At 37.8% G+C, this 72089-nt stretch overlaps 1 protein-coding gene across 3 annotated transcripts; it reads left to right on the top strand.

Annotated features, from left to right (window-relative positions):
• The first annotated feature begins 34531 nt into the window (after positions 1-34531).
• On the top strand, positions 34532-50798 carry LOC110795323 (zinc finger protein BALDIBIS). Of its 3 annotated transcripts, none has more exons than XM_022000326.2 (4): positions 34532-35308; positions 35892-36291; positions 40945-42245; positions 50415-50798. In XM_022000326.2, exons 1-3 carry the CDS (start codon positions 35008-35010, stop codon positions 42185-42187), a joined length of 1944 nt encoding a protein of 647 aa, XP_021856018.2. In that variant the 5' UTR covers positions 34532-35007; the 3' UTR covers positions 42188-42245; positions 50415-50798. The 3 variants fall into 3 exon arrangements, with proteins under 3 accessions (XP_021856018.2, XP_056696425.1, XP_021856017.2); XM_056840447.1 differs by lacking the exon at positions 50415-50798 and adding an exon at positions 42579-42857 and having other exon boundaries at positions 34535-35314; XM_022000325.2 differs by having other exon boundaries at positions 34539-35314.
• The last annotated feature ends 21291 nt before the right edge of the window (positions 50799-72089 follow it).

Here is a 72089-nt window from a genome sequence, read left to right as displayed (position 1 = left end):
GCTAAAATCAACTCAGATTAGTTTAATAGTTAACGCATGTCCCTTCAATTATTTATGCTGAGCTAGTAAGGATATCCTGCCTCTGGAGTTATCGACGAGCGAGTACTCCTCTCGGTAGTTACAGTCCCCCGAACCCTCAATCTCTACCTTGCGGGTGTATGTTGAGAGATCCCCACACCAGGGATCACAAGGGAACCTACGGTCGTCGTGGTCAAACATAATTGCACTCCCTTTATGTCACGATAACCGGGTTTTGTCAGTTTTTCTCATTGTCGTTAAAAACTGAATGGCGACTCCTATATTACTAGTCAATTGGGTGTAAACTCACAGGAAATCCAATTACACTTGATTGAATAAAAAGAATCGTCACACCCACGAGGGATGAGGTCACGCATTAGCCTCGTGCTTTTTCGACCCCCTCACACTAGCACCCTTTCTTATATCCCGAAAAGATTTAACTATTTGCTTGATCTTCTTACTTTGTTATATATACTTACAAAGTTCATTTCTTTTTATTCAATTTTAATGACCACATCCAATGAGTCAAGTTCATTATTGAATCAAAAGGAAATTGGTTGTTAACCATTTTTAATACATGAGCCTTTAACTCAATACTTCATCATTCCAAAACTACCCAGTATTTTGAATGTATGAGGTCCAATTGGTATATCATTCAAGTTTTATTTGAAAACAACCATGAAGATCGCAATAAGAAAAAGTAGCATCCAAGATACGCTCGTAGTCTCCTTTCCTTTGAGAATTGCTCTCAAAATGAGTTACCAATCGATCGAAGAAATATCGCAGTTCTATTATCCGAACGCAATAAAGTTGAAGATTAATAATTATATGCACTATAATTCATATTCTACAAAATGAAATAGCAAAGAATAAACATTTATCATACTAAAATAACTTGAAATAAAAGCATCCATGCAATCATTAAAGCTATTAAACATTTCATTCATGCAATAAATACATAGTCCAAAATGAACGAAATGAATCCAAGACCCTAAAATTCTCTAAATCTTAAGCATGCTTTGGCTTGTCTTAATCCTTTGAATATTTTAGGTAAGCAAAAACCAATTGCTAGTAAATCCAAACTAATCTTGGTTAAAAAGTCAATGCCATAACTTATTTCATTGCCACAACATGTACCAATATTGCTTGACTTACAACCACAATCAACATGCTCCTTCGGGATGCCATACTATCTAGAAATACTAAAATAACACCTCGTTTTGGCGGAAACCTACTATCTTAGTGTAGACACCTAAATCGTGTTTCCCCTAATGGGATGATGACGATACTATTATCCTTGCTAGGTGGTTGGTGCAACTCCGTGCGGAAGTCTCAATTGCTAAAATGTATTCCAAAATCCAAAGTCCAATCCCCGAGCCCGTTTCCATTACGGAACTCGGTACAAAATTGAATTTCCGAAAATCATTTTCAAAATCCAAACACAATCTCACCCAATGGACCTCTCCATTGGCTTTACAAGGACTTTTCCATTCAAAATGACACTAAGAAATCCAAATTCGGGCGCCGACCCACAAAATCGAGCATACCGGGCCCGGTCCCGTAAAACCGATTCCAAACACAATTCCGAAATTCAAAACGGCTTATTTTTAGTCGCAATTGTTGGAAATCCTAGTGAGAAAACAAAAGAAAATGAGTGGGAAAATGTGGGAATATGAAAAGTCCCACATGGGAAAAACACAAACCATATTCAATGTTTATATTTGGGGGTTTGAGGGAAACATTTGTTTAAGAAAGCATGTGAGTGGCATGGGTGGTCACAACACACACGCGCGCGCGCGCCGGGCCGGGCTCGGGCGAGGGCCGTGGGCCGTGGGCCTTGGGCCTTGGGCCTTGGGCCTTGGTACTTGGTACTTGGTACTTGGCGAATGCGGTTCGCGGGCGTGGGGTGGGTTTTGTGGGCCGGGTTATTCTTTTTGGTCAAGGGCGGTTTGATTAAGTCAGAAGACTTAATCAACCCACTAACTTTGGAAACTGCTCCATTAATCACGTCATTACTCCCCACTAGCCGTTTTATGACTGTTGCAGTTCCCCATTACTCCCGTAACTTCTCCACTAGCCGTTTTTTGCTGTTACAGCTTCCCAAAAGCCTCACTATAAATTCATCGTTCATTTCCACAAAAATATACAAAACTTACAATCACATCTCTCTCTCAAATTCCTCTCTTTCTGGGCAAATATTCTGGTCTCCAATCGGGGATTGTGAGTGCACATAATTCTCGGTGTCGTGTAAACCCTGGAGGGCAACCGCAAGCGTTCTACTGCATCGGAGGTAGCGCGGAATTGTCTTTTAGAGCAGTGGTCCGGCCACGGCACGACAATTGTTTCAGTTCGTATTACGCAATATCCAGTTAAGTCGTTCCAATTACTTATTTAGCTAACAATCTAAAAGACAATTATTCTGTTATGGCTATGAATATGTCGAAATTTCTTATTCCTGATATGTCGAAATTGGAACCTCTTGATGGGAAAAACTATAAACGTTGGGCTGTTAGGATGAGATTTTATTTGGAGCAAATTGATGTTGCGTATGTTATTTCTGATGTTGTGAAACCTGTTAATGATGATGAATTGCATGATTTTGAGGTTAAGTTTGCTAAGGATGATAGAACCTGTAAGGGAATGCTATTGCATCATATGTCGAATGTTTTGCTTGACATTTACATGGGCTATAATCATGCTAGGGATATTTGGGATGGTTTAGAGAAAAAGTATGGAACTGATGATGCCGGTACGAAACGTTATTGTGTTAGTAAATGGTTAGGTTTTCAAGTTGAAGATGATAAACCTATTATTGATCAGATTCATGCATATGAGAATATCTGTATTGCTATGGCTGCCGAGGGTTTGAGTATATGTGATATAACTCTTGCTATTGTTTTAATTGAGAAACTGCCACCCTCATGGAAAGACTTTAGAAACCAGTTAATGCATAAGAAGAAAGACCTTACCCTAGAGGAACTCGTAGGTCACCTAAAAATTGAGGAGGAGAACCGTATTAAGGATAAGGGTCAATTTGTATTTTCTGGGTCTGCTAAAGCTAATCTGGTTGAACCTAGGGGCAATTTCTATTCTGATAAGTTTAAGGGGAAGGGCAGTCAGTTCAAGCCTCAAGGGAAAATTCAGAAGTATAAGTTTAAGGGTAACTGTTTTGAATGTGGGAAGGCTGGTCACAAGTCCAGGGATTGCAGGGTCAAGAAGAAGCCAGATCAGAATCAAGCTCACCTTGTTGAAGCAGTTGCTGATCCTAACAATTTCATTGCTGTTGTTTCAGAAGCTAATCTGGCAGGTGATGTTGCTGAGTGGATAGTTGATACAGGAGCAACCAGGCACATTTGCACCAACAAAGAAATGTTCACTTCCTACGAGAAGACTGATGGTGAAAATGTATTCATGGGTAACTCTGCTTCTGCAACTGTTCAAGGCAAAGGGAAGATCGTTCTCACTCTCACTTCTGGAAAAACACTCACTTTAACTAATGTTTTGCATGTCCCAGAAATGCGTAGGAATTTAATTTCCGGTAGTTTACTTATGAAAGCTGGTTTGAAGTTGTCCTTTGATTCTGATAGGCTAGTTATTACTCACAATGGGGAATTTGTGGGAAAGGGTTTTTGTAATGGGGGGTTGTTTACTCTTGATGTTTCCATTGAAATTATGAATAAGAAAGCTAGTACTCCTTCTGCTTATATTGCTGAGTCTATTGATTTATGGCATGCTAGATTGGGTCATGTTAATATTGCTTCAATTAAAAGACTCAAACAAATGAACATGATTCCAAGCTTTTCTAAAACTGATTTTGCAAAATGTGAAGTTTGTGTTGAAGCAAAATTTGCAAAGAAACCCTTTAAATCAATAGATAGACAGACAGAAGTACTAGAACTTGTTCATAGTGACTTGGGGGATTTTAAAAACTATGAAAGCAGGGGCGGTAAAAGATACTACATTACTTTTGTTGATGACTGCTCTAGATTCACCATGGTTTATCTTCTCAGGTCTAAGGATGAGGCTGAGGAGATGTTCCTCAAGTACAAGGCTGAAGTTGAAAACCAGCTAGACAGGAAAATCAAGAGACTTAGGAGTGATAGGGGGGGTGAGTATGACCCTAACACTCTTAAGGCGTTTTGTGAACAGAATGGTATAGTTCACGAAACAACAGCTCCTTACACACCCGAACAAAACGGGATTGCTGAAAGGAAAAATAGAACTTTAAAAAATATGATGAATTCAATGCTTATTAGTTCTGGGCTTCCTGATAATATGTGGGGGGAAGCTATTCTTTCTGCTTGTCATGTTTTGAACAGGGTGCCTCACAAGAAGCTGGACAAGACCCCATATGAGCTATGGAAGGGTCGAGCACCAAGCCTGAAATACTTGAAAGTGTGGGGGTGCTTAGCAAAGGTTGCCTTACCTAGTTTCAAAAGAGACAAGATTGGTCCCAAAACGGTTGATTCTATCTTTATTGGTTATGCTTATCAAAGTTCTGCTTATCGTTTTTTAGTTAAAGGTGCTAACAACTCTTATGCAAGTGGTAACATTATTGAAGCAAGAGATGCTGAGTTTTTTGAAAACACTTTTCCTTTAAAGATCTCTTGCATTAGTAATGATGTACCATCCTCTAGCACCTCTAATGCTTTACCCATTGCTCCTTGTTCCACTACTAATAATGAGTCTGATTTAGAACCAAGGAGAAGCAAAAGGGCAAGAAAGGAAACAAGTTATGGTGATGATTTTGTTACTGCTTTCCTAACTGAACCTTTCTTGATTACTGATGATTTTGTGTATGTATTTATCCTAGAAGACGACCCTAGAACCTATGAAGAGGCAATGAGGTCGGTTGATGCAGTTTTCTGGAAAGAGGCCATTGATAGCGAACTTCAGTCAATCCTAAGTAATAATACTTGGGAATTGGTTGATCTGCCTAGAGGTTGTAAACCCATCACCTGTAAGTGGATTTTTAGAAAAAAGTTGAAATCATGTGGGTCCATTGATAAATATAAGGCCAGGATTGTGGTAAGGGGTTTTACTCAAAAACATGGCATTGATTATTTTGATACATACTCTCCTGTAACTAAGATTGCAACCATTAGAACCTTAATTGCTCTTGCATGCATTCATGATCTTGTTGTGCATCAAATGGATGTGAAAACTGCATTTTTAAATGGTGATTTAGATGAAGAGATTTATATGGTTCAACCTGAAGGTTTTGTTGTTCCAGGTCAAGAAAACAAAGTTTGTAAACTGGTCAAGTCATTGTATGGGCTTAAGCAAGCGCCTAAGCAATGGCATGACAAGTTTGACAAGACGATGACTAGTAATGGCTATCATGTAAATGAAGGTGATTCTTGCGTTTATTATAAACACGATTCTTCTGGTTGTGTGATTATTTGTCTTTATGTGGATGACATGCTAATTTTTGGTACTGATTTGGATCGAGTGAATGAAACAAAAGAATTCTTGAGTTCAAAATTTGAAATGAAAGATATGGGTGAGGCAGATGTGATTTTGGGAGTGAAAATTATTAGAACTCCAAATGGCATTTGTCTCAGCCAAGCTCACTATGTTGAAAAGCTTCTTAAAAAGTTTGATTCATTTTATGTCGATCCAATCAAGACCCCTTATGATATAAGCATTCATTTAAAGAAAAACAAAGGTGATCCTGTTTGTCAATCTGAGTATGCTAAAATTATTGGTAGTGTTATGTTTCTCATGAACTATACTAGACCTGACATTGCCTATTCTGTAAGTAGATTGAGCAGGTACACCCATAACCCAAGCAATGAGCATTGGGGTGCGTTAAGGCGATTGCTTAGGTACCTAAGGGGTACCATGGATTGGGGATTGCACTACTCCAAATTTCCAGGAGCATTGGAGGGTTATTGTGATGCCAACTGGGTATCTGGAAATGATGAAGTCAACTCCACTAGTGGTTATGTCTTCACCCTAGGGGGTGGAGCTGTCTCTTGGAAATCCTGTAAGCAATCTTGTACTGCTATGACTACTATGGAATCTGAGTTTATTGCTCTTGAATTGGCAGGTCACGAGGCAGAATGGTTGAGGAACGTGCTTGCAGATATTCCACTGTGGGGGAAGCCAGCTCCTTCAGTTGCACTTCATTGTGATTCGCAATCTGCTATTGCCGTGGCAAACAACCAAGCCTACAATGGAAAGAAAAGACACATTCGTTTGAGGCACAAGGCTGTCAAAGAATTGCTGTCAAGTGGAGTGATATCACTGGACTATGTCAAGTCCGAAAAGAACATCGCGGATCCGTTAACGAAAGGCCTATGTAAGAAACTAGTTTTGGAAACGTCGGAGGGGATGGGCTTGAGGCCCATTGGATGAATTGTAAGGTAATGAACTCCTACTCACCATGAGTTCAAAGGGGAACATTATGTAATAATTCAGAAGCACAAATTTTATTTTCTGTCCATCCCTTAGATGTTTATGATGTGCTTGCTATTATTGAACGAGGTTGAGCATACGGCTCTTAATGAACCCATATCCATATTTTTGGTGGTGTGATGTAGCTCACACTTGATGGGATTCACCTACTTAGGTGTGGAAGTGAGGCCGCTTCCTATGAGAATTGCATGGGCTATTCTCTAGAGCACCTATGAGCATCCAGGTTATGGACGTATGGCCAGTATAATGCGTCACTTTTATTGGCGGAGATTCAGAATATCATACATGTTCAATTGTGTGCTTTGAGTAATGAGTTTCTAACCCCCTATTAAGTTCAATACGAAAGTCACTTGGTAGGAAAGAGATTCTAGCTTGAATGTCACTAAGTGTCAATTCAAGTCGCAAGACATTGACACCTATTCAATTGTTTGTTTTGCCCAGAAATTCAATTCTTTTACTTCTTTCTTTTTCTTCTCATCTTCGGACCTGTGGGGGATTGTTGGAAATCCTAGTGAGAAAACAAAAGAAAATGAGTGGGAAAATGTGGGAATATGAAAAGTCCCACATGGGAAAAACACAAACCATATTCAATGTTTATATTTGGGGGTTTGAGGGAAACATTTGTTTAAGAAAGCATGTGAGTGGCATGGGTGGTCACAACACACACGCGCGCGCGCCGGGCCGGGCCGGGCTCGGGCGAGGGCCGTGGGCCGTGGGCCTTGGGCCTTGGGCCTTGGGCCTTGGGCCTTGGGCCTTGGTACTTGGTACTTGGTACTTGGCGAATGCGGTTCGCGGGCGTGGGGTGGGTTTTGTGGGCCGGGTTATTCTTTTTGGTCAAGGGCGGTTTGATTAAGTCAGAAGACTTAATCAACCCACTAACTTTGGAAACTGCTCCATTAATCACGTCATTACTCCCCACTAGCCGTTTTATGACTGTTGCAGTTCCCCATTACTCCCGTAACTTCTCCACTAGCCGTTTTTTGCTGTTACAGCTTCCCAAAAGCCTCACTATAAATTCATCGTTCATTTCCACAAAAATATACAAAACTTACAATCACATCTCTCTCTCAAATTCCTCTCTTTCTGGGCAAATATTCTGGTCTCCAATCGGGGATTGTGAGTGCACATAATTCTCGGTGTCGTGTAAACCCTGGAGGGCAACCGCAAGCGTTCTACTGCATCGGAGGTAGCGCGGAATTGTCTTTTAGAGCAGTGGTCCGGCCACGGCACGACAATTGTTTCAGTTCGTATTACGCAATATCCAGTTAAGTCGTTCCAATTACTTATTTAGCTAACAGCAATATCAAAGCCTTAATCATTAAGCATTCACTACGTGCCAACTTAGTACGATTCGTACAAAGGTACACCCATAAGAGACAAATGCAAGGACGGTGTCATCGTTCTTGCTTTGGCATTTCCTGAGCCACGTCACCTGTGCCAGGCGCAGGGCCCTGCGCAGGGCACAGGTGGCTTTTGGATTTTAGCCGGCTAACTCTCTATTTAAGCCCTTATTTCCAAGCATTTTAGGGCAGCAATCGAAAACAGAACGTCGTAATTTCGAAATCAGTCCTCAAAATAAAAATACAAAAATCAAACTCTAAACTACAAATTCCTATACAATTTCCAATGTTTAAGCAATTGGGAGCACTAATCGGAAATCCAACTTAACCCTAAATAGGTAATTCCGAATCCCTACTCAAATCTACAATTTTTTCTACTCTTCTACCTTTCTAAATTCAAAATCCCATGATGTTATCATTAGGGTTCATACCCTTGATTAACTAGGAGAAACAATGCCAAAGGTGTCATCTTTGGGAGGTTTCACTCTTGAAACCCTCTCTAAATGATTGTCCAAAACACCACTTACATTATGCCATACAAGATTCAATCTTTATTTCAAAAATGACTAGTAAAGTTGACACTTTTACTCTTAAAAGTGTTACTTACAACAATCACACATTTTTAAAAAATCAAAACCCTTTTATGATTCAAATACAAGATGTGTATTCTATGATGTTTAAGGTTGTTTGTAATCACTTCCTTAAACTAGAATCAATGTCAAAGTTATGGAGCATATTAAAGTTGAGATCTTTTTCACATTAAAAGATTTGGACTTTAAACATTTAGCCTCCCAAGTTCAAGATTCAATATTCAAGATTCAAGATTCAATATTCAAAATTCAATATTCAAAGTTCAATTTCAATAGTCAAAATCTAAGACACTTTGGGATGAGCAACTTATCCTAAAGTTGAGATTTTTAGAATTGAATTCGTGTCGGACGCACTTATTATTAAGTAGTCGTTTGGCGTTCGGATCTCAAATATAATAGTACAATTTCAATATCGTCTTTTCAATACCGCATTTCAATATCGCACCTTTCAATAACGCATTTCAATATCGCACCTTTCAATATCGCATTTCAATATTGCACATTTATTCTTGCTATTTCAATTCTGCACTCTTTACTCACCTTATTTTAAAGTGATGTGGTTTTGTACGCACTTTCAATAATTCCTTTACTTATTGTGATGATGCTTTACTTGTTTATTGCTTTCGTCACCTCACACGCTAAATTCAACAAATATACAAAAGGTCACATCACGTTTAACAAAGATAATTCTTGATCAAACCGCCCTTAGGTTCCTTTAATTAACTTTAAAGCAAGTGATCACAATACAAGTAGCAATATTCGTGTTCTAAATGCATGTTCAAACCAACATAGTGTCATGACTAGGATTATCCGAAAATGCTTCTTGTCATGTACTCAAATACAATTTTTAAAGCTTGCAAATTAAGCATCTCGTTTCCTTGCCCGGATCTTACCCATCCGTTTCTAAGATTCAATGCCTTATCCACAAAGAGTCAAGCTTGGTCTTTCCAAACCGGACCCTTAAATATTGTTTGGTGGCGACTCCTTCGAAATCCAAAAGCTTACAAAACCCCGTAGGGGAACAACATGCGAAAAATAAAAATAAAACCCCTACACTTAGGTTCGAAGATTTTTGTAAGTGCTTGATTTGGAAGGCAATTTTAAACTCAATATTCTTTGGACCTAGTTGTTTCTATGTTGGTTTGATTATTCAGTGAACAAAATCATTGATCAAAACATAAAACAACATGCACATGCATAATATACATACACCAATATATAAAAAGCATATGTAAATTTGGTGAACTAGTATGACCCCAATTACTTGGTCTTGAAGCATCCAATCTTCTATTCACCATTTATCTTGGCACCGTCTTGAAAACCATTCAAAATGCTAACTTATAATTTTTAAATAGACTACCTAGAAGTACCTGAACTAATAATCTAATTATTACATTAAAACTTCATGGTACACAGACCATATTTCAAAAACATTACATTCAAGATAAAACGGTACGCATATCGTATTTATCTATCCAGTTGGGCCATACTAGTCACCTGCAATACATAATAATATAATACTCATTCATCCATTCGTATCCTGAAACGAATGGCCCAAGTAAGCTTACACATAATTACATGATTAATTAAAATCACGTTCATGTAAACGTGCTGTAAAAGATTAATCAATTCCAAATTATTAATCCTTAATTATATTCTAATCAAATATATATTTGAATAAAACAAATGTCCTACGAAAAAGTAATTTAAATAATTAATTAAATAATTTCATTTAAACGACTCCCACTTAAACCAATACTGTTTGGACTTATAATTTTAAATAATAAAACTCATGGCACAGCCGAAGTCAAATAAATAAAAATATTAAACAGGTCCAATTTTAGCACCCACGTGCAAAAATAATCCCAAAATCCCAAAAATTGGGCATTTAATTAAATCGAAGCAAAAATTACACAAAATATTGCAACTTGGGCTTGGCTTGCGCCCAGCCCATCGCTGTCAAGTGCAATGGATCCGTCACGCAATATGCATGCCGCAAGGCCCACGCCCCGCGCAACACAACAGCAGCGCACAGGCATTGGCGCACCTATGGACGAGCAAGCGCTTGTCGCTGCCCTTCGCTTCGCCCAGTAGCTCGCAGGCTTGCATCACTTGGCTTGTCGCGTTGCTGCTTAGCACGTGTTGCCAATCGCTCGCCCGAAGGCTTCACCCAGCGCCAGGCCTTTGTGCCCCTGCAGTGTACGATGCACAGCCTCTGCCCTTCGTCTCGTCGAGCGCGCATGCACGTTGCAAGGCACGGAGGCCTTCCGCGCACACACACCCCTACGGACAGCAGCCACCCCTTGCCCAAGTGCGAAGGCTTGCTCTTCCAACGAATATTAAAATTTCAATTTTAGTATACGAAACGAAAATTTTCACAATTTACTTTCCATAATTTCAACAATTCCAATCGTTTTTAATTACAAAAATAATTAAAGTGGAGGATTTATTAAAATTTCAAACAACCCAATTTATGAAATTTATAAATCTAGGCTAACGATTATTCAAATTTAAAGAACGATTATTATCAAAAAAAATTGATCATTCTAGATAAACCAATCCAATCATTCTAGATAAACCAATCCAAACATTTAAATCGTTATACACATTTAAATTTCAGATTTTTATCAATTTTGGTTTAGGCGAACGATTAAAATTAATGAATCTAATCAAAATTTTAATCCTTGAATTTTTAAATGAGTCGTTTAAACATAAAATCATATTCCCCTACTTTTCTTAAAAAAAATTAGATCTAACCAATGAATAAAATTAATTTTCGATCATAAAAATCATTAATTTAGGATTTTCGGAATTAGGGTTTATAATTAAAAATTATGAATTAATTAAATCCTAAAATCCTCATAATAATCATAAACAACTAGTAGGACAAAATTAAATTAATTATAAGTCTATTAGATATTATAATTAATTTTTAAAGTCGGTAAATTTCAAGTTTTAATTCAATTAACACGAAAAACGCCTAAAATATCATACATTGTGGCTGAATTTCACAGATCCGATCTCATGATTTCAACTTAGAACTTCGATTCCAATCGATTTAGGCTCAGAAAAATCGAAATCCGATACGTTTCGAAAATAGCAGTATTTTCACGATTCATCCAATAATCCGAAAATAAATGTTCGTAAAGGAAAAAAATACAGAAAATTCAAACCAGACTTTAAAACAAGGAAAATTTCTAAAAAAATACTTTAAATACATGAAACTCATGAAACCACTGATGGGATTTACTGTTAATCTAATTAACATATTAGCGGAATAATCCTGAATACGGGATCCATGTAAAAATTATAGTTTAAGCAATACAAAAATTTGTAGTGTGTAATCCCACTTGCCTCACGAACACGAACAAGAACTCCATGTGTAGTTCCTCTACAATAGTCCACTGACATGTTTAGATCTGCCTTGATTCCGCTAGCTTAGAACTTCCACAAGGTACTTTGGCTTTTGGGAAAAACTCACTTTGGAGGCACAGAGAGAATTAGGGTTCTCTAGGTGTCTAGGGTTTGAGTGATATATTCAGTATGGAAAAAAATTTAGGTTTAATGAATAAACCTAGGGAATATGTAGCAAGTAACCGACCAAAGGATATAAGCCTTGACCGGCCACTTAGGCCCATGCGCACACGATTATGCACGAACATTCGTTGGGCCATGGGCCGGGCCTAGGCAAGCACGTTGATGCCTTTCTTGCTGCACTTCTCATGCACGCACACACGGCCACAAGACCATGGGCTTGTGCGTTGTCGTTGTTGCTGCGCCCATGGGCTTGGCTCTTGCGCGCTTGGGCTCGTGCGCCAGCAACTTGCTCGTTCCCTTTTCCTCTTGCATTTAATGCCTTACGGCTATTATTTATTGTATAGTACTTGACGATCCAATGTCGTATAATACGATTATTCCTCTCCCCCAGCTTACGAATATACGCAATCGATTTACGATTCCGATCCAACGTATTATCGCATATTGACCTTTTTCGAACTAAATTCTCGAATAGCCATTAAATGAACTTACAATTCATTTAATTCGGCGATCTTTTTTAGGTCATTGGTTTGACCTTGTAGGTTCAGTCAGAGTAAGTTGTGAGCCTAATAAGGATTAGAACTCACTGATCGAAAGCAATGCTCTAGCTAGCTATTCCAATCACTTGATCTCACTGAATTAATTATTCCGTAATTAATCTGCACCTTATTATTGGACCAATGCACCTTGGGTGAAGGAAATATTTTCTTCAGATAGTAGGATCTTTACACTATTTCCCATGAAAATGAACCTTTAAATTCATGGAGTATAGCAATTATTTCTTACTTATCCTTCTCTGAAAGTAACTTACTTATGTAAGTAAGCCTTGGGTGTTCATGAATCCCTAGCTTCCTCTAGTGGGTGATGGACCTCTTGTCTGAAGTCCTCACTTTGGTCCCATAATTTAATGTCTTCTTCCTTTATTGGGGAAATAGAAGTTTCAAAGTGTGATATGTTTGTACTTTGTACGTTTGGATCGGATTAAGATTGTGTTGATATCTCATGGCTAATAATTCTCGTATAACTAAACCTACAGTATGAGACATATTTTCCATAATTTTGTGATTCATTATAAAAACTTGATTTATACAAAAAGGGTAGCTAGAAATCCTTATGATTTTATATTTCATTCCCAAAAACAGACAACTGTTTATCTATAGAACTAGACGTCGGGTTGTAGCTTCTGAAATATCTACGTCTTCAATCCTGATTGAGCTTAGAGTTGGAGACGTTATCTGTTGAGCATCTTCCTTCTCGGGATGTACGAAAATATCCATGTTGATGGATGGAATGTTCTTCAAAGGACTCTTGATAAAAAAAAAATGGTAGTGTCACTTTCGTCACCCTGTACTGTCTCATATTGGCTACCATTCCATGGAATAACAATTTGATGGATGGAAGAGGAAACAACGTAGTCGTAATGTAACCAAAATCTATTTAAAATTGCATTATAATTGGGTTCGCCTTATACTACAAAAACAATATGATGAGTGGATCTGGACCCTACTTTCACTTTCAGAATGGCCAATCCCTTGACTTGCGTAGAATCACCTTTAAAACAACTGATGGTCAACATTTCTTCTCTTAATTTCTTTCTAGTTTTACCAATTCCTAAAAAGATAGCTAGAAGCATTATGTTAATTGTTGCTCCAATATCTATTAGGACTCTATTCAATTTTACTCCATCAAATTCAGCATTTACAAACAATGCTCTAGTGTGTAAGTTACTGACTTTGGTATTTCTGGAGATTTTATTCATGATAAGTGCCTCCTGAGATGGGGCTAAAGAGCCAGCAGCGAGTTTGCTAGTGTTAGTTTTATTAAGCACATTATAAAACCATAAAAGGGAGAAATTCTGACTTTACCATTCTGATCATCTTTCTCAACTTCATCAGCCCAACTTTTAGTGTTTGCCTCCAAAGGTTGATCTCTGAATTATGGCGGCATCATCATCACCATGTTGCATGCCTCAATCTCCATCTGCTCCGTAACACAATGCAGTAAATATGAGTCATCTACCAGCAAATCAAGATCCTCGTCGGAGTCATAATTTAGGTCTCCTTCTGCCTGGTTGGCCTTGTTTGCAACATGACCTGCTTTTGGAACCCTCATGTAAGCAATATCTTGTTCAACATGCTTTCTTCTCTGTCGACACAATCTGAGCCCTTACCTGATTCTTCTTTTGGAGACAAAATATGGCCTTCTTCCAATACTGACTTTCAAACTCCTGCTTCCAAAGTTTTTTCATCTACCGTAGTTTGGAATACGTGTATTTATGAAATGGGAGTGGCTACCAGTTGTGCTCTTTCTTCTACTTCTCTTTATCTAAACAAGGCTTTCCTGCCTGATCTTAGCTTGCAAAGTTTCCTCTGCCTCTAGAATACCAGGCAAGGTTACTTGCTTGCCAGAACTAAGGATGAGGCGATGAGAAGGTGGTGGATTCCTGCTTATGCTTTGGCCTCTGCCTCCTCTTCTTCGGGTTTTGGATGAGTTCCATTGGACTGGATACCTGCTCCTTTTTAGATATGAAGTTGTGTGGTAGGATTGTACCCACTTTGGGTCGTTAGGAATGATATGTATTCTTACCATCTCACAGTGTAACATGTCAGCACATTGAGGACATAATCTGTTGTTTAGCCTCTTTAATTCTACAATTGAAGTCGCTTGCAAAGGCAAAGTTTCTAGCGCATCTTTGTAGGTCTCAGTTCTCTCCTTTAGTTCGAACTCCTTACCCTTATGTATCACTTTTTGGTGTTCGACCAAGAATTCATCAATCTCCAAAGACTGACTCTCTTCAGGAGAGAATTTGATCTTGTTCCTCTCCAACTGCTTGGCCACGAACCCCCTAAATGCATGGCATTGGTGAGTAGTGTGAGCCAGAGTCACGTTCCATATACACATCTCCTCAAATCCTTCATCATCCACAAGTTTAGCCATGATAAGGATTATGTCACCCACCAACCTATCAAACATTTCATTAGCCACTGCAACATCATTGATTTCATGTGTACACATGTGGAACTTAAGGCCAGCTATAGCACACACAATATCAACAGAATCAGGTACAAAAGCATAATGTTCTTGGTCGAGTTCGGCTAAGTTAGCTTGGTTTCCTTCACGGTCAGGAAACATAATTTCATCTTGCACGTGATTTCTGAGATGAAGACATTAAGACATGTAGTGAGTGAAAGCATTTTTCCATTTACAGAAAACTTTCATTTTGGTTTCCTCGTGGGTTTTAGTGATTTGTTTATTGTTGACTTTTATCTTTTTGTTCATGATTACCCAATTTACTATTTCATCCGCTTTCTTAAGGTTGAAAGTATAAGTTCACTTTTGGCTGGATCTTAGATCCCTACTGGCCACGAACTCTTTCCTTTCTAGCTAGCGGGGCACATTTAAATGGTGGGCCTGCAATTAATTGGGCTAAATTAACCTCGAATTTTATGTTGAAATCATAATCCTCAGCGCCATTATAATAGGCTTTAATTATAAGGTTAGATTCTTCTTACAGGGTTGATTCGAAGCGGGTGGCTTCTTGAGCCAAGCCTGAGAAATCTCCAAAGAGAGAACCATCCAGCTTTATGTAGAACTGAATGGATAATACATTCTTCCTATTGCACAAATTCTGTCTCTAGGATGCTAACATGAAATATAATTTTTGCGTTTTTGAACCTAATGAGATAATCTCGTATTGACTCTCCAGTTTCTTGTTGAATTTTAGCCAAGTCAATTATGGTGACTCTGGTTACTGTTCTACCGAAGGGGATTTTAAATTTACTAACCATGACTTCCCAACTATGTATTGTATCATTATGTAGATGAGAGTACCAATGAAAAGCAGTCTATGTTAAAGCATAGATAAACTTTTTTTACTTTTAATAGTCATTGTCGAAATCCTTGCATTGACACTCATAATTGATAACGTGTTCATCAGCGGAAACATCATTATCTCTAGAAAAGAAAATGAAGTCATACATTCTAATGTTTTTAGGAAAAGGGTAGGCATCGATTATCCATCTAGGGATTGGTTTTCTCATGGCTGCTTCTGCCCTAGTACCCAGACGATCACCCACTAGTCTCTGCACTAGACTCTCCAAATGCCTCATTAACGGATCTTGTTAACCTTAGGGGATATTAACTTGGGGACTTCCTCGTCTGTCATTGTTAGGTATAGGAGGAAAGGTCTGTCCTCGTGTTGGTTTCCTGCTGTGGGATAGTTGCCAAAGTTCATGCCTTTATTGTGGGGTGGTCTTACAGAAAACCCTGGTGGGGGACCTGCTAAAGGCGGTTGGCTCTAATTAGGCACATTAGTGTGAGGTGCCTGGTATTACCCTCTAACATTAGGATTTGGGTAATCATTGAGAGGAAAATTCTGCTGACCAGTCCTTGGTGAAGTAGGCTGGTGGAATCCCTAGTAGTGAGCAGGAATTTCGTAAGGAGTTGCTGGAAATTGATTCTGCATCATAGAGGGATTGGAGGACACGTCAGGTTTCCTTTTCGAACCCAACACGTTTCATAACCCTTCATTCCATCTAAAATTTCGCAAACCGTCATCGGTATCAGAAATGTTTATGGCTCTGTAACGATTTGGGGGAAGATTAATATTTCTATCAACTTCTCTTGAACTAGATGGCCCATCGGTGTGGTTATCCTAGAGGTTATTTATTCCTTTGATTATGATATCGCGTTACACATCTGGGTTGATTATTAGTATTCAGTATTCTTTCATTTAATTGACTATGCCTTTCAATTAGTGGTCCAGCCGCGACCTTAGTTGCTACGCTTCTTGTTAAGGAATAATTAGTTGCGTTCAGGGTATTATTGATGTCAATTATAACTCTGTCCACATGTCTTGAGACTGACTCCCTAGAAGATTCAGGTACATCATTCAGTATAACAGTGAATACTCTAGCAGACTCTTCTACAAGCATTCAGTAGTTCGAATCAAATTGGACCCTTTGGCTCTCCCTGGTTTTAGCCAACAAACCCTTCACTATCTCTAAATACCTAGTGCACAAAGTATTTATCAGATTTCTTGTATGGGCAGAGGCCTAACTACCTCTCATAGGAGAGATCCGTATGACTCTTGCCTTGGGTTAAACGCTCTAGTGTCATCATGTGGCCTATCAACATCTGTAGGATTTAGGAGAGGAAGTGCATTGTCCAAGTGGACATGAGTTATTGGTCTGGGAGGATTCTCCAAGGGGATGTTATTGTTCTGATCATCGTCCACTTGTGGATTGCCTCTTCTTTTTCTCATAGTTTTTGGTGGAAAAACTTTAGGTGAGAAATTATGCAACTAGAATTGCAAGATATTTATCAAATTGTTGACTATCTCTCCCATTATGGTCGCCAAAAACTTTTAGACGCTACACGCGAACAACAAACAACACCTTATCTTATAGGGTGATAAAGGTGCCTAGGGGTATTTCCCTTAGGGACGGCTAACCTTTTTATGTAGAGGCCTCGCTCGTGAATGAGAAATTTCATAAGAAATCTCCAAATTACAACCCGATTTGAACAGAGTTAATGCGAAATGAAATTTTTAAGACAAAAACATATAAGGAAAATAAATATCATTGATTGATATGTAATAAAAACTGGACAACTGTTAAATCAGGAAGAAATGTACCTCCATGGTTGAATGCTTGGAAATTACAAAGACGCTAATTAAGCACTTGAAGTTCATCAATACATGGGGAAAACTACGAACTACTGCTACGCTACTAAGACTCTGGCTAAACTAAGTGCTAGGGTTAAATCTAAGGAAAGCTACGAAAATATGAAATGCTCCTCAATGAAAGGAATTTATGGAACGGTTGTGGGAAGGTGGGGGTTACTTCCCATAACTGTTCAAACGGGAGAGGAAGATTGGCTGCTCGTAGCCACGTCATCTTTTGACATGTTCTGCGCTTCTAACCTCCTTGCAACTGGCGCTGAGTTCTGGTCTCCCTGAGCTCGCGCTCTTGCTGTGATTTACTTCTAAGTGGGGCAACTTTGTTCATTCTCCCTGGGCTTGTAACTTTGTTGTTGGGCTCCTCTTGATTTAAGGCATCTAACCTAGCGTATACCCTTAGGCCCCTTTTAGTTCACCTTATATCTCCTGATCTGATCTGATGATCTGAACTGATCTGGTCTGATCTGAACTTACTTTTTCTTATCTGATCTAAATTTTCATAATTAGGGATGTCAATGGGGTGGGGCGGATGCGGATGTTGGTACCTCCATCCCCATCCCCACCAACAAATTTCATCCCCTTCCCCGCCCCATCACCCATGGCGGGTACAAAATCAATCCCCATCCCCGCCCCACCGGGTACAAACTAAAATCAATCCCCGCCCCACCTCCCGCCTGGGTATCCATCCCCATCTCATCCCCGCCCCATACCCGCCTATTTTTCCTTAATTATTTACCAAACACCTAACACATATAATGAAAAATAACTTTAAAAAAATACCAGAAAACCTTCCATGAAAAATTCCAAACATAAAAGTCTCACTTACCATCATATTATCACATAAACAATTCTTATAATACATCGTAATTGTCTTTAGTTAAGCTTGAATTAAATAATTAATCGATCTCAATCCATGTAAGTCACTTCAATTAGTTCACTTTCACATTCATCTTCTAGTTCCTCCACCAATTTAGAGTACTCTATCTGTTTCAACTCACCTGCATATATATTCATACATGTTTTCAGCAAGTCACTAACCCTTTTTTCATGTATACATATATTATATATATTAAATACATAAATTACATAAATACCTCTAATATTTTCCACAAAATTAATCGATTAATCATATATTCTCAACAATTTACTAGAATTTAGTGTTTATAGTAGTATTTCATACGAAATATAATAAACACACAGTAGTATTTCACACACAATAAATAGCAAATTATTCATGAAATTAGATAAACAATCACAACAAGTTTCCAAATTCATCAAATAATTTCCTATTCAAGAAATTCAACAAACAAATTATAATTTCCTATTAAGGAATTTTGGACAGACGGTGTTTAAAACTCAAACATATCTACAGAACCTCAATCACAAAGTAGTATTTGTATTTGAATTAAAATGAGATCCATAGAGGTAATTAATAAAAAAAACCAAAATGGAAGGAACAAAATAACTAACCTCGTGTACTGGAGGGAAGGACGAAGAGATTAGATGACCGAAAACTTCCAATTCCAAGCTGATGAGACCGAGATACCAGAGAGTCGCAACAGAAAGGTAGAGAGGAGGAGACTGGGAAGAGATAGAATGAGATTTTGAGAGTGAGTGACGGCTACTGAAGCTTGAATAATTAGGGTTGTTCAACTTAGTTACTTTACCATTTAGTCTTTTGGTCTTCTTGAAATTGTGTATTTCACGCAGGAAAGGCTGAAAAGGGTAGTATACAGGTTGTTAGGTTATGATACATATAAACGAATATAAATCATGCGGAAAAACCATAAATGCCAGGATTCCAAATTAATTGCCACATAACAATTAGCATAATTAGGATGCATACTCTTTGTAGCGTGCCTTCCCTTGCTGCGCCTAAATCGAACAAGAACAAGTCTTTAGGACTACAAGTGTCGTCCCTCCGTAGAAAGTCCACAGCACGTCCAGATCCGCCTTAAGATTGACCAACTAGAATCGCCCTTAAGGTACTAAAATATTCGGCTATATGGGCAAGGTGTTTGACTGAATTTTTGGCTCAAATTCTTACCTTTGAATACTTCAAACTCGTTGTAAATTATGAGCCTTGAACTCATATTTATAGGCCATGGAATAAGCAATCGAATCCTACTAGGATACGAATTAATTAAATTAGAATCCTAGCAGAACTCTAAATTAATTAATTTATCTTTTTAGGATTAGGAAATTTAATCATCAAACGAATTCTATACGCTTTAGGTTTCGTAAGTGAACACAACCACACACGCACGCACAGCAACCCACGAGGGGCGCCATGCGCGCGCGCGCACAGCCCGAGCAATCGCAGCCTACTCGCCACGAAGCCCACAAGCTGCCGCAGCCTTGGGCGCGCGCTGGGCCTGCCTTGCGATGGGCCTGGCGCAGCCTTGGGCTGGCGTGTTGTGGTGCGCGTTTCCCTTGCTGGACGTGGGCCTGGCTTCGTGCTGGGCCTTCGTCTAGCAAGCTCGTCCGATGCTAATTCGTACGACGCGCTTCCGATTAATTTCCCGATTCCGGAATTCATTTCCGATACGAACAATATTTAACATTTCCGATTCCGGAATTAATTTCCATCTCGAGCAAATATTTAATATTTCCGTTTCCGAAATTATTTTCCGATTCCGATAATATTTCCGATTCTGACAATATTTCCTTTTACGGCAATATTTCCGATTCCGGCAATATTTCCATTTCCGATAATATTTTCCGATACGTACCATGTTTCCGTTTCCGGCAAGATGTACGACTTGGATAATATTTATTTTTCCGATACGATCCATATTTCCGTTTCCGGCAATATCATCGTTTCCGGAGTATTCATTTATTTGCCTTTGACGATCTCAGCTCCCACTGAAACCAAGATCCGTCGATTCCGAATATTGATTAGATAGAGTATTTAATGCCATTAAATACTTGATCCGTTTACGTACTATTTGTGTGACCCTACGGGTTCAGTCAAGAGTAAGCTGTGGATTAATATCATTAATCCACTTGAACTGAAGCAGCCTCTAGCTAGGCATTCAGTTCACTTGATCTCACTAAATTATTAACTTGTATAATTAATACTGAACCGCATTTATTAGACTTATCATCAAATGCATACTTGGACCAAGGGCATTATTTCCTTCAGTCTCCCACTTGTCCTTAGGGACAAGTGTGCATTTCCTAATTCCTTTGTCACTCGATGCTTGCTCTTGAACATAAGGTAAGAGTTGTCATCCTTATTATGTCCAGAAGTGTTTATCGGTTTCAGAGTTCAACTAATCAAATAAACAGATAATCATAGCCTGTGATTCATCTGAGCACGGCCATGCATTTTACAGTTTCTAGCTCTCCGAGTGGCCTTGTACAAGTTTCAGCATCTCATCCTGATTTATGGGAGGACAATCCCAATCTTGCGATCTTGAGATTAGACTTCGTTTGATTGGTGATTACCTGAGCGTTGCCTTTATAACCTCCTTTTACGGTGCGACGGTTGACAACGTCAAAGTAAGCAGTTCTCAAACAAGTAATCTCAAATCACTCAGGTATTGAGGATTAGTGTCTAATAATTTTAATGAAATTTACTTATGACAGATCTTCATCTCTTACAGTAAAGTTTCATAGGTCTGTCCGATACTAGTCTTCCCAAAGTAAGTATCTATGCAAATGATTACGACATTGCCATGTCCACATAGTTCAAGAAACAGAACTACTAGTCATCTTGCATTCTAATCGTCTAACGTTTTCTATGCGTCTATCTTTATAGAAAACTCCGACCAGGGACCATTTTTAACTTTTGACATTCAAGTTCACTTGATAGACATTTCTTAGTCACAGGACTGGTCCTGACAGTCTATCTTGAATATATCGTCAAATTGAAGGGACTCATCATTTAATAAACCACAAATTAAATGGAAAAATGAATTCTATTCATTAATGTGAATGATTAACCAATAATGTTTTACAAAGTATTAAACTCTAAAACTGTAAAACATTAAATTAGGACATCAAAGCCATTCTCCAACATGCTTGATTCCCATAGCTGCAGTGTGCAAGTTGTGATTCGCCTGCGGCAGAGGTTTAGTCAATGGATCTGAGATGTTGTCATCACTTCCAATCTTGCTTATCTCGACTTATTTTCTTTCAACGAACTCTCGTAGAAGGTGAAATCTACGAAGTACATGCTTGACTCTCTGGTGGTGTCTAAGCTCCTTTGCCTGTGCAATAGCTCCATTATTATCACAATACAGAGCTATTGGTCCTTTAATGGAGGGGACTACACCAAGTTCACCTATGAACTTCCTTAGCCATATAGCTTCCTTTGCTGCTTCATGTGCAGCAATGTACTCCGCTTCAGTTGTAGAATCCACAATGGTGCTTTGCTTAGCACTTTTCCACCTTACTGCACCTCCGTTGAGGCAGAAGACAAACCCAGACTGTGATCTGAAATCATCTTTGTCGGTTTGGAAACTTGCATCCGTATAGCCTTTAACAATTAATTCATCATCTCCACCATAGACCAGGAAATCATCTTTGTGCCTTTTCAGGTACTTCAGAATGTTCTTGGCAGCAGTCCAATGTCCCTCTCCTGGGTCTGACTGGTATCTGCTCGTAGCACTGAGTGCATACGCAACATCCGGGTGTGTATATATCATAGCATACATTATTGAACCAATCAATGATGCATATGGAATCTCATTCATTCGTCTACGCTCATCTAGTGTTTTTGGGCACTGAGTCTTGCTTAGAGTCATTCCATGAGACATGGGTAGGTAGCCTCGCTTGGAGTCTGCCATTTTGAACCTTTCAAGCACCTTATTGATATAAGTGCTTTGACTAAGTCCAATCATCTTCTTAGATCTGTCTCTGTAAATCTTGATGCCCAGTATGTACAGTGCTTCTCCTAGATCCTTCATCGAAAAACATTTCCCAAGCCAAATCTTGACAGAGTTCAACATAGGAATGTCATTTCCGATAAGTAATATGTCGTCGACACATAATACTAGAAAAGCAATTTTGCTCCCACTGACCTTCTTGTATACACAAGATTCGTCTGCGTTCTTGATGAAACCAAAGTCACTGACTGCTTCATCAAAACGTATATTCCAGCTCCTTGATGCTTGCTTCAATCCGTAGATTGATTTCTTAAGCTTGCATACCTTTTTAGCATTCTTTGGATCCTCAAACCCCTCAGGCTGTGTCATAAACACGGTTTCTGTTAAAACGTCGTTTAAGAAAGCGGTTTTGACATCCATCTGCCATATTTCGTAATCGTAATATGCAGCGATTGCTAACATTATCCGAATAGACTTTAGCATTGCAACTGGTGAAAAGTTTTCATCGTAATCCACACCGTGGACTTGCCTGTAACCCTTTGCAACCAATCTAGATTTGAAAACTTCAAGTTACCCATCCTTGTCCTTTTTCAGTTTGAAACCCCATTTGCTTCCTATGGCATGGTAGCCATCTGGCAAATCCACCAAATCCCAAACTTGGTTTTCAGACATGGAGTCTAATTCAGATTGCATGGCTTCTTGCCATTGCTTGGAGCTAGGGCTCGTCATAGCTTGTTTTTAAGTCGCAGGTTCATCACTTTCAAGTAATAGAACGTCATAGCTCTCGTTCGTCAAAATACCTAAGTACCTTTCCAGTTGAGATCTATATCTCTGCGATCTACGCGGGGTTACATTTCTAGATGGTCCTTGATTCTAAATAGTTACTTCTAAAGATCTCTGAGTTTCATCCTGAATGTCATCTTGAGCATTCTCTAGAGTTTGTTGTTCGACTCGAATTTCTTCGAGGTCTACTTTTCTCCTACTTGTCATTTTGGAAATGTGATCTCTTTCCAAAAATATACCATCTTGAGCAACAAACACCTTGTTCTCAGATCTATTGTAGAAGTCATACTCCCTTGTTTCCTTTGGATAGCCCACAAGGATACATTTGTCAGATTTTGGATGATTTTTGTCTGAAATTAATCGTTTGACGTATACTTCACATCCCCAAATCTTAAGAAAAGACACTTTTGGAGGCTTTCCAAACCATAACTCATATGGAGTCTTTTCAACAGCTTTAGACGGAGCTCTATTTATAGTGAGTGCGGCTGTATTTAGTGCATGTCCCCAAAATTCTATTGGAAGTTCGGCCTGACCCATCATTGATCTAACCATGTCTAGCAAGGTTCTGTTCCTCCGTTCCGACACAGCGTTCCATTGTGGTGTACCAGGAGGAGTCAATTCTAATATAATTCCACATTCTTTCAGATGGTCATCAAATTCATAGCTCAGATATTCACCGCCTCTATCAGACCGCAGTGCCTTAATCTTCTTGCCTAATTGATTCTCTACTTCACTCTGAAATTCCTTGAATTTGTCAAAGGATTCAGAATTATGCTTCACTAGGTAGACATAACCATATCTACTGAAGTCATTAGTGAAAGTGATAAAGTAGCTGAAACCACCTCTAGCATTTGTACTAATTGGTCCACATACATCTGTATGGATTAAACCCAATAGTTCAGTTGCTCTTTCTCCAACTTTAGAGAAAGGTTGCTTTGTCATTTTTCCAAGTAAACATGATTCGCACTTACCATAATCCTCTAAGTCAAATGGTTCTAGAATTCCTTCCTTTTGAAATCTTGCTATGCGTTTCAAGTTAATATGGCCTAATCGACAATGCCACAGATAGATGAGATCTGAATCATCCTTTTTCGCCTTTTTGGTATTTATGTTATAAACTTGTTTGTCGTGATTTAATAAATAAAGTCCATTGACTAATCTAGCAGATCCATAAAACATCTCTTTAAAATAAAACGAACAACTATTGTCTTTTATTAAAAACGAAAATCCCTTAGCATCTAAGCAAGAAACAGAAATGATGTTTTTAGTAAGACTTGGAACATGGAAACAGTCTTCTAGTTCCAAAACTAGCCCAGAGGGCAACGTCAAATAATAAGTTCATACAGCTAATGCAGAAATCCTTGCTCCATTTCCCACTCGTAGGTCGACTTCACCCTTGCTTAACCTTCTACTTCTTCTTAGTCCCTGTGAATTGGAACATAAGTGTGAGCCACAACCTGTATCTAATACCCAAGAAGTTGAATTAGCAAGTATACAGTCTATAACGAAAATACCTGAAGATGGAACGACTGTTCCGTTCTTCTGATCTTCCTTAAGCTTTGGACATTCTCTTTTGTAATGGCTTATTCCATCACAATAAAGACAGCTCGATGTGGACTTGTCCTGCTTTGTCTTAGCATTTCCCTTGGACTTTCCACCTTTCTTGAAGGGTCTCCCTTTAGCCTTGAGTAAAACCTTGGCTTCACAGTCGAGTATTATCTCAGCCTTTCTGACAAGGTGAACAAACTCTGCAACTGTTTCTTCTCTTGGTTCACTTAGGTATAGTTGCTTAAAGCGACCAAACCCATTGTGCAGTGAATTGAGCAAGATAGAGACTGCCATCCTTTCGCTTATTGGTGTTCCTAGCAGACTTAGGCGATCAAAATATGAAAGCATAAGCTCCACATGGAACCTCAGTGGGACGCCTACCCGCTGTTTAGTGCGAAGGAGCTGAACATGTGTTTCTTGGACCTCCATCCTATAACACCTGTTAGGAGAACCAACCTTTAGACGAGACATTGATTCAATCAACTCATGGACATTTAGGTCCCTGTCCTCTGTGTTTCCACGACAGATATCCCTCAGATTCTTGATGAGCGTAAAAGTTTCGTATGCTACAAATCTTCTAGCCCATTCATCAGGGATATTATTCAGCATGAGACTCATAACCTTTTTGAGATCCGCATCCCAGGCGGCAAATCTTTCAGGGGTCATGTCTCTGGCATAGTAGCTTGGCATGGGATGTAACAGTACATACTCAAGTCCATTGAGTCTGACTATTTCAACAAGCTTAGCTTCCCATTCAAGAAAATTCGTTAGGTTCAGCTTGACCATAAGCTCAGAACCCATGATGATGTTTTGATTGTTGTTTGCCATAGTAAAACTACAATAGAAAAAGAATAAACAAATAAATAACCATTCACAATTTCTCTTAATAAATTTAAATTCTAGCATACATGCATAATTTATCATTTATTAAGCATTTTATTCAAGTTATGTGTTCCGGCAGGTGTGAATAAAATGATTCCAAGATCCTTAAATCATTGAAGAATTAAGCACATTATGTATTTAGACTCAATTCTAAAATATTTTAGGTAAGCAAAGCCTTTGCTAACAGTCTAGAAACTACTCTTGGTTGATAGGTACGTCAAAGAACTTATTAGGTAAACCTATCGCATTTGCCACGACATAAAAGGACTCCTTACATATATCGTTGAGTTTCACCAAAACTAACATGTACTCACAATTATTTGTGTACCTTACCCATTTAGAATCAATAAGTAACACCTCGCTATGGCGGAAAACTATTACTAAGATTGATGTAAAGGTTATCCAAGTAAGTGTTATTTTGGCATGGCACCTTTTAACTCAATTTTTAAGTTTGGAACTTAAGGCTCTTACTATGTTGGTTAGATTTTAAGTGAACTAAAATCCTTAATCATGCAACATAATCAAGCCATAATCTCATGCATAATTAAGACATATTTAAAGCAATAAATAACTGAAAACATGCATAAGATATAAATGTGATCTAGTATGGCCCGACTTCATCTTGAAGCTTCAACTTCAAAGTCCGTCTTGAAAATGGATTGGAAACTCCGTCTTGAATTTCACAATGGGAGGCGCCATTTTCTTCAAATAGGATAAGCTATAATTAAACTAATTACAACTATTTGATGGTACGCAGACCATATTTAAAAGCAATAAAATTTGGTACTTTAAACCAATATTACATTCAAATTAATGGTACGCAGACCATATTTTCTATCCTATTTGGGCCATACTAGTCACTTTTCAATAACCTGCAAAACAGTACATATACAATATATACCATTCACCCATTCATTATCATGAATGGCCCACATAGCTGGTTAGTTGAACATGTTATGCATCACATAAATATTTGCAGCAATTAATCAAGGGCACCAATAATCTACCAATTATTCAGTCCTTATTAATTTTAATCAAGTTGTTTAACCTTAAAGGAATGTAGACCTAATCAAGAGTTTATGACTAAAATGCTCCCACTTAAACCAATAAATTCACATGCTTTACTAATTTTAAACATAAAAATGTATTTCCTAGTCTAACCAGAAACATACAAATTTAATTAAAATTTAAAGCTCATATAAATTTATAATTGAATCCATTTAATTTATTTTCAGTTGAATTAAAATGAAATTAAATTAATTCAAGGTTTTAATTTTAGTAAAATAATTAGTATAAATAAAATTTATAATAATTAGATTATTCAAAATTAAATTCCGAGAAAACAATTTAAATTACGAATTTAAAATTAATTAAAAAACGTTTTCGAACTGAAAATTTAAAATTAAAATTAAAACGCATCAATCGTAACAAGACGAGGCACTTGGGCTTGCGCCCAAGCCCCGTCGAGTGCATGAGGCAGCATCACCCCTCGACTGAGCGTATGGCATCACGCGAGCAGGCCACACGCAACGCAGCAAGCCCAGGCCACGCTGCGCGCAGCCCGCTCACTCGTCGCGTCTGGTTGCTTCGCTGGGCGCGGCATCGCGCGCTGTGGCGCAGCACGCTTGCTGCCCACACGCGACTGCTCGCCTGGCTTGCGCCTGTACCCATCGCCCTTGCCCCTTCGCCCATGCTGCACACAGCACTCGACACAAGGGCAGCGTGCTGTCTTGTGCTCGTGTGCCATGGCCCTTGCTCGTTGCATTGTACCGCATGGGCGACGAGCTCCCTTGCTCGTCGTCGCATGCCAGCACTATACAACACCCCTTAAGGGTAACACGTAGCGTCCATTTCTTTGTGCGTGCAAGTTTTATGAGCGAATTTCATAAAAATTAAAAAATTTATTTCAAAATTAATGAAAAATTAATAAATCATATTAATTTCATAATTTTAGGGTGAAAAATCAAAAATTTATTAATCAATTAATTTCCGATTATCATGGATTCAAATCTAGGTCATAAAAATTTAAAATTTATCATAAATTAACAATTTTTATGGTGGTTTTTAATCATGGATACCTAATTAAATCGTTAATTAATTATGAAAATCAAATCAATTCTAAATTATTCGAATTTCAACAAATTAAGTACAATTACAAATTAGGTTGTATAATTAACAAGCTTAGGCATTCAAATTTGTTAAAAATATACAGTAGGTCAATCAAAAATTCAAGATTTAACAACAAGAATCGCAAATATTCAATTTAACATCTTAAAATTACAAACTTTTGCGTTCGAAAAACTAAAACCTCCGAAAAGTCATAGTTAGGCTTCGAATTTGGGAATTCTGGGTTTGGTCAAAAAAAGTTATTTTTATCAAAATTTTAGAATGCCTTTTACATGCGGAATTGACACAAAAATCACTCGATTTCATTGAGTAACGAAGAAACTGCCGAAAAACTGCGTACATATAATTAAATAAACGCAATTTGCAATTAATTAACAATTACGAAAATTAATCACCCCTTCTAATTCTTTGCAAGTTTGTAAAGTTTAACCATGTTAAGAAATTATTATGGAATTAATTAGAGGCGCGTGATACCACTGTTAGGCTATGATACATATAAACGAATATAAATCATGCGGAAAAACCATAAATGCCAGGATTCCAAATTAATTGCCACATAACAATTAGCATAATTAGGATGCATACTCTTTGTAGCGTGCCCTCCCTTGCTGCGCCCGAACCGAACAAGGACAAGTCTTTAGGACTCCAAGTGTCGTCCCTCCGTAGAAAATCCACAGCACGTCCGGATCCGCCTTAAGATTGACCAACTAGAATCGCCCTTAAGGTACTAAAATATTCGGCTATATGGGCAAGGTGTTTGACTGAATTTTTGGCTCAAATTCTTACCTTTGAATACTTCAAACTCGTTATAGATTATGAGCCCTGAACTCATATTTATAGGCCATGGAAAAAGCCAATGAATCCTACTAGGATACGAATTAATTAAATTAGAGTCCTAGCAGAACTCTAAATTAATTAATTTATCTTTTTAGGATTAGGAAATTTAATCATCAAACGAATTCTATACGCTTTAGGTTTCGTAAGTGAACACAAACACACACGCACGCACAGCAGCGCACGAGGGGCGTCATGCGCGCGCGCGCACAGCCCGAGCAATCGCAGCCCACTCGCCACGAAGCCCACAAGCTGCCGCAGCCTTGGGCGCGCGCTGGGCCTGCCTTGCGGTGGGCCTGGCGCAGCCTTGGGCTGGCGTGTTGTGGCGCGCGTTTCCCTTGCTGGACGTGGGCCTGGCTTCGTGCTGGGCCTTCGTCTAGCAAGCTCGTCCGATGCTAATTCGTACGACGCGCTTCCGATTAATTTCCCGATTACGGAATTCATTTCCGATACGAACAATATTTAACATTTCCGATTCCGGAATTAATTTCCGTCTCGAACAAATATTTAATATTTCCGTTTCCGGAATTATTTTCCGATTCCGATAATATTTCCGATTCTGACAATATTTCCGTTTCCGGCAATATTTCCGATTCCGGCAATATTTCCATTTCCGATAATATTTTCCGATGCGTACCATGTTTCCGTTTCCGGAAAGATCTACGACTTGGATAATATTTATATTTTCGATACGATCCATATTTGCGTTTCCGGCAATATCATCGTTTCCAGAGTATTCATTTATTTGCCTTTGACGATCTCAGCTCCCACTGAAACCAAGATCCGTCGATTCCGAATATTGATTAGATAGAGTATTTAATGCAATTAAATACTTGATCCGTTTACGTACTATTTGTGTGACCCTACGGGTTTAGTCAAGAGTAAGCTGTGGATTAATATCATTAATCCACTTGAACTGAAGCGGCCTCTAGCTAGGCATTCAGTTCACTTGATCTCACTGAATTATTAACTTGTATAATTAATATTGAACCGCATTTATTAGACTTATCATCAAATGCATACTTGGACCAAGTGCATTATTTCCTTCACGGGTCGGGTTGGCGGATATTTAATGAGGCGGGTGGGGATGGGGCAGGGCGGGCGGAGATGGAGCGCGGCGGGCGGGGATGGGGCGGATCCAACATAAAATCCACACCCGCCCCATCACCCATGGCGGGTACGATTTTTATACCCATCCCCGCCCCATCACCCGCCGAACCTCCTCCCATCCCCGCCTACTTGGGGCGGATGCGGGGCGGGTCTCCTATAAAACCCGCCCCACTGACATCCCTATTCATAATTAAGATTTAAATAAAAACTACAATTATTAATATTAAATGTTTACAAACAATATAAATTTTATTCAAATTTATAATATTGTTATAATAAATTACACATTATTTATTTGACTTTAGTCATGATTTAACTATTCCATATATTAGATAAACTTGGACATAATCTCCATAGATCGATTCCTGATTTGGACATATATATCGGTTCGGAGTTGGACATGATCTGGACATAACCGTTATGATATGGACGTTATGGTTCTGACCTGGACATTATTTGGACATACCGGTTCAGATCTGGACGTATGGGTTCTGATCTGGGAAGATTGGTGCAAATCTGGACATGGCTCTATAGATCGGTTATGATCTGTACAAATTGGTTCTGATCTAGACATGATTTGTACATATTGGTTCTGATTTGGGCATGATCTACGCATACCGGATCTGACATGGACATGATGGTTCTGATCTGGACATGATGGTTCTGATCTGGACATGATGGTTCTGATCTGGACATGATGGTTCTGATCTCGACATGATTTGTACATACCGATTCTAATCTAGACATGGTGTATACAAATTGGTTTTGATATGGATATGATATGTATAGATCGGTTTTGATCTGTACATGATCTGTATATATCATTTATGATTTGGACATGATCCGATCATACCGGTTCTGACCTGACAATATCTGTACATATCGGTTTTGATATAGACAGAAGTTGCACAGATCAGTTCTGATCTGGGCATGATCTGAACATATTGGTTCTGATCAGGACATGACCTTTGCCGATCGATCTATACATATCAGTTATGATCTAGACATGATCTATTTGGACATGAGTTGTACATATTGGTTCTGATCTAGACATGATCTGCACATACCGGATCTGATCTGGATATAATTTTTTTATCTCGAGATGATCTGCACAAACATATCGATTCTGATCTGGACATGATCTGTACATGTCGGTTTTGATAAAGACATGATATGTGTAGACCGGTTTTGATCCGGACATGGTTTGTATATATCGTTTAAGATATGACATGATCATTATAGATCGGTACTGATCTGGACATGATCTGTACAGATTGGTTATAATCTGGACATATCGGTTCTTATCTGAACTGATCTACACAGATTGGTCCTGATCTTTAACAACAACAACAACAACAACAACAACAACAACGACAATTATTTAATCAGATCTAATCTGAACTGATCTAAACTTAACTTAATTTTCTGATCTAAAGATTAAATATGAAATGACTAATACGTTCCTAAAATACGGTGATCGAACTAAACAGGGCCTTACTACGGATAGGTTTGAAAATGTTTAATCCGTATAATACATGGGCAAGTTTATAATTTTTCATTTCTCTCTTGCTTTTCTCCTCAACCAAATATCTAATGTTTAACCGGTACACTATATTTAGAATTGAGGAAATACTACTTTAAGAAAAATACATTTAGTATCCTACTCCAATAATAAGCAAAACAAAGTTAAAGAGTATTTTTACTCTTTAGAAACTGGTACTCCCTCCTTCTTTAAAAGATTGTCCATATACTATAAATGGATATACTAATATATTTCTCCAATATCTTATTTGGTTTGTGGTTCCTACATGTGTCTCATCACGCACTATTATTTAATCTAACTAAAAGATAAATCTACATACCCATTAAGGAAGTCAAAATCGCAAGCTGTTATGTTTTTACAAAAAAAAACAATGAAATGGTACATGTTTTAATCGAAATAGTACTCTGCTTTTTATGAAATGGTACTCTTTTTTAACGAAATGGTACATATTTTTATCGAAATGGTACTCTGTTTAACGAAATGGTACTCTGTTTAACGAAATGATACTCTTTTTTTTAAATAAATGGTACATGTTTGGCGTTGTGATGTGTTTGCTCACACATCACAGCATGCCGCCTCGCCGACCTCTCTATCCATTTGCTTTGCTATAACTAATTCTTAATAAAGTGAATAAAAATACATGGATGGTCTTTTAGAGAGGAAGAGAGTAAAAATGAAAATGAGGAAGTCGGAGTAACTATGGAATAACCGGATAAGGACGAGGAATTGGTATAAACTTTTATATAAGGCGGTCTTACACAAAAAACAACATTGATGTCATATAAGTTAAACAATGTAATCAATTAGTTAAGTATTGGAACTACGAAATAATTAGTTAAGTACTAGAACTAAGAAATAATTAATTAAGTACCGGAACCAATCAGGTAAACAATGAAACTAATTAGTTAACCAATGAAACCATTCAATTAAGCAATCAATGTGGTCTTTTCGATAAGACGGTTTTACGTAAAAGTTGGCGGGAAATTACACTGATGTAATAGAATTTGTCGCGAAGTGTTTGGGAGAGTCTGAAGCTGCAGTGGACCCCACTTAACCCCCCTTACTCCGCGTAACGACACTGTATGGTGCGTGAACAAAGAGAGACCATCCTTCATCTCATCCTCTCTCTCCTCTTTTTCCTTCCTATTTTTCATTTAAAATTCTTTCAATTTAAAGGGAAATAAATCAATTTTTTTATCAATTTTAAAGGAAACAAATCAACGTATTAACTCAAGAAGAAAATAATTCCTTCTTTTTCTTATCAAAAATGGTAATAAATCTCCTTTTTGTTACCCAATGGTTTCTATTTGCATACGTGTACTTTTAACATGCTTATCATTCAAGTAATTCACTCCTACATCCATTTCATAAAAAATTTCTCAATTATTGCTTGCATAAATATTAAGACAAAATTAGAAAAGTTGATTGAATATAATAACTTATGGATAAAGTAAGATAAATGTGTAAAAGGTGGATGTGTGTAAGAAAAAAATAAAGTAAAATAAATTGAGTGAAAAAATTATAAATATTGTGGAGTAAAAAGAGTAAGGTATTAAATTTTCATGTCCAAAAATAGAATAAAGTAAAGTGTAAAGATTATTATGAAACAGAATAAAACAGAAAGTGTAAAGATCATATTAAAACGGAGGTAGTACATATTTGGTGTGAATTTTTTTTGTTATAGGAAGTATACAAGTTTTTAAATTATTTTAAGGGGGCTTGAATAGAATTGGTATAAATTTGCATGTAGTATACTCCCTCCGTCCCTTAATACTCACACCGGTTTGACCGGTGCGGAGTTTAAGACACTTGAATTGATTTATTAATTTAATGGGTGTTAGTTGATAGTGGAGTATTTTTTTAATATAGATAGTGGAAAATGTGTAAGAGGTGGGTAGTGGTGAGTAGGGGTGAGCACAACAGGGTACCCTGTTACAATTCCAGGAACTAGAACAGGTTCCTTAAAATTGGAACTGGAACCTGTTACAACAAGTTCTTGAAAATGAAAACTGGAATCGGAACCTGTTGCAACAGGTTCCGATTCAGGGTAACCTGTCATTTTAAAATTTTTAAAAAATTATTGATATTTTATTGAAAAACTATCTACTTTATGGTTTGGGCTTTGATTGTTTTTTAGTTTGGGCTTAAGTTGTAATTCCATATTCATATTTTCCAAAAATTAACTTGAATTGTTTTATACTTTGAGCATATAAAGCATTTTTATATGGCTCGATTCCTTATTTTGGGTACTCCGTGTTAGAATTAGTGTGTACAGGGTACCCAACAGGGTACACGTTTCAAAAAATTGAGAACCGGAACCGGAACCTGTTGCAACAGGTTCCCAAATTTGTTACCCGGAACCGGAACCTGCACAACAGGTTCCGGTTCCGGAACCTCAGGTTCCTAACAGGTTCCGGTTCTGATTCATGGTACCCTGACTTTATGCTCACCCCTAGTGGTGAGTGAGTGGTGTGAATTTTTAAATGATTTTTTGTAGGGAGTAGGGGTGTAGGTGAGTTAGTATGTAAGTGTGAGACATAATATAATATTGGTAAAAAATTTCATTTATAGAAGCGGTGCAAGTATTAAGGGACGACCCGAAAAGGAAAGCAGTGCGAGTATTAAGGGACGGAAGGGGTCAATAAGGGGTTTTTTTTTTTCAAACTAAAATTAATTCATTAATAAAAAGCTAATAAGATTTTGACTACATTTACGAGAATAAGGGTGGCGTGAATCATGTTTAAGGATAAATTTGGGACTATTAACAATAATCTGGTTTAAACTAATTAGCTCGATAACTTTAGACAACTATGCACCCGTAGTAGTATTAGTAAATTGGTTATATAACAAAAATAAAATAAAAAGGTACCGTGCTAGTCGATGGAATTAAATTTTATGGATGATAGACTTGATATTGCAATTAGGAGGCACAAAATTTGTAGCAATATCAATGTTCATGATATGTTACTAGGATATGTTACTAGGACATGTTATTTTCTAAATTTCAACGAAAACCATCATATTTTACCGACGGTCTAATAAAAATTATTACATGCCACATTCTTTATATTGTAATAATGGTTTATATTTCATAATTAAATTACGAATTTTCATAAAAGAAAAAAAATGATGTAATTATAATAAACTACCAATTACATTTTATAAAATTTCCAAGCCATAATTCAAAAATTCCAGAATTTCTAAAACAAGTGGAATGGTTAGCCAAGGAAAAGGCTAAGCAATAATCAAATAATAGGAAAAAATAAATATAAAATTTATATTTTTAAAAATAAAATAAAAATGTTTCATGGGGTTGATTCTATCTGTTCTACCTTTCCTTTTTCATAAAATCTGAAAATTCTAATTCTCTCTCCTCTATTTCTCTTACTCACTCCAAAAAAAAAAAACTCTATCCATGATTTCAATTCCTTCTCTACATACTCGTACTCATACTCATACTCGTACACACACCATTTCTGCTTTAGGGTTCCTCATTAATTAAGCTCCATTAAAGCTCAAATCGCGCATTTTAAGGGCTGTTTGGATTGTTTAAAGTGTGAATTTTATTGCATGTGGGGTTGATAGATTTAATTCACCTTAGCTTTCCCCTCTTTCTCATCCCCACCCACCTAGATTATATATTAGATTCTCCTTCTACAAAGTACCTGCATACTCAACATCATCATCTACTCCATAAACTAGAGAGAGAAATTAACTGTTAGTTTGAGCAAAAAAAAGAAAAAAAAAATTAACATCTTCAATAATGGCTGCATCTTCATCTTCTTCGGCCTTCTTCGGAAGTAGAGACGGTGATGCGATGAAGCACGGACATCATCAACTTCAGCTTCAGCATCAGCCGCCTCAACAACCTTCCCAACAAGTTTTGCAACCACAACAGCAACAACAACTGCAGCAGCAGCAGCAGCAACAACAACAACAACAACAACAACAACAACAACAACAGCAACAACATTCATCATCGGTGCCACAACCGCCTTCTTCATCCTCAGCACCTCCTTCAAATCCACAACAAAAGAAGAAGAGGAGTCTTCCTGGAACTCCAAGCAAGTGTTAGCTCCTAAAACCCCCAAATGAATTGTTGTTGTTTTTATTTTATTTTATTGCTATTGATTTTTTTTTCTTCCTCTCTCTATTAGTTATATATGTCTTGATGAAGTGGTCTTTTGTCTATTCCCTTTTTTGTTACTAGTCTATATTTTATGGAAAGAATTTTTTAGAAAAGAAAACCCTAATTTGTGGAAGCTTCATGACAAAGATAATAGAGAGGAAAAATAAAAATTTGGACATGGATTTTTCTTCTCTCTTTTGTTCATTTCTGCAAAGACTTTTTCTGCGACTATTTGCATATACATACATATATACATACATACTTACAACATTTCTTGTTGTACTTATTGTATGTTTGTGTTCACAATGGAAACAAATCACAATGAATTACATGATGTGTATTTAATTTTGGATCTTCTCTTCTTTTTTAACCTGAGTTATTACACAAAAATACCAAACTTTATTATTAATTTTTTTTTGTAACAAACTATATCTGATTATTTTTATTTTTTAAAATTAATTGTTTATATCTTGTGTGATTTGAAACAATTGGTGATGATGATGATGATAATGATTCAGATCCGGACGCGGAGGTGATAGCGCTGTCACCAAAGACGTTGATGGCAACGAACCGTTTCATTTGCGAAGTATGCAACAAAGGATTCCAAAGGGAGCAAAATCTTCAGCTTCATAGGAGAGGACACAATTTACCTTGGAAGCTAAGACAAAAGACTAACAAAGATCAAGTGAGGAAGAAAGTATACTTGTGCCCTGAACCTACTTGTGTTCACCATGACTCGGCTCGTGCCCTCGGCGACCTTACCGGTATCAAGAAGCACTACTCTCGCAAGCATGGCGAGAAGAAATTCAAGTGCGAGAAATGTAGCAAGCGTTACGCTGTTCAGTCTGATTGGAAGGCTCACTCCAAGACTTGTGGTACTCGCGAATATCGCTGCGATTGTGGTACCCTCTTCTCCCGGTAACAATTTTAACCCTTCTTTCGTTTTCAAATAACATGTCACATTTGACTCTTTTATTGCACAAAGTTGACTCTTTTAATGAACAAACTTGACTAGGTTTGACTAGGGGAGTGAAAATGTTTGTTTTGAAATTTGATTAATTTGATTGTTTGTTGTTTTTTGTATTATTTCAGTCGTGGAATTCAGTGCTTTAGTGTGTGTTTTTGTTTTGGGGTTAGAATTAGAAAATTTTAATGGATTAAGGGGAGAAAGTAAACAAAATGCAGCTACTCATTTCACAATAATATTAATTGCTTTTTTGTTGTATTTTTCTTGACAAAGTAAAAATGGCTGCTGTTGTTCTTCTTGTTGTTAGCTTTTTCTTTTGATTTTTTCCCTTTTTATTTTTATTTTTTTCCCTTTTTATTTTGATTTCTGTCTCGTTTCTTGTTTGTCACTGAAATTCTGGGTCAATCTGTTTGAAAGTAAATTTACGGAGCAGTACTAACAGAAAAGATGATGAAAAACAAAAAATAAAGAAACTCCACCACGTGAATCCTTACACGAGTCGTTGTTTCTGAAACTGCCATGCCAATATGCCATGTAACAGCTACGCATCATGGCTAGTATGTTTGATTTTTTGATTTTTTTTTACATTTTGGAGTAAGTAGTAAATAATTTAGAGTGAAATAAAAATAGGGTCGTATCTCAATAGATTGGGATAAAGACCACCGTTACAATATCATATTATTTGGAAATAAATTAAATTTTACGTGTTTTCACACTATAAAAAATAATGAATTAATGAATGCATGAGTCAGACTGTGCCTGCTTTTTATTTGGTTGTGACAACGTACATACAACGGTTATAATATCATCTTTGGTAATTGATTAAATTTTTATGATCGTTTTCACACTATACACCATAAAGAATTAATGTAGTGGTAGGAGGATCAGAATGAGTCTTCCTTTTATTTTTCCGTCCAAAGTTTTTTTTAATTCCAGTAAATATATACTTATAGTTTGAAATAAATGTCATTTTTACAAATGAATAGGAATTTAATTCTAGATCTATTAGATCGTGACAACAAACAACAATTACAAAACCATCTCCTTTATAGATAATTAAATTTTACTTACGTTTTCACACTATTCGATCAAAATAAAAGAATAATCGTAATGAGTCCGACTTTAATTCCCCGTACTTATTTTACTTCCTCTTAAGGTGTTTTTTTAGGCCGAGATAAATAGAAGTATCATTTTCACAACTTTAATACGAAGTACTTTGTTTTTTAATCAAAAGGTCTTGGACATACTAGTTATACTAGCTAGTTAACTTGTTGCATTCATCAGTAATACAATACTTAATGTACGTAACGAGAATAAGAATATACTTGTACTCCTTATGAGACAGTGATTTATTTATAAGAATGTGTATACTCCATATTTGTTAGAAATATTAAAAGGAAACATGCATGTAAATTTGTGTGCAAAAGGTTAAAACGATACTGGACTTAAAAAAGTTAGGGAATTTGGAAAGGAGTATATAGTATAAACTGACAGGTGCCTCGAGAAGTACGCTACTGCTGACTGCCATAGTACGTCGTTGTATTCACGTGTTGCATAGTTCGTGTAAGAGAAAGGAGCTGATGGGGTGGGTTTACTGAGTTTGTTGCGTTATGGGTTGGCTAGATGTGATCAGGGATTCAGGGCCGGGCTTGGGAGTTTTTGCAGGTACCCCTTTTTCATGATAACGTTACCATCTTCATTTTCCCTTTCCTTTTAATCACCTATAAGGGTAATAAGAATGACGCCTATTCTATGTCAAAAAAAAAAAAAAAAATTAAATAAATAATGACGCCTATTGTAGTAAAATATATACTTCACGAGTCTCAAGTTTAATCAAAATTCCAGAAGTAGTGTACCCCCAACACGTTTACATCGTTCGCATTTTATATCCCTCTATATATTTTTATGAATTACATGTTAACCTCCACAAAACTTAAGAAGGATACGTTAATTTTTTTAATTAGTCTAGTGGGCAGTAAAGAAATAAGAAAATAAACTCGGGGTAAATCAAAGGAAAATAAATAAATAATTGAATAAGTACTTTGAGTGTTATAATTTAATGTAGAAATTATATGACTGGAAATGATATACGTAACTCCTAAAAACTGTGAAGGGAGTATTTGGTATGACGATTCAGGTCTTGCTCGGACTCAGTGTGTAATAAATTTATTATACACTGAGATAACTTTTAGTCAGTTTTTGTTAACTTGTAATGTTTTGATTAATTTTTTATATTATGAATGTAATATTTGGGTGATAAACATTTTAAAAGGTTACTCCGTACATAATTACCCTTGTACATTGTAACTAAATTTAACCCGATATTTTTGGTACATTAAAAATTAACTAACTTTAGATTATATCGGGCCATGATAGCTTTTATTTGTTTTGGGATAACTTACATTCACATTTCAATATTATACACCATATTGAATGAATTATGAGTTTGTGGACATGAATCATGATAATGAGTGATGAACTTTTTAAGTAACAATTACGGGTACATTTTTAATTTTAGTATCGATAACGTTGATTATTATTGTATATAGGTTATCGATTCTTACTAGCTAGCTATAGTAGGTTTGCCTTTGATTGATTTCCTTTCACCAATTTGAAAATATTCTCTAGTTGCATTTATTAGAGAGGCAGTCCATAATTTGGTAATCTTTTGTTGATTTATTATAAATTCTGTTGCTTCTTCTTACTTGAATTTATTGCGCTGATTTTTTCCCTTTCTCACTCTGATTTTCAAGTACTCTGAGCCTAACTGTGTTGTGTCACTTGTGAGGTCATATAATGTCCTTCATTGTGTACTTTATTTCTTTTCTTTTTCGTTCATAATTTTTTATATTATAAATTTGGGGTTGTCGGTTTATAATTTCTTTCCTTATTCAGTTAGCAGTAAATAATTAGATTGTTTGTGTTTCATATTTCTAAGACTTATTCACAAATTCTTATTTAATTTGCAAATGATGTACAATATATTATCCACCCGAATAACGGTTAACTCAAAATGTTTAAAAGTTACCATTATGTATGTAAACGTTATCTATTTATTTAGTAATAATTTTTTTCATTTTAATAAAAAATATTTTTCCAAAATCAATCATAATGTGTAAAATTAATCATTTAACCCTTTAAAATGTTTAGCTACCAACACTTTTTTTATATAATATAAAAGTTAATCAAAATTTATTAAAGTTACAAAAAAAACTAGGTAAAAGTTAAGTACAAAAAACTGGATAAAAGTTATCTTGGTGTATAATAAATTTATTATACACTTTGTGCACACAAGATCTTTTACAAACTTATTAGCATAAATGATATTGTACATAGATAAATGATGAGTTAATTACTAATTAAGATATAGCATTGGTGATTCGATCCAATGTGCAGTTCCCCTAAACTAAAAAAAACAAAGGTATTAATGTATTTTATCTTAAAACTAACAAATATTAGTTCTCATACTTAAATAAGTCAAGTGATCAGATAATAAGTACTCCTTATGAAATTTACTTTACACTTAATTGATACTCCCTCCGTCTCTTTCTGTTTTTTACGTTTGGTATTTTGCACGCGTTTTAACGACTAATTAATGTGCATTGAGATTCTTTCAAGTTTTTCATATAAACGAGGAAAATTACGTTTATTTATAATGTTTTCACTTTTATCAAAATTCTGATATGGGGAAAATGAGAAAAAGTTAATGTCTTTATGGAAAAATGTAAGGGATTAAATGACTCAATTGATTTAATTGGTTAATATAATAATTGGGTACAAATTTTGATAGAATATTAAATCATTTATGTGATAATATAAAAGGAAATGTAAAGAACATTTTGAAACACCAAAAAAAGAAAACGTAAAAAACAAAAAGAGACGGAAAGAGTAGTAAAATAATATTCATGTTCCTAAATAACTACTCATTTCTCTTTTGGAGAACTAACTTTGACTATATATTCTTAAATATACTCATCACGGTCATAAATGATTATTGAAAACAAGCCGATATATAAGTTCGTATTAAATACTTTAAGAGATGTTAATAGTCGAAATTAAATTTCAGAAAGCAAAATTTACGTCTACTCTGTATTTAGGAACGAAAATAAAGAGCAGTCAATTAATTTGGTTGAATTTTGATTAAACAATATGAGTAGACATATGTAAAACTTTCTTACACTATGACTCTACCTAAAACTAAAAGCTAATATTTGGAATCTGAAAACAAGGCACAGTCATAAAATAAGTCAATCTGAAGGGAACCTAGGTAAATGACATTCGATGACACACATGATGGACAAAACATGTAGTACTATGTATAGTCACATGTGAATATGTGATCATATGTCATACTTAACAAACTTAGCTACCCTACTCCGTAGTGTAGTACATACTTTTACAATCAAGCATCAATTTACCTCTTTTCACTTGGATAAAGCTGCAATTACACTTGTTACGGTTTTCATGTTTACTGAACTACGGAGTAGTAATGAATATGACAACTGAACACAAAGAATTGAACAAATGTTTAATGTTTGGTTTATTGCAATTGTATCGTGTTTATCATTCTCATTATCTTATTTTATTTTATATTTTGGTTACAGGCGGGACAGTTTCATAACTCATAGAGCATTTTGTGATGCACTAGCTCAAGAGAGTGCAAGACATCCAACTAGCTTAAGCACCTTAGGAAGCCACTTATTTGGACCTTCATCTGCGCTTGGTGGTGCTAATAATGGTGCTAACAATAATATGGGTTTAGGAGTTGGACTTTCTCATCAAGTGGCCAACCATCTTCCACCTTCGCTTTCCGATCAAATGACATCTGACATCCTCCGCCTTGGCGGTGGGGCTCGAGGAGTCGGTTCCAGTCAGTTTGACCACCTCCTTGGTCCGGGCTCTTTCCGGCAACAACACAATATTCAGCAAAATCAAGCCAATTTTTACTTGTCTGATCAAACTGGTGGGTCCAACCATTTTGCTAATAGTAACAATAACGATCAAGAAAACCAGTCCCAAAACGCTGGTGGTGGAATCTTCTCCAACAAGTTATTCACTGGGCAGCTGCCCGTACCTGACCTAGGGTTTTTCTCCAATAATAATAACAATGAAAACACCAACACCATCAACACCAACACCAATGCTGGCAGTGGGGACCACAACGTCCTGTTCTCTCCTACGGGTAGCGGTAGCCTCTTCGGTGGGCCACCTTCTGGCGGCCTCTCGTCCCTTTACACCACAGGACCCGCTCTCCAAGGTAGCCCACATATGTCCGCCACTGCCCTCCTCCAAAAGGCAGCCCAAATGGGGTCTACAACCTCCACCAGCAACGCTAGTGCAACCGCCCTACTGAAGGGGTTAGAAGCGAAGCAGACACCACAACAACAATCAGCACCACCTCAACCCCCTACAAGCGTTGGGGGTGGCGGGTTTGGAGGACTATTTGGAGAAAATGACCAAAATAACCTCCATGACCTACTCATGAGGGATAATCTAATGAGCAGCCCCTTCTTTGGAGGAGGAGATCATCATCATCATCAAACTGGAGGAACGGGTGATCACAATAACAATAACTATGGCGGATTCAACCCGAATAAAACCGGGCTTGGTGTGGGATCATCGGATAGGCTGACAAGGGATTTTCTTGGTGTAGGAGAGATAGTGCGAAGCATGAGTGGTAGTGGAGGAGGGTTTCCTCCAAATTCACAAAGCATGGCATCCTTAGATCTTCCTGCTGACCATCAAAGAAATAACAGTGCCGCCGCAGCCGCAGCAACTAATAGTAACAATGTGAATAATTCTGCGCCTTCAAGCAGCCAAGCTTTTGGCGGCGGGAATACTTTTTAGTCAGTTAGGCAAATCAGAGGGGGAAAAAATAAAAATTTACAGCAGAAATCAAGTACAGGTACGTAAGTTCGTCAATGTCGATCATTTTTTTATGGCTATGTTCTTAATTTAATGTTTGCGTGTGATTAAAATTTAGTCAATACTTGCAGCTAAAAAAATGAAAAAAAAAAGTAAAGAGACATTGGGTGGAAAGTTGTACGGAGTAAATATTATAGGATAAAATAGTAAAATTTTATACGGAGTAAAAAAAAGAAAAAGAAATAATATACAATGTGAATTACACTGTTATCGTGACAACTTATACCGGTGACTTGGACAGAGTTAGAGCCAAGTAGGGGTAAATAAGATAGTGTGTGATTTAACTGACGATAATTTCTGCTAAAAAAAACAGACGATAATAATGAAGTGATGATGACTGTCCAAGGAAGGTGGTCACAACCTTTTTGGGAGAAGGAGGAGGAGAGAGAGATGTGGGCTATAGATTTGTTTGTTTTTTCTCTTGTGTTTTTGTCCCTTGGTTTTGTTGCTTTGTTTGATTTCTTTCATTTTATTCTCTTTGTTTTTTATTTCTTAAATTTTATGGTGTGAATTTTTGGGTAGAGTCACGGGTCATGGAATATTATCTCATCATATAACAAAATTTTTATGTTACTCTGTATTTTTATTTTTATTTTTTATTTTTTATTTGTGGGAGCCACGCATGTGAATGTATTTTGCATCGTTAATGGAATTTTTTAGCCATTTGAAATAATAATAATAATAATAATAATAATAATCATCTTTGTAACTTGTTAAGCTTGTAACGTTTTGGTGTTTTCCCGTAATAATAATAATAATAATAATAATAATAATAATAATAATAATAATAATAATAATGTTATGTTTGAGGGAATGCTTCATCTTAATATTATTAATATTGTTTGTTGTGTTTTTTGTATACTTGAATTATAAAAGCTTATTAGAAAATATGAGTCTAGCAAGTAATGAAAAGAAAATAAATTCTAAATTAAGCTCCTCGTACTATCAGTAAGAATCGTGAAAAAGAGTAAATTCTTAGAAACCTAATTATTTAATTAAAAACAAATACTTTGGAAAGTAGCACTACAAGAATTTGTATGTTTAACGACAACCTAATTATGACGGAACAACGACGGGAACAACCATCGTAAATGTCTTTTACGACGGGTTAACGACGGAATTTTTCATTAACGACGACCCCTTTTATGACGGATTCACGACAGGAAATCCCGTCATTAATCGACGATTATTGACCTTTAGCGACGGGACTTCCCGTCATTAATAGTAAAAATTCTTGTAGTGTAGAAAAGTATTTTTTTCATATCATGCCAAATAAACGATTAATTTTAATTTTAAAATGTACTACGGAGTATGTATTTTACATGTGGCAATGGACATACCTTATAATAGTGAAGATGTGTGTATGTATATGTATACATAAAAACATACTCCATCCGTTCCATATTGATGTTACAATTCAGATTTTTGACACTATTTACAATAGAAGAAAATCTTTTACCGGGTAATTTTTTTTCCAATATATAAGAAAAAACATAATCATGTGAGTCTTGTTTGATTTGTATCAACAAGTGTAAGATATTATTATTATTATTATTATTATTATTATTATTATTATTATTATTATTATTATTATTATTATTATAACGTTACAAGCTTAACAAGCTATAAAGATCAAGTGAACTACAAGAAGTTGGAGGGGAGCCGAGATACAATCTGGGCCCCCACTCCTCTAGCTATGGCGAACCCGATCCTGCTGAAAATGTGGGCAGCTGCCCGTGCCCCAATGTCCTGATCCCTGTAGTACGCCTGAACCCGCTTCAGCAAAGAAACAGCCCCTTTCTCTAATTCCCCAAAAGAAGAGAAGGAAAAAGGAAAGAAACCGTAACTCAAAGCCCTACAACGTGCCGCGTACTTATCCTGCTTCCGCTGTGCTGCAACCGCCACAACCCGACCCGGAATGAAGCCTGACAACCCAGATTGCGTCATAGGGGAAGACCCAGTCAAGTCAACACACACATCTAGACCGCCATCCCATGAGTAAAGCAATATATCTGCAGGACGAAGAGCTCCATCGCTCTCACTAGTCAGCCCAACATCAACCTCCTTGCGAGCAGAAATCCCCGACCGATAGCAAATATCCAAAGGGGTATCACGAACAACATTATGTCGATGTTTGATACCCACAATCCCAGCACAAGACACGGCATGATCCCCATAAATGTCCCCGTCGAAAACCCGAGAGCAAGCAGAACACGACGTCGAATCAGAGAACAACGGAATACCCAACCGATAGCAAAGAACCGAACGATAAGTCTTACCGTTCATAGTCTGGCCTAACCCCGAGATGGGGACTGCCCGCAACCAAGCTGAGGAGTGATCCCCCTGCTGAGATTTCCATAGGGCAACAAGACGTGAAGATAAGGAGTAGGCGGATCCCGCATCAGCAATAACCTTCGTGAAATATATGTCTGCCAATTTCTTCATGAGTCTGGGGGCAGCGATCTCACTAGGGCTACGCATAAGGTCGGTCTCCACGGTCCTGTTGAAAAGACCAAGAGCATCATCAAAGGCCGGTCCCGGACCTTCAACACCTGAAAGCCGAAGAAGCGAATCCTGCAAACCAGAAGACTGCAAACGGGATGCAAGAAAAGCATAATGCCGAACATCACCAGCTGAATAAACACCCAATCCTCCATAAGAATAAGGCAAGGTGGCAAGGCGCCATTGCCAGTCACCGAACCCAGGTCCCGAAGCAACCACGATGCGCTCTAAAGAAGCCCGCAGAGCCACATCAAAAGATAATTGGGCCGCTTCGAAAAGATGAGGCGGACAAGTGCGCATAGCAAAGTAGAGTTTAGAAACTCCAGTACACGCACGAAGAAGCAACAACTCACACTGGGGATCATTAAGCTTGGCTGCAGCATCCATCAACACAACAGTCTTCGACACACGCTGCGAGACAACCTCCTTACAAAAAGAGGAATCCGTACTGACTGGGCCACCAAGCAACTTAACACCAATCTCAGGACGAGCAATATCCGTAGGAAAGACACCCTCTAGACGACAGCGTGGGTCCTCCGAAGGCCAGAAAACCTCCGTCTTCTCAACATTAACATGGAGACCTAAACGAGGACCCTCCTCCAAAATCAACTCCAAGACCTGCCCAACCACCAAAGTGTCACCAACAATAGTGCCATCGTCCAAGTACCATGCCTGAAGAGATAGATCAAATGAGTCTCAAATTCGACACACCAATGGATGTAGAACCAGAGAAAAAAGCAAAGGGCCGAGAGGATCCCCTTGCTGCACACCCTGACAAGACCACAAGGTATGCTCCCCATAATACAACCGCGCTGGAGAAGAGTAGCAGAATTCAACCCAACGCGAAAGAGCAGGACAATGGAGCCGAACCTCACGCAACAAAGCCGATCGATCAACTAAATTGAAAGCATTCTGAAAATCCACCAATAACAAGATAGGCCAACATCGGCCCCACGAGCCTCAACCAACCGATTGACAGCATGGAGAATGGCCTCACCACCTGCTGGAACCCCAACTCCAAACTGCAGACCTCCAAAGTAGTTTCCTAAACGCGGACCAATCAAAGCAGCCCCGACCTTAGAAACAAGGCGCCTCCAAATAGTACCCACAACAATAGGCCGAACACCCCCACCAAGCTTAACCAATGGCGTAAGAGGAGCACTAGCAATGTATCCTCCAAGCTCAGCGGGACACTTTCCAGCAAGAAAGAGATAAACTACCTGAGTGATAGCATCCACCAACTCATCAGAAACAGCTACAGCAGCACCACCCAAGCAATCCAAAAGGTGCTGAGCACGCAAGCCATCTCTACCGCACGAAGTACCACGCGGAAAGCCCATAATCTGCTCCAAAACAACAGCGGAGGAAGCATAAAGGTGATGATCAACAGGGATATCCGGTAAGGTAGGGACCGGAACGGAAGGGTGCTTTGCTTGTAAATCTGCAAGAGTAGCATCATCGTAAGGGGCAAGACCTGAGGAAGAAAGAACCCTAACGGCAGCAGTGTAGTGACCGTCAGAAATCTTTCTCTTGCATTGCTTAATATTACGCTCCGCCAAATCATGGTCATCGTCAACATCCAATAGAGAGGGAGACACGCTAGCCAATGTGTCTATGACAAGTTGCTCAGTACCTCCAGGCACACCCCAAGAACAAATAGCAGAGGTGATACACTCCTCCTGTTGCCGCCGCCTAACGCCGGAGGAACACTCACGATTACTTCGTGGAGAAAAAGTCTTGAGGACACAAAGAGGTAACACGAGCAACTGAACCCAACAAGCGATGTCATCTGGTCTGCAAATCACCTTATCAAGCGCCCCTTTCAGAACTCGCGAAAAACCCAAACGACATTTGGGAGGGATGGATTTCACAGAACGCAACCGCTTAGACCATAAAGTGTCCAGAAGAGCAACATCAAAGGAAAAATGATGTTCTCGAGTCGCATCAGAAGAAGACAGCTCGGAAGTAGGAGCTTGTGGTTTTTGAATGCCGTAGAGAACAAAACGAATAATACCATCCCCAGAATTAGGTGGGTCCACAAAAACAGTACTAGAACCACTGCCATGTCGACACCTAGTGCGATGAGTATGTGTCTTGAAACAATCTCCTCATAGCCAAATTCCCACACGACGAAAGGTCACCTCAGCCGTAGAAAAAACCTGCAAATTGGTAGTAAGAGAATGACGGGTTACATCCAGCACACCAGAGCAACAATGGCGATCCCGTAAGTGAGTGATCAGAGAACTCCTCACCAAACCACGCCCACCTCCATCCTGGCACCCGCTAAGACCCACAAAAGGGCAATGAAACTTCTCCACGGAAGCCGCCATATCAAAGCACTTCAACAGAAAGCACAGAATTGCCAACACACCACAGCCACATCCACCAACACCTCAACACACCAACACACCAACACCACGCCCCTAACAACGTCACAAACACTGCCAGAAACACGCACGTGCAACACAACAGCTCCGTACACCAACAGCACCGTACACCAACAGCTCCTCCGTACACCAATAGCTCCGACCACGCCAATCAAAGCAACAAAAGTCACCCCACAAACCAACACTAGCCATAAACCAATCTGCCAACACAACAAACGCACAACACTTGTGCACGAGCAAGGAAAAAAACTCCGTATCGTTTGTCAAGCTGTGAGGATAACGCAAAGAACAACCAAACTGAACTGATTATGCAGCAATGAACAAGCACCAGCAAAGAACAAGCACCAGCAATAATAGTGAAGCAACGAACACCAAACGCAACCACCGCAACCAAACGCACCAAACGCAATTCCAATTCTGGAACAAACTCGCAACCGTAATGAACCACAGGACCACCGGACCGCCGGCACTGCAGGACCACTAGAGACACCTGAAAATGCCGCCTGAAAAAGCACCCTTACCGGAAAATGCCACCTGAAAAACCACTAGAGACAAGCCCGTATTTGTCGCCGGAAACTGCCCAAAAAACTGCCCTGATTGCCGCCTGAAACCTCCCTCAAAACTGAACAAAACCACTCCTAATTACGACACCAAAGACCCCAAAACAGACCCTGCACCTCGCCTGAGAATTGACCCAAAAACGTAAACCAAGCCGGTTGAAAACGCACCGAAACTGGACCCAAAAATGCATCAAAATGACCCCTGCAACTGGCTTAAACTCCGCCGTCAGAAAAGCAACCACCGAGTACCCTTCGCCAACCTACCACCGCCGGAAAAGCTGCCGGAGTATGGACGTGAAACACCTCACTTGCCCATAATGCGAGCCCTAAGCCCTAATCGCCCCTTTTGAGAGAAAACGTTATTATTATTATTATTATTATTATTATTATTATTATTATTGTTATTATTATCATCATCAAAATCAGTAGCAGATCCAGAAATTATATATAGTTTTTAAAAGTTAATGAAACTTTAAATAAAATTATGTATTTTAAAAAATAATTAATGAAAATATAACTAAAATTAAGTTTTTTTTTTCTCAAGCAGCTAATTGTACTGCGGCTCCGCCACTGTTTTTAAACTTCCATGTGTATCAAGAAACAACAACTTATTCATTTGTAGATGTTAGTTGCATAACTAAATTGATTTTATTATAAAATAAAAAATCGATCAACAACTTAAGAAGATCATTTCGATATAAATCAGACTTGTAGTATGTCATAAATAACTTCTTTCATATATTTATTTGGCTTATCCACTGTCGTATTTTACCCCTGTCTCTATATATGTTCTATTTCATCTCTAAAATAAATTAACGTGTCAGAAATAATTGAATGAAGTTCATCCTAAGAAATTGAGTCCAAGTACAACATCTATATCCTAGATATTACTACGTACTACATATATGTTTGGGATTGGGATGCAATATATAGAGCATAATGAAGTAAAAGTAATCGAGATCGACATCACAAAAAGAATGTGGCAATTAATTAATTTGGGATTGAGGGAGTAAATGTTTCTAACATGCTTCGTCTTTATATACTCTGTATGTCTGTATAATTTTGAGGGAATGCTTCATCTTTATATTATTAATATTGTTTTGATGTGTTTTTGTGTAGACTTGAATAATAAAAGCTTATTAGAAAATGTGAGTCTAGCAAGTAATGAAAAGAAAATAAATTATTAATTAAGCTCCTTGTACTATCATTAAGAATCATGAAAAAAGTCTTAGTAACCTATTTATTTAACTAAAAAGAAAAGATTTTGGAAAGTAGAATTTTTAATATCATGCCAAATAAACGATTAATTTTAATTTTAAAGTGCACTATGTATTTTACACGTGGTAATGGACATACCTTATAATAGTGAAGATGTGGGGTGTATGTATGTATGCATAAAAATTTACTCCCTCCGTTCCATATTTATATAACAATTCAGATTTTGACACTATTTAAAATGAAAAAAATCTTCTTTTTTTTTTTCAATATATAAGAAAAAAATAGAATCATGCGAGTCTTATTTGATTTATATCAACGAGTGTAAGATTTATAATTTTTAATATTATGTAATTAAAGATAAAAATGATATAAAATATACATTAGCAAATGTGAAAAATAACAACTAGAACATCTTTATAAAATGGAGGAAGCAATATATATTCATGCAGCCCTCCAAGAACAAAAATGAACATTGGTTACTTATTTTATAGTGCTGGCGAAAAGTTAACGAGAATAATCTCAAAGTGTAAACTGCATGGAAGAATAAATAGATGCTCTTTTAATTTATTTGTCAAGGGAACATGTAACATCTTATATGGTCCCGCTAAATAGGATTTGGGCACACACTCATGCATAATTCATTGAGATGGCATGACATATATACAATTGACATTGTTTCTTGTCTATTAGATCTGTTGTTGTTCTCACAGATTTATTAGATCAATTATGAGCATAAAGTTTTGGGTGATGATAAAGGTCGCAAGTTGCGACAATATTTAGTTGTCGCAATCTTACGTGTTAGAGTTTAATTGGTACATGTATGTGCCACGTAGACTAGGCGTCATCATAATATTTTTACTATCAATGCAATATTTTTACTATGAAATTATGTAAATACGGTAATCAATATAAATAAGGAAACAAATTAGAATATTAAGATTTTCCTACCTTTTTTTTGAAACATGAATAATAGAATATATAAGTTAAATATTTTAATTTCCTATTTAAATCGCGACACGTAAGCATGCCATGTCATCATTGTGACACGGCTTAAAGGTCGCATGTTGCGACCTTTATCATTTTCGTAAAGTTTTTACCTTTTTTTTTTTCTTGATTAACCTCATATTTTACTGTGTAACCCATTATAATTGCCAATACTTTACCTATTTAGTTGTAGAGACGAACATTATTCTTTAAAGCAAAACAGGGTTTCTTTCGGAGACTAGTTAAGAAGAAGTCGTGTGTATGACGAACTTATGATAATTATTGCAATTATTTGTGAGATCAGGATAGTTGTATTTATATTCTGGGTGAATTAATTTAATTTAATATACTATTTTATTTTATTTTATTTTATTATTATTATTATTATTATTATTATTATTTTTTTATTTTTTTATTTTTTATTATTATTATTATTATTATTATTATTATTATTATTATTAATATATATTCCGTACGTATTTCATTTTTGTAAAGCAGGAATTAGGTTTTGTTTAAGAAGACAAGTTTCAAGTTTGCCTCCCATCTTAAAAGAAGATTGGTTTTACTTGCTGACCACCAGAATTTCAGAAATTTCATCAGTAGATAGGCTACCCAAGTTGATGCTGAGGCAATATGATGATGATGATGCGCAAGAGAGAGGTTGATCATTTGATAGATTTTTTCTTCTTCTTATTTTATAATTTTGATAAAATATTATAGACTTCTTAAAATATATTACCTGCTTCATGTTTATGGCAAATGTGAATGAATAGGCTCGATCGAATGTTCAGTAAGATAAGTAGAAGAGTAGAACTTCTTCATAGTCCCAGAGATATTTTTGCTCCCAAATCAAGTATTTTGAATATAGTTTTAAGTTGCTAATTTGTTTGCCATTTTCAAAGATTTTTCGGTATTTACTACATTAAAAATACACCATTTTTGTATTAATTAACTTGTGAAAATTTTATTGTAATTTACTACCTTAAATTATATTTTTGTTTTGGCATCACTACTTATTTAGGTTTTCTCATTTTAAAATTAAGATATCTTTTTCGTTTTTTAATCATTTTAAGTGATTCAAAACTCATTCTCCTCCTTTATGTGTAAGGATTCATAGAGACCGTGGTTTTGAAATTATGTAGAAGATAACAAATTAAAAATATTTGTATACTTTAAAATAGTTGTAAAGTACTAAATGAGTTGTTTTAAATATTGTTTTCTATGAAATCTTTACAAAAAAAGGAGGAAAATAGATTTAAATAACTTAAAACGATTAAGAGACGAAAAAAATATATTAACTTTAAAATGAGAAAACCGTAAAGCGGTAGAATTCCAAAACAAAAACATAATTTAAGGTATGTAAATTGCAATAATTTTTTTATAACGTACGTAGTAGTTAATACAAAAGTTGTGTATTTTTAATATAGTTAATACCAAAAAAATCTTTAAAAAATTTGAATATAAAATCTCTAAGCGCGCCTTTATGCACAAATTGATTCGGAGTTGTTCTCGTTCGATAAAATGAGTTAGATTAGGGTTCATCAAAAAATGTAGGATTTATTTTTAAAAGGCGTAACTCTTGTCTCCAGATCCCCACTGGCCACTACCACATGTCCAAAAACTATATTGAGTTATTCAAGTCCGACTAAAATTAAACTTCATTATGCCACAGAGTTAATTGGATCAAAATCAAACTTCTCGAGCCGGGTTTTCGGTTTAGATTGTGTACGTTTGACATCAAGCTAGCAGTACTGACTTCTGTTAGCATGGTATTCATGTTTCAAATCTTACAAATAATTAGTTCATGATGACTAGTCATGATTGATGAGTAGTCATGACTCATGAGTCCTGTTGCTTATCCTCATGCATGGGACCGATGTTAGTTCTGTGACACACACACCTCAAATCGGTTTATGTTGTCTGTACAACCTTTAACCTGCAGCCAGCCATTAACATATTAACTAGATTCCCCTTCAAAATACTAAGGGGCAGTTTGGTTTATACGGGGTAAAGGGAATGGAATCAAGAAAGGGTTTGGAAAGGAATAGAAAGGAATTCCCTGGATTATCACAAGTTGTTTGGTTTACAAAAATCAAAAGGAAACTCATTCTTTCCACCACCCCTTCCCTCAATCTACAACCACCACTGAACTTCATCCTGCCACTCCACCGCCACCGCCTCCCCCCACCCACCGAGAAACAGTTGTACGAGTGCCGCCCATTCCACTACGAGCGCCGCCTCCCCACCCACCATGAATCAATTGCGAACGCTGCCTTCCCACCGCGAATCAACCACGACTGCCGCCTCCCCACCGCGAATCAACCATGATTGCCGCCTCCCCACTGCAAATCAACCAGGAGGGTTGCCAGTTTGGTTCACATCGATGCTGCCTTGTGCACCTTCCCCCTCTGTCTCTCTACTCTATTTTTCATCTCTCTTTTAGATCTATTTTTCCGGCGAGATTAGGGTTTGTTTTGGGTAGTTAGGGTCAATTTCGGGGGTTGAATGTTTGGGTTTTGTGTTGGGTAAGAATATTTCGATGGTTATTAAGGTTGTTTGGTTGTGGTATCGGAATGGGGGATCCCCGCTGGCAACAACCACGGTAGTAGTTGCGGAACTACTGGGCGATGGTGATTTCGGTGGCTGTAGAGGGTTGTACGGTGGTTGTACGGTGGTTTCGGTGGTTGTAGAGTGATGTTGGGTCGTGGTTCGGTGATTGTAAGGAGGTTTTGGGGGTTTTGGTGGGGCGGCGTAGGTGGTGGTTGTAACACCCTAATAATTCCTTGCTTTTATAAAACCATTTTCCAACTTAAAATAAAGGAATTACTAAAGTATTACCGCCATCGTGATAACGGTTAAGGCTATTACCAGAATTACGCAGCGGAATTTAATGTCAACTAACTTTTCAAAACATAAATAATTAAATTATCGAGTCCTCCTACAAATTGGAACCATAATGGCCCAAAAATCAAAGTATTAAAAGTTCAACAATTCAAAACACCATTAAAGTATAGATAAAAAATATAGTTTTAAAGTACGAAAGCATGCAACTCTCTCAATCATCCCAAGCCACATGATTTCGATCGTACTTCGATCTACCAACCTGCTATATTATTCTACTCCCCAACAATGCAAGTGCAAATGATGGATCATCATAGGATCATTAAGGCAAAGGCCATGACCAAAAGACACAAAGCACGTAGTCAGCAAAAGCTGAGTACTTACAAGGCTAGAGTGAAATAAAACGATAAACATACATCACTCACTAAGTACTAATCAACATGCAAAAGTCATTTAATAGATAACAAGTAAATCATGAATACAAGACTCGACTCTTGACTCGACTCTTGACTCACAATTTAATTAGAATAAGCTTCGAACGGGCCAAAAGAATGTTCCATAAAGGAAGGGTGTTGGGAGCCCACCAAACACCATAATAAATAATAAATAACGGACCATACCGAGTGTCAGGCCATACCGACGGAATTCCAGCGCATAATATGAATGAAACAACGTCTTGTATCATTAGTAGGAGATCAAGCTTTCCGGCAAGTCTCCCCCCATTGTTCATACTCAAGGTATATACGTTCCAAGAGTTTTGAAGCTTGTTCTGGTTGCACTTTACGTTTATTAATATTTTATTAAGGCGAACTCGAGACTCGAACAGACTTACTTACATACAATTAATAAACGACAACCAAAACAATCTCATTTTAATCTTTTAGGACTTGTGATCAATAAAGCAAGACACAGTGAAATTACTACCAGGTTCCTTCTCACAAAAGGTGAGATTCCACATCATGCCTATTAACATGAGGGTTGTGCCCTTGCACGACAAATCCTAATTCATTACATACAGAATATTCTCAACTGAACCCTACATGTGCAGTGGCTTACGTGAGCTAACCCTTCACATGTGGTAAAATAAATTGTACAGCGTGGTACTCAAAAGTATGCTAGACATCCCGTACAATAGCATAACAATAAATAATTCCTCCCTTGCATGTGAAACAAACCATACATGCATAAATATTGAACAACATGATTGACAATGAAATCCATACTCATAATAATCCCAACATGCTTGTTCAACCAATAATTCAATAATGCCAATATAATAATCCACATGATCGTTCACCAAATCAAATATGAATCCACATAATATAATTCACATAAAAAACAATCATGTAATGCCCTTGACAAATAGTGTGGTCGCCCTAGACTTGTACGTACCTTGAATACCTAAGCGTAGGGGCCACTTTGCAAAAACGAGCACTAACTTAGAAATCATCTCCTATCATCAAAATAATGAAACTTTAATTATTTCCATGTTCATTAAATTTCCAGCAACTTTATAAAATATAAAACCTTGCTAAACTTAAGAATTCAATCGTCCGTTAATAAAATAATCATCTCAATTTGCAAAACTAATCCCTAGTATGAAAACAAACTTTTTCCATCATTAAAATCAATAAAAATCAACACTTTAGACCTTTTTATAAATCTGAAAATATAAATGATTATCATAATTAAGTTAATCACCTAATTATGCTAATCAATTGACCCATTAGGTCTAGGTTAAAACCCTAATTTGAAATTCCCAATAAAACCAATTTAACATCATAAAAATCAATTCTTTATTAAATAAACGAATCTGAAAATTCATGATTTAATAATTAAAACACGCCTCATGAATCACAACATATAAAAATCCTCAAAGTACGGTGTTCATAACCGATTCCCAACATCTTAATTATTCAAAACAATAATAATAATATAATTTAAAATACGGAATTGAAATAGAATAGGTAAGGGAGAAGAGGATTATACCAATCCGGCCTATAGCACGGAACAACCACGAATTAATGTGATTGGGCGAAAGAATTGAACGAACGAACAACGAAACACACACACACACAATCGTGTGTGCGCATGCGCGGGCGAAGGAACGAAGGCAGCAGGCACAGAGCGCGCTGGCGCGAGGCTGGGCGACCAGGGCTGGCGCGAGGGCGCGCAAGCGAGCGAGGGCGAGAGGGCGAGTGCTGGGCGCGAGCACGAGGCACGCAGCAGCAACAATAGCAACAACAACACGCGCACATCAGCACGCAAGGGAAGGCGGGTTGTGCGGTACGCGAGAGGGAGTGGGCGAGAGCAAGGGGCAGCGACGGGCGAGCACAAGGGCACGAGGCACGAGGGCTGCTTGTGCTGCGCGGGCTGTGGCCGGACAAGAGGGAGATGAGAGGAGGATTGTGGGGCGAGAAAAGCAAGACAGGGTTTATGAAAAATAAGGGGGATCATTTGATGAGGAGAGTCCTATTTATAGGCTCTCATATCACTAGTGGGCTAGGCTTGTCAATTTGATATTGGGCTTAGCATTTAAATGAGTGGGCTATCCTTAAGCTTTAGAATTAAGTTCTTTTAATTGGGCTTGATTAATAAAACGAGTTGGACTTTTCATTTAAAACCCAAACCTTTTAAAATTACTTGCGACCCATTAAATTTCCCGACTCGAAAATTAAATTCGTTTCGTAATTAACTAAAATAATAAATATTCTAATTAATTAAAATACATTTAAATAATATTTAAATGCGAAATAAATTATAAAATTCGTAAAATGCTTCAGTTCCAACTCCGTCGCGGGATGAACTCAAATATAATAAATATACGAGGTATTACAGTCTACCCTCCTTAAAATAAGTTTCGTCCCGAAACTTAGGTTCGGAAATCAAGCTCAAACTCAAAACTTGAGACTTTAATGCATTTACTTGCAAAATTTTTTAAGTTGCTGTACTCTTTACATGATTAAACAGGAAAATAATAAGTGCAAATTCAATAGAAAGCACTAAATTGAGCATAAAATAGGGGAAAACAAGGTAAAAAGCGCGAAATTCTACCGCACTCTACCCCCCTTAGAAGACACGAGTTACGACCCCGTAACTCAACTAACTTCGGGAAAAAGCTCGGGATATTTCTTTCTCATTTCGTCCTCCGCTTCCCAAGTTGCTTCCTCAAATTCTTGATTAGACCACAACACTTTGACAATTTTCACATCCTTAGTACGTGTACTACACACTTTACTATCCAGGATTTTGACAGGTCTTTCCTCGAAAGTTAAACTTTGGTCTAATTCTATGGTCTCCGGTTGCAACACATGCGACTAATCCTGAACATATTTCCTTAACTGAGATATGTGGAACACATTATGCACTCTATGCAAGTCCATAAGCAAGGCTAGTCTATAGGCTACCTTTCCAATTCGTTCTAAGATTTCATATGGGCCTATGTACTTAGGGCTTAATTTCCCTTTCTTTCCAAATCTCATGACACCTTTCATTGGTGACAGTTTGAGCAACACCTTATCACCTATGTTGAACTCTTCATCCCTACGTTTCAAGTCCGCATAACTCTTTTGGCGATCCTGCGCCGCTTGAATTTTCGATTGGATGGTTCGGATTTGGTTCATGGTGTCCTCTATCATTTGAGGTCCCAACGCTAAGGTTTCACTAATGCCATTCCAACAAAGGGGACTTCTACACTTTCGTCCATACAGGGCCTCAAATGGTGCCATCCCTATACTAGCATGATAGCTATTGTTATATGAAAACTCTATCAAATCCAGGCTATCTTCCCAACTTCCTTGGAAATCGATGACGCATGCTCGTAGCATGTCCTCAAGGGTTTGGATGGTTCTCTCAGTTTGTCCATCTATGGCTGGGTGGAAGGCTGTACTCATTTTCAATGTCGTACCAAAGCTCTTCTGCACACTTATCCAGAAATTCGAAAGAAACCTTGAATCCCTATCTGATACGATATCCTTAGGAACTCCATGTAACCTCACAACATTCTTAATGTAAGCTTTAGAAAGTTGTTCCATTTTTCAGGTTTCCTTCATTGGTATAAACATTGCTGACTTGGTCAACCTATCTACCACAACCCAAATTGTATCATTTTCGGTTTTCGACTTAGGCAAACAAGTGACAAAGTCCATAGAAATACAGTCCCATTTCCAGCTTGGAATCTCTAAAGGTTGGATCTTTCCTTGAGGTCTCCTGTGCTCTATCTTGACCTTCTTACAAGTCAAGCATCTAGCCACAAATTATGCCACTTCATTCTTCATTCTTGGCCACCAATAGATCTTTTTCAAATCTTTGTACAACTTGTCACCACCTAGGTGCACAGAATATGGCGTATTGTGCCCTTCCTTCATCAATTTGTCCTTTAATTCTCCACACTTTTGAGGCACACACCACCTGCCTTTGTACCTCAAACTTCCATCATCATGGATTCAGAAATCTAATTCCTTACCTTGCGAAATCTTTTCCTTGATTCGCTCCAACTTCACATCACAAGCCTGATTCTCCCTAATCTCATCAAATATTGACGGATGGATGGTTAAGGCATTCATCATTCCCTCAAGAATTTCACCATTCACTATTTCAAGATTCAAACGCTGCATGTCCTTACACAGCTCGTTAGCAACTAATAAAGCATTAACACTATGACTTGATTTCCTACTCAAGGCATCCGCAACTACATTGGCTTTTCCTTCATGGTACTGTATATCCAAATCGTAGTCCTTGATTAACTCCAACCACCTTGGTTGGCGCATATTCAGATCCTTCTATGTGAAAATGTACTTTAAACTCTTATGATCCTTGAATATTCTACACTTCACACCATACAGGTAGTGTCTCCTATCTTAAATACAAACACTATGGCGCCTAGCTCTAGATCATGGGTAGGGTAATTGGATTTATATGGCTTCAACTGCCTCGACGCATATGCAATAACCTTCCCGTTCTGCATCGACACACACCCTAAACTATTTTTGGAAGCATCGGTATACACATCATAGGTACCACTCTCATCTGGCAAGGTTAACACCGGCGCGGTTGTCAATCGCGTCTTCAAGACTTAGAACGCCTCCTCACACTGGTCATTCAATTCAAACTTTGCTTCCTTCTTCATCAAGGTTGTCATTGGCTTGGCTATCTTAGAAAAGTCTGGCACAAAGAGTCTATAGTAGCTAGCTAATCCCAGAAAACTTCGAATGTCAGTCACACTCTTGGGTGTAGGCCATTCACTAACAGCTTTGATCTTAGCAGGGTCTACTGCCACTCCTTCTTTAGACACAAAATGTCCCAAAATGCAACCCTTTCCAACCAAAACTCACACTTTAAGAACTTGGCATACAAATGGTTATCTCTCAAGGTACTCAACACAGATCTCAAGTGTTCAGCGTGATCCTCTTCACTCTTCGAATACACTAGGATGTCATCTAAGAAAATACTATAAACTTGTCCAAATAGGCATGGAACACACGGTTCATTAAGTCCATAAATATTGCAGGTATATTGGTTAACCCAAAAGGCATAACAGTGAACTCATAATGTCCATATCTAGTCCTGAATGCGGTCTTTGGTATATCGTGATCAGCGATTCTCAATCGATGATAACCCGAGCGCAAATCGATCTTTGAAAAGATTCCTGCTCCTTTCAGTTGATCAAATAGGTCCTCTATCCTAGGTAAAGGATACTTATTCTTGATCGTGACCCTATTGAGCTCCCTGTAGTCTATACAGAGCCTCATACTTCCATCATTTTTCTTCACAAACAAGACTGGTGCTCCCCAAGGCAATGCACTTGGCCTAAGTAACCTTTCTCCAATAGATCCTCCAACTGGACTTTCAACTCATTCATTTCTGCTGGAGCCATTCGATATGGTGCTTTCGAGATAGGCGCGGTTCCAGGCACTAAGTCTTTGGTAAAATCAATAGGCTGATTGGGAGGCATCCCTGGGATCTCTTCCGGAAACACATCAAGGAATTCATTAACTACTGCAATGTCTTTAGGTTTATCTTTGATTACATGCTCTAGGTTTCTCACATTGCATAAGAAGACTGGGTTCCCTTTACTGACTAGCTTCATGAGCTCCATTGCCGTGATAATCCCTATGTTCTAAGGCTTACCAAAACGACGATACGACATTACTTTGCCTAATCTAGACCTCAAGTGAACCTTCTGCTTCTCACAATCTATTTTGGCTTTGAACATGGCCAACCAGTCCATTCCTAGAATTACATCTAGCCCTCCTAACTCAAACTCGATTAGGTTGGATAAGAACATGGTCTTGGCTATGGTCAAAGGCACATCTCTATGGATTTTTGGTACACTTCACTATGCTACAAGTAGGTATGACTATAGGTACTTCAATTGTTTCAGGCTTTTTCAAACCTAATTTCCCCAAAGAGTCTACTGAGATAAACAAATATGTTGCACCAGAATCAAATAGAACTTTAACTAAAACGGATTTAATAGAGAAAGTATCCGCTATGACGTCAGAGGAAGTCTCCGCTTCTTGCCTAGATATTGAAGGAAATAATGCCCTTAGTCCAAGTATGCATTTAATGTTAAGTCTAATAAATGCGGTTCAGTGTTAATTATACAAGTTAATAATTTAGTGAGATCAAGTGAACTGTATGCCTAGCTAGAGGCCGCTTCAGTTCAAGTGGAATTAATGATATTAATCCACAGCTTACTCTTGACTGAACCCGTAGGATCACACAAATAGTACGTAAACGGATCAAGTATTTAATGGTATTAAATACTCCATCTATGGATATTCGAAATCGACGGATCTTGGTTCCAGTGGGAGCTGAGATCGTCAAAGGCAAATTATGAATACTCCGGAAACGATGATATTGCCGGAAACGGAAATATGGATCGTATCGGAAATATAAATATTATCCAAGTCGTATGTTGCCGGAAACGGAAACATGGTACGTATCGGAAAATATTATCGGAAATGGAAATATTGCTGGAATCGGAAATATTGCCGGAAACGAAAATATTGTCAGAATCGGAAATATTATCGGAATCGGAAATATTATCGGAATCGGAAAATAATTCCGGAAACGGAAATATAAAATATTTGTTCGAAACGGAAATTAATTCCGGAATCGGAAATGTTAAATATTGTTCGTATCGGAAATGAATTCCGGAATCGGAAAATTAATCGGAAGCGCGTCGTACAAATAAGCATCGGACGAGCTTGCTAGACGAAGGCCCAGCGCGAAGCCAGGCCCACGTCCAGCAAGCGTAGCGCGCGTCACAGCAGCCCAAGGCAACCAGGCCCAGCGCAAGGCCAGGCCCAGCGCACCAAGGCTGCGAGCACATGGCAGCGAGCTCGTATTGGCTGCGAGGTCTGCTGCGGGCTTTGCATGCGCGCGGGCATGGCGTGCTCGCATGTGGTCCATGCTCGTGTGCGTGTTGGATTTTGTGCATAATTCGAATCCTTAAGTGATTAGGATTAGATTAATTTTCTGATTTACTAGTTTTAATGGAACTCTAATTCTAAAAGAATTAGGATTCTTAAAGTCCTAGTAGAATTCCAATACCATATTCCTACCCTATAAATAGGTGATCATAGTTCACAATTTATAACGAGTAATTCAAGTATTCATTCAAGTTTAAAACTCAGATTTTTATTTGTCATAAAATCCGAAAAATACATAGTACCTTAGTGCAATTTTAGTTAATTAAATCTAAGGCGGATCCGAGCGTGCTGTGGACTATCTACGGAGGGACGACATTTGGAGTCCTAGACTTGTTCTTGTTCGGTTCGGGCGCAGCTAGGGAGGGCACGCTACAAAGAGTATGCATCCTAAATTATGCTAATTGTTATGTGGCAATTAATTTGGATTCTTGGCTTTATGGTTTTTCCGCATGATTTATATTCAGTTATATGTATCATAACCTAACAAATATCAAATTCAGCTTTCCTTGGGCAACTCCTTTGTTATAGCCACCTCCATTGGTGTTTCCATTGCTGTTTCGGTTCCCATTCTGCTGTTGGTTTCCTCCAGGCTTTCCATGGTTCTGGTGATTGCCATTGCTATTACTATTGTTACCACCTTGGTAATTCCTTTGGTTTCCAGCTCCATTTCCTCCATTTCGGTTCTGATTATTCCAATTATTGTTCTGGTGGTTACCTTGGTTAGGCTTTCCATTCTTAGAATAGCATTCGTACTCCCTAAGGCCTAAGTTTTGACAGAATCTACAGGTCACTAAGTTTCCGTCACAATCCTTTCCAGGGTGATTCATGTTACAGCGCCTACAGTCGTAGGTCCTTACTCCATTCCTTCAAGACTGATTTCCACCACCTTGGTTGTTGCGGTTTCCACCATTGTTAGCCCTAAACTGGAAATTCCCATTCCCTTTGTGCTTCTTAAAATTCAGTTGATTTTGTTTGTTATTCCATTGATTCGAGATCCCAACATCCTTTCTTTTCTCAGTACTTCCATTCTTCCTTTGTTGTAACCCATACATGTGAGCAGCTTTTCCGTACAGGGTTTCTAATGAGGTAAAGGTCTCTCCAGACAAAAACAATTGCAAGTCCATGGTCAATCCATTCTCAAATCTTTGAGCCGTGAGCTCTTCCATTGCCACCACTTCAGGTGCAAACCTAGACAACTCTATAAACAATTTATAACGAGTAATTGAAGTATTCATTCAAGTTTTAGGCTTAAAACTCAGATTTTTATTTGTCATAAAATCCGAAAAGTACATAGTACCTTAGTGTAATTCTAATTAATTAAATCTAAGGCGGATCCGAGCGTGCTGTGGACTATCTACGGAGGGACTATATTTGGAGTCCTAGACTTGTTCTTGTTCGGTTCGGGCGCAGCTAGGGAGGGCACGCTACAAAGAGTATGCATCCTAAATTATGCTAATTGTTATGTGGCAATTAATTTGGATTCCTGGTTTTATGGTTTTTCCGCATGATTTATATTCAGTTATATGTATCATAACCTTACAGTGGTATCACGAGCCTCTAATTAATTCCACAATAATTTCTTAACATGGTTAAATTTTATAAATTTGCAAGGAATTAAAAGGGGTGATTAATTTCGTAATTGTAATTAATTGCAAATTTGCGATTATTTAATTATATGTTCGCAGTTTTTCGGCAGTTTCTTCGTTTCTCAACGAAATCAAGTGATTTTTGTGTCAATTCTGTATGTAAAACCCAGAATTCCCAAATTCGAAGCCTAACTATGACTTTTCGGAGGTTTTAGTTTTTCAAACGCAAAAATTTGTAACTTTTAAGATGTTAAATTAAATATTTACGCTTCTTGTTGTTAAATCTTGAATCTTTCATTGACCTACTGTATATGTTTAACAAATTTATATGCCTAAGCTTGTTAATTATACAACCTAATTTGTAATAGTAATTAATTTGTTGAAATTCGAATAATTCCTTGCAAATTTGATTTTCATAATTAATTTAATTTGATTTTCATAATTAATTGACGATTTAATTAGGTATCCATGATTAAAAACCACCATAAAAATTGTTAATTTTGATAAATTTTAAATTTTTATGACCTAGATTTGAATCCATGATAATCGGAAATTAATTGATTAATAAATTTTCGATTTTTCGCCCTAAATTTATGAAATTAATATAATTTATTAATTTGTCTATAAATTTGAATTAAAAAGTTTTAATTTTTATATAGTTCGCTCATGAATGTTGCACGCACAAAGCAAAGGAAGCTACGTGTTACCCTTAAGGGGTGTTGTATAGTGCGGGCATGCGACGACGAGCAAGGGAGCTCATCGCCCATGCGGTACGAATGCAGCGAGCAACAAGCAATGGCGCGCGCGCAAGGCAGTGATGCCTGGGCGTGTGTGTTGCGCGATGGGCGATGGGCGATGGGGGAAGGCACAAGCCGAGCGAGCAGACGCGTGTGGGCAGCGATGGATGCTGCGCCACAGCGCGCACTGCCTCGCCCAGCGAGCAGACCAGACGCGTCGAGTAAGGCGGGCTGCGCGCATGCGTGGTTGGGCTGGCTGCGTATGCGTGTGGCCTGCTCGTGCATTTCCTTGCGGTCAGTCGAGGGGCGTTGATGCCTCGTCTTGTTAAGATTGATGCGTTTTGAATTTAATTTTGAATTTTCAGTTCGGAAACGATTTTAATTAACTTTAAAATTCGTAATTTAAATTTTCATTTCTCGGAATTTAATTTTGAATAATCTTATTATTATAAATTTCATTTATACTAATTATTTTACTAAAATTAAAAACTTGAATAAATTTAAATTTATTTATTTAATTCAACTGAAAATAAATTAAAGATTCAATTAATTATTTATACGAGCTTTAAATTTTAATTAAATTTGTATGTTTCCGGTTAGACTAGGAAATACAATTTTATGTTTAAAATTAGTAAAGCATGTAAATTTATTGGTTTAAGTGGGAGCGTTTTAGTCATAAACTCTTGATTAGGTCTAAAATCCTTTAAGGTTAAAACAACTTGATTAGAATTAATAAGGATTGAATAATTGGTAGATTATTGGAAGCCTTGATTAATTGCTGCAAATATTTACATGATGCATAATATGTTCTACTAACCAGCTATGTGTACTGTTTTGCAGGTTGCAGAAAAGTGACTAGTTTGGCCCAAATAGGATAGAAAATATGGTATGCGTACCATTAATTTGAATGTAATATTGGTCTAATGCACCAAAGATTTTTAATTTAAATATGGTATGCGTACCATCAAATAGTTGTAATTAGTTTAATTATAGCTTATCATATTTGAAAAAAATGTCGCCTCCCATGGGGAAATTCAAGTCTGAGTTTCCAATCCATTTTCAAGACGGAGTTTGAAGTTGAAGCTTCAAGATGAAGTCGGGCCATACTAGATCACATTTATATCTTATGCATGTTTTAAGTTATTTATTGCTTTAAATATGTCTTAATTATGCATGAGATTGTGGCTTGGTTATGTTGCATGATAAGGATTTTAGTTCACTTAAAATTTAACCAACATAGTAAGAGCCTTAAGTTCCAAACTTTAAAATTGAGTTAAAAGGTGCCATGCCAAAATAACACTTACTTGGATAAACCTTTACATCAATCTTAGTAATAGTTTTCCGCCTTAGTGAGGTGTTACTTATTGATCCTAAAGGGGTAAGGTACACAAATAATTGTGAGTACATGTTAGTTATGGTGAAACTCAACGATATAAGTAAGGAGTCCTTTTATGTCGTGGCAAATGAGATAGGTTTACCTAATAAGTTCTTAGACGTATCTATCAACCAAGAGTAATTTCTAGACTATTAGCAAAGGCTTTGCTTACCTAAAATATTTTAGAATTGAGTCTAAATACATAATGTGCTTAATTCTTCAATGATTTAAGGATCTTGGAATCATTTTATTCACACCTGCCGGAACACATAACTTGAATAAAATGCTTAATAAATGATAAATTATGCATGTTTGCTAGAATTTGAATTTATTAAGAGAAACTGTGAATGGTTATTTATTTTTTTATTCTTTTTCGATTGTAGTTTTTACTATGGCAAACAACAATTCATTCAACATCCGATCAATTCTCGAAAAGGAGAAGTTGAACGGGAAAAACTTCCTTGACTGGCAAAGGAACTTATTAGGTAAATAATTCTTATGCAGGAAGAAAAGGAGTATGTCCTGGAAGAGGCGATGCCCGAAGCCGCAGGCGACGGGGTCACTCAGGCAGCCCTCAATCGTTTGATTGATGCCAACAAGCAAGTGAAATGTCTAATGCTTGCAACCATGAGTGCAGATCTACAGAAAACGTTCATCAACTCAGATGCTTTCACGATCATCAGTGAGTTAAAGAACATGTTCCAAGATCTGGCTCGAGTCAATAGATTCGAGACTCATAGGCAAATTCTGTAGGGGAATACAGTTAAACATAATAACATGTGCGAAAACAATCCCCAAAGCCAGGAAGCATGTATAAAGCACAAATTAAGCATACTTACGTTTGAAGCGTGTTTTCCACAAATTGTCAACGAACACGAACTTAGAACTCCAGTTGTCGTTCCTCTACTTGGTTCACCGACACGATCAGATCCGTCTTGATTATCGTAGCTTAGACAATCGATCAAGAGTTTGTGCTTTTGGGATGAACACACTTTGGAGGCACAGAGAGAATTAAGGTTCTCTGTTTTCTCCTAGGGTTGTGTGTAAACTGAATTGTGTTATGTTGGAAAGTGGTTATAAGGTTATTTACATAACCTTACTAACCGACCAAGCCATAAGGCAGCCCGCGCAACACCACACGGACACGCACAGTCAACTGGGCCGTGGGCCGCGCTGCTGCTGTTGTGTCGTGGCCTTGGCCCGTGCGCACACAGCTTCCCGGCCTTGGGCCAGCGCTGCTGCGTTCGTTGCCTTGCTTGCTTGCCTAGTGCGCGCGCCCATGGGCCTTGAGTGCTTCGTGCACTCGGCTCGTGGGCCGCTCTTCGTATTCGCGATTTAATATATTTCCGATATATTATTTATCGTTTCGTATACGACGAATCACCGTCGTACGGTACGATTTATTCGTCTCGCCTAGCTTACGAATATTCGCGATACGATATACGATTCCGATGCAAGGTCGTATCGTATAATACGTTTTCCAACTAATTCACGAAAAGCTATTAAATGAATTTCCGATTCATTTAATCCGGTGATCTGTTACGTGTCATTGGTGTGACCTTGTAGGTTCAGTCAAGAGTAAGCTGTGAGTTTAATATTCATTAGAAATCACTGATCGAAAGCATTGCTCCAGCTAGCTGTTCCGATCACTTGATCTCACTGAATTAATTGTTCGCAATTAATCTGAACCTTGGTATTAGACTTAATGCACCTTGAATGAAGGATATATTTCCTTCAGTCTCCCACTTGTCATTCAGACAAGTGTGCATTCACATTCCTTTGTCGCTTAGTGTTACTTACTGAACATAAGGTAAGATGCAAGCCATCCTTATTAGGTCCAGAAGTGTTTCTCGGATTACAGAGTTCAACTGTCAAACTTTTGCAAAAGGTTAAGCCTTAACCATTCTGAGCACGGCCATGCATTTTACAGTATCTAAGTCTCCGAGAGGCCTTGTTACACAATAACACCACATCCTATCAAAGATAGGAGGATAATCCATTCTTGTAATCTATGAACACTCACTTTGATTCATAGTACGCCTGATAACTGCTTTTATAGCCTCCTTTTACGGTGCGGCGTTTAGCTAGCATCAAAGCGAACTAATTCTCAAACGAGCAGACATAATCGCTCATGTTCTGAGGAACGATTTCTAATCACCATTAATGAGAACTACCTATGACATGACTTTAATCTCTTAAAGTGTTCTCATGGTCAATCCGATACAAGATCCAATAAGTATCTATGCAAAAGATTCTGACATCCAGTCACTCTAGTTCAAGAAACAGAACTAAGTAATCTACTTGCAATCTAATCTTCATTAGTCATTGGTCGTCCACCTTTCAATGACCTGGATTAGGGATCCTTTGTGACTTTAATATTCAAGTTCACTTATGGGTGTTTCTTTGTCGAAGAATCCATCTTGACATCCCATTTGAATGATTTGAATCACATGGACTTATCATTTAATTCTAAACCACAATTAAATGAATATGAAATAATAAATTTCATAAATATGAAATGGTTAAACAAATTGTTTTAAACATAGATCTAACAGATGTTCTAAAACAATACTTAGAAAATCAAAGCCATTCTCCAACATGCTTGATTCCCATGGTTGCTACATGTGCGTTGTGTTTCACTTGTGGCAACGGTTTAGTCAATGGATCCGCGACGTTGTCGTCAGTTCTAACCTTGCGAATCTCAATTTCTTTTCTTTCAACGATCTCTCGAAGTATATGAAATCGCCGCAGTACGTGATTGGACTTCTGGTGGCTCCTAGGCTCCTTTGCCTGGGCAATGGCTCCGCTATTGTCACAATACAAAGCCACTGGTCCTTTAATGGAGGGGACAACACCAAGTTCTTCGATGAACTTCCGAATCCAAATAGCTTCCTTTGCTGCTTCTGAGGTAGCAATGTACTCGGCTTCAGTTGTAGAATCCGCAATAGTGCTTTGCTTAGCACTTTTCCAGCTTACTGCTTTGCCGTTGAGGCAGAACACAAACCCAGACTGTGATCTGAAATCATCTCTGTCGGTTTGAAAGCTTGCGTCTGTATAGCCCTTAACAATCAACTCATCTGTACCACCATAAACCAGAAACTGATCCTTAGTCTTTTTCAGGTACTTTAGGATGTTCTTGGCAGCAGTCCAATGCGCCTCACCTGGTTCTGACTGGTACCTGCTCGTTGCACTGAGTGCGAATGAAACATCCGACCTTGTACAAATCATAGCATACATGATGGATCCAATAGCTAAAGCGTATGGAGCTCCACTCATTGGGACACTGATTCTTGCTTAGATATGTGCCATGTGACATGGGTAGATGGCCTCTCTTGGCTGCCATCATATTGAACCTAGCTAGCACTTTGTCAATGTAAGTGCTTTGGCTTAGTCCAATCATCCTCTTAGATCTATCCCTATAGAGCATGATGCCCAATATGTACTGTGCCTCTCCTAAGTCCTTCATTGAGAAACACTTTCCAAGCCAAGTCTTTACAGACTCCAACATAGGAATGTCGTTTCCAATAAGCAGTATGTCGTCAACATACAAGACTAGGAATGCAATTTTACTCCCACTGAACTTCTTGTATACACAAGATTAGTCCTGATTCTTGATGAAGCCAAACTTATTGACCGCTTCATCAAATCGTTTATTCCATCTCTTTGATGCCTGCTTTAGTCCGTAGATGGACTTCTTAAGCTTGCATACCTTTCCTTGGGTCTTTTGATCGACAAAACCCTCCGGCTGTGTCATGAACAGAGTCTCTTCAAGAACATCATTCAAGAAGGCAGTTTTGACATCCATTTGCCATATTTCATAGTCATGAAAAGCGGCAATCGCAAGGATTATCCGAATAGACTTAAGCATCGCGACTGGAGAAAAGGTTTTATCGTAGTCAACACCGTGAACTTACCTGTAACCTTTTGCTACCAATCTAGCCTTGTATATGTATACAATTCCATCTTTGTCTTTTTTCAATTTGAAGACCCATTTGCATCCGATAGGTGTGAACCCATCCGGCAAATCAACCAAATCCCAGACTCGATTTTCAGACATGGAGTCTATTTCAGATTGCATGGCCTCTAACCATTTAATGGAGCTTGGGCTCGTCATAGCTTGCTTGTAAGTCATAGGTTCATCCCTATCCAATATGAGAACGTCTAAGTTTTCAGTCAAGAGGAGAGAACGTCTAAGTCATAGCTTGGGCTCGTCATAGCTTGCTCGTAAGTCATAGCTTTTAGATACCTATGATTAAAAACCACCATAAAAATTGTAAATTTATGATAAATTTTAAATTTTTATGACCTAGACTTGAATCCATGTTAATCGGAAATCAATTGAATAATAAATTTTCGATTTTTCGCCCTAAAATTATGAAATTAATATTATTTATTAATTTGTCATTAATTTTAAATATAAATTTTTTAAATTTTATGCGATTCGCTCATATAACTTGCACGCACAAAGCAATGGACGCTACGTGTTACCCTTAAGGGGTGTTGTATAGTGCGGGCATGTGACGACGAGCAAGGGAGCTCGTCGCCCATGCGGCACGAATGCAATGAGCAAGGCCATAGTGCACGAGCATAAGGCAGCAGCCCTGCCTTGTGTCGTGGGCTGTGAGCAATGGACGAATGGGCGAGGGCGAAAGCAAGGCACAGCAGTCGCGTGTGGGCAGCAAGCGAGCTGCGCCACAACGCGCACTGCCTCGCGCAAGCGTGCAGAGCCTCGCGCGCAGCGAGCGCAAGCTCGCGTGCCACGAGTGCTACGCCCAGCGTCGATGCCTCTCGCAGCGAGCGATGGCTCGTAAGATCGAGCGCTGGCAAGCGCGCGCAGCGAGCGCTGGCTCGCATAAAGCGAGCGCTGGCGAGCGAGCGCAGCGAGCGATGGCTCGCGTGCATCGAGTGCTGGCGCGCGCAGCGAGAACCACCTCGCGTGATGCCTTGCGAAGGAGAGCAGCAGCAGCGATGCGACGCAGCGCATGGGTTGCGCGCACATGGCCAGCGATGGCTGTGTGGTGTGGCCCATGGGCGTACGTTGCGTGGGGTTGTTGCGTTGCGATTAGATCATTTTGAAATTTTAATTTGAAATTTTCAGTTTACGTAATTTTAATTAATTTTAATTAATAATTTAAATTACTTTCTTGGATTTTAATTTTAAATATTGTAATTATAATAAATTTTATTTATTCTAATTATTTTACTAAAATTAAAATCATGAATTAATTTAAATACGACTGAAATTAAATTAAACTTTTTGGATTCAATTATAAATTTATATGAGCTTTAAATTTTAATTAAATTTGTATGTTTCCGGTTAGACTAGAAATACATTTTTATGTTTAAAATTAGTAAAGCATATGAATTTATTGGTTTAAGTGGGAGCCCCTTTTAGTCATAAACTCTTGATTAGGTCTACAAATCCTTAAGGTTAAAACAACTTGATTAGAATTAATAAGGACTGAATAATTGGTAGATTATTGGTGCCCTTGATTAATTGCTGCAAATGTTTACGTGATGCATAATGTGTTTTACTAACCAGCTATGTGGGCCATTCATGATAATGAATGGGTGAATGGTATATATTGTATATGTACTGTTTTGCAGGTTATGAAGTGACTAGTATGGCCCAAATAGGATAGAAAATATGGTCTGCGTACCATTAATTTGAATGTAATTGGTCTAAAGTACCAAAGTTGTTTTTCAATTCAAATATGGTCTGCGTACCATCAAATAGTTGTAATTAGTTTTAATTATAGCTTATCCTATTTGAAGAAAATGGTGCCTCCCACGGAGATTTTCAAGACGGACTTTGAAGTTAAAGCTTCAAGATGAAGTCGGGCCATACTAGATCACATTTATCTTATGCATGTTTTAAGTTATTTATTGCTTTTAAATATGTCTTAAAATGCATGAGATCAAAAGCTTGATTATGTTGTATGATTAAGGATTTTAGTTCACTTAAAATCTAACCAACATAGTAAGAGCCTTAAGTTCCAAACTTAAAAATTGAGTTAAAAGGTGCCATGCCAAAATATACACTTGCTTGGATATCCTTTACATCAATCTAGTAATAGTTTTCGCTCAGCGAGGTGTTACTTATTGGTCCTAAAGGGGCAAGGTACACAAATAATTGTGAGTACATGTTAGTTTTGGTGAAACTCAACGATATAAGTAAGGAGTCCTTTTATGTCGTGGCAAAATCGATAGGTTTACCTAATAAGTTCTTAGACGTACCTATCAACCAAGAATAGTTTCTAGACTATTAGCAAAAGGCTTTTGCTTACCTAAGATGTTTTAGGATTAAGTCGACAAACTGTGCTTAGTTCTTCAATGATTTTAGGATCTTGGAATCATTTTATTCACACCTGCCGGAACACATAACTTGAATAAAATGCTTAATAAACATTGAATTATGCATGTATGCTAGAATTTAAGTTTATTAAGACAAACTGTGAATGGTTATTTATTTGTTTATTCTTTTCAATTGTAGTTTTAAATATGGCAAACAACAATTCATTCAACATTCGATCAATTCTCGAAAAGGAGAAGTTGAACGGGAAAAACTTCCTTGACTGGCAAAGGAACTTGCAAATAGTTCTTATGCAGGAAGAAAAGGAGTATGTCCTAGAAGAGGCGATGCCCGAAGCCGCAGGCGACGGGGTCACTCAGGCAGCCCTCAATCGTTGGATTGATGCCAACAAGGATGTGAAATGTCTAATGCTCGCCACCATGAGTGCAGATCTGCAGAAAACGTTAATCAACTCAGATGCTTTCACAATCATCAGTGAGTTGAAGAACATGTTCTAAGATCTGGCTCGAGTCGAAAGATTCGAGACTCATAGGCAAATTCTTGAGACCAAGCTTAAGAAAGGCGAGCCCGTAAGTCCACATGTTCTCAAAATGATTGGACTCATTGAGAATATGAGTCGGCTGGATCAGCAATTTTCTCAGGAAATGGCTATAGACACCATCCCCATTCTCTTCATAGCGGGTATGATAAGTTCAAACTGAACTACAGTATGAATAGTCTGGACAAAACGCTCACTGAGCTTCACGGTATGCTGAAGACCGCTGAAAAGACGCTCAAAAGTGATAAGCAGGATGTGCTTATGGTGCGTGGGGGCAAGTTCAAGAAATCTGGAAAGAAGAGGAATGCTAAGAAAGGTGGCAACAAGGCCAGCCCAACTAAGCAAACTGGCGCCAAATCTGTAAAGAGGAAGGTCAGTCAACCCACTTCTGAATCCGAATGCTTCTACTGCAAGAAGAAGGGGCATTGGAAGAGAGATTGCTTGAAGCTAAAGGAAGATCAGAAGAACGTAACAGTCGTTCCATCTTCAGGTATTTTCGTTATAGACTGTATACTTGCTAATTCAACTTCTTGGGTATTAGATATAGGTTGTGGCTCACACTTATGTTCCAATCCATAGGGACTAAGAAGAAGTAGAAAGTTAAGCAAGGGTGAAGTCGACCTACTTGTGGGAAATGGAGCACGGATTGCTGCATTAGCTGTAGGAACTTATTATTTGTCGTTGCCCCCCGGGCTAGTTTTGGAACTGGAAGAATGTTTCCATGTTCCAAGTCTTACTAAAAACATCATTTCAGTTTCTTGCTTAGATGCTAAGGGATTTTCCTTTTTAATAAAAGACAAAAGTTGTTCGTTTTATTTTAAAGAGATGTTTTATGGATCTGCTAGATTAGTCAATGGACTTTATTTATTAGATCACGACAAACAAGTATATAACATAAATACCAAAAAGGCCAAAAAGGATGATTCAGATCTCACCTATCTGTGGCATTGTCGATTAGGCCATATAAACTTGAAACGCTTAGAAAGACTTCAAAAGGAAGGAATTCTAGAACCATTTGACTTAGAGGATTATGGTAAATGTGAATCATGTTTACTTGGCAAAATGACAAAGCAACCTTTCTCTAAAGTTGGAGAAAGAGCAAATGAACTATTGGGTTTAATCCATACAGATGTATGTGGACCAATGAGTACAAATGCTAGAGGTGGTTTCAGCTACTTTATCACTTTCACTGATGACTTCAGTAGATATGGTTATGTCTACCTAATGAAGCATAAGTCTGAATCCTTTGACAAATTCAAGGAATTTCAGAGTGAAGTAGAGAATCAATTAGGCAAGAAGATTAAGGCACTGCGATCTGATAGAGGCGGTGAATATCTGAGCTATGAA

Source organism: Spinacia oleracea, chromosome 3 (genome assembly GCF_020520425.1).
Source record: "Spinacia oleracea cultivar Varoflay chromosome 3, BTI_SOV_V1, whole genome shotgun sequence".
Lineage (NCBI taxonomy): Eukaryota > Viridiplantae > Streptophyta > Magnoliopsida > Caryophyllales > Amaranthaceae > Spinacia > Spinacia oleracea.
Note: the sequence above shows the minus strand (reverse complement) of the source record. Positions and strands in the feature narration are given on the sequence as shown.

What these genes read in the sequence shown, in the direction of transcription:
- LOC110795323 (XM_022000325.2), top strand. Translation starts at nt 35,008, where the DNA reads ATGGCTGCATCTTCATCTTCTTCGGCCTTCTTCGGAAGTAGAGACGGT. An exon ending in TCCTGGAACTCCAAGCAAGT is followed by an intron (nt 35,315 to 35,891) that starts GTTAGCTCCTAA and finishes ATAATGATTCAG; the next exon opens with ATCCGGACGCGGAGGTGATA. An exon ending in TGTGGTACCCTCTTCTCCCG is followed by an intron (nt 36,292 to 40,944) that starts GTAACAATTTTA and finishes TTTTGGTTACAG; the next exon opens with GCGGGACAGTTTCATAACTC.